The sequence below is a fragment of the Schistocerca cancellata genome, chromosome 3 (assembly GCF_023864275.1).
Source record: "Schistocerca cancellata isolate TAMUIC-IGC-003103 chromosome 3, iqSchCanc2.1, whole genome shotgun sequence".
Classification (NCBI taxonomy): domain Eukaryota; kingdom Metazoa; phylum Arthropoda; class Insecta; order Orthoptera; family Acrididae; genus Schistocerca; species Schistocerca cancellata.
In genome coordinates, this window is record NC_064628.1 from 790916691 (window position 1) to 790979684 (window position 62994).

At 42.4% G+C, this 62994-nt stretch overlaps 1 long non-coding RNA gene across 1 annotated transcript; it reads right to left on the bottom strand.

Annotated features, from left to right (window-relative positions):
- Positions 1 to 32413: 32413 nt before the first annotated feature.
- LOC126177061 (uncharacterized) lies at positions 32414 to 60661 on the bottom strand. The gene is made up of 3 exons (XR_007535740.1): positions 60549 to 60661; positions 41295 to 41370; positions 32414 to 32443 (listed from the first exon to the last, which is right to left on the bottom strand). It is a non-coding gene; the product is annotated as an uncharacterized LOC126177061 (long non-coding RNA).
- Between the last annotated feature and the right edge of the window lie 2333 nt (positions 60662 to 62994).

The following is a 62994-nucleotide window of genomic DNA, read 5'->3' on the forward strand; positions in this document are numbered from 1 at the left end:
GGGATTTAGCTGTAGTATGAATGATTTCTTTAAAAAATTTTTTTGTTTAGTTGATAGGAACTTCAATCAGGTTTCACAATGCATAATGACCATGGGTTAGTGACTGAAATGAATCTGTTCTATGGCAAGATATGTTTTTCTTATGTCAATTTGACAATGTCAGTGTGTATGTACTTTTTTTACTCGCTGAGCTGAAGTCATGCTGTTCGGAAGGGGTAACCCGTATTACTTTGTTTCCATCTTTTGTTATGAACATTTTACAACAATAGTACAATTATAAAGACATACCTGTGTATGTAAATTGTTATGTCAATTGTTGCTCGCGAAGTTAAAAGCACATCAACAAATGTTAGTCCATCTGAAATCCAAGTTCAATCCCGCCCTGACTAAGGGAGTCTAGTTTATGGTTTGATGCACCCTCAGCATTGTGTACTTGATCTATTGCACCAGTGGCGTTGGCCTAGTGATGGGAGCTTTTAGAAAGTGTCTGGTGACCAGTGTCCTGGTGGCGGCCGGAGTCCCTCCATTGTGGATCCAACGTGCGCAGCTGCTTGCCAGTTATGTTGCACACATTCATAGTTCACCTGAGCATCTGAATGTGTCTCCTTTTCTCACCCGTGGCAGTCCATCTCCCGCACCGGCAGCCCAGGTCATGGCTCATGATTGTGGTTCGCATGCGATCCCTTCTCTCCAAACTGGAGTCTTTCCCTTTACCACCTCTAATTGAGGTCCATTCATGTACACCTCCCTGGTGTACACCTCGGCTGAAGCTTTGTCTGGACCTTTTGCACGGCTCTTAGGACTCTGTTACCCAGCCCCTCTCCACTGTCAATTCATCTAGATTCTTGACATGTTCTGGGGCTCTCAAGTTGTTCACACTGATGGCTCAATGGCTGATGGTAACGTTGGCTTCACCTATGTCCACAGAGGTCATATCAAACAGCATTCCTTTCCCGCTGGCTGCAGTGTATTCTCTGCAGAGCTTCTGGCCATATCTCATGCACTTCAGTACATCCATTCCTGTTCTGGTGAATCATTCCTCTGTTTTGACTCCCTGAGCAGCTTAGGAACTATGGACCAGTGCTACCCTTGCCATCCTTTGGAAGCAAACATCCAGGAGTCCATCTCTGCCCTGGAATGGTCCAGTTGTTCAGTGATGTTTGTGTGGACCCCAGGACACTTTGGAATCCCAGGCAACAAACCTGCTGGCAGGCTGGCCAAACAGGCTACGCAGAAACCACTCCTGGAGATTGGCATTTCTGAAACTGACCCGCGTTCTGTCTTGCGCCACAAGGTTTTTCAGCTTCGGGAGATGGAGTGGCATCAAAGTATGCATAACAAGGTACGTGTCATTAAGGAGAGTGTGAATTTGTGGAAGGCATTGCTGCAGGTTTCTCACAGGGAATCAGTTTTTCTTTGTCAGCTCCGCATTGGCCATATGTGGCTCACACAAGGTTACCTCCTCCATTGCAAGGACCTAAGTCAATGTTGCTGTGGCTCCCAAATGACAGTTGTCCACCTCTTGCTGGACTGCCCACCATTAGATGCTCTGTGGCGGACCTTTAACTTTCGCAGCACCTCACCTTCAGTGTTTGGTGACAGTGTCTCAACAGCAGCTTCAGTTTTACGTTTTATTCATGAGGGCGGGTTTTATCATTTGTTCTGAGTTTTAGTGCATGTCCTTTGTACATGCGTGTCCTCCACCCTAGTGCTTGTAGGGTGGAGGTTTTAATGTGTTGGAGAGTGGCTAGCTTCTCCTCTTATTCTCTTGGTCAGCCTGCCATGATAGTCTGCTTTCTTGTTTTTAATCTTTTCTCCCTGTTGTGTGTATCTGTGGCTTTCTTGTCCTGTACTGTACATTGTAGTGTTTGTTGTCCTCCTGTCATTCTTCTGGGTCTTCCTTTCTTCTGTTATTGTGCTGTATGTCTTCTTTGTTTTCTTTCCCTTCGGTAATTTGTCAACTGGGAGCAAGGGACCGATGACCTTGGAGTTTGCTCCTGTTCCACCTTTTAAACCAACCAATCATAGCACTCTGAACTCCTCTGCAGTGGTCCTTATACTACGCTGCTTGATGGTCTGACCAAGGCCAAAGTCCAAACATACCTTTCTGATCAGCATGTCATTGCCATCCATTGGGTGATTAAGATGGTAGATTACTTCTTAGTGCCCACACACACTATTTTTCTCACCTTCCATAGAGAGGTGCTTCCATCAAATTCAAAGCAGGCTGGACTATGGGTGTTTCGTTTATGCATATGTGCATCCATCTCTCTTACACCAGCTCATTACTATCCACCATTGTAGCATCCCTTTGGCCACTGGCACCTTAAAAGGTAGCCTGTTAACATGTCTGCATGCTGAAGCTGCTGAACTACAGCTGTCCCCACATGACTTTCTCCTCAGCAGGTACACATGCTGTCTGTCTGCCATGCAAGGCTACCCATCCTGTGTCTCCTCCTTTGAATCGTCTGATCGCCAGTATAGGGTTCGTACATCTTCTGTTTTGGCCTTCATTCATTTCCTAAGGATACTACTCCAGTCTAACCCTATCGCCTTAAGTTACATGACCTTCGCATGGGACCTTACATTGTCCTGCTGAACTAGACTCCATCACTTGATTCCACATTGCTCACCTTTGAGTCCCAGGGTGCCAGCAGTACAGCTCAAGGAGGCTATAATTCAGATGTGCCACTCATCCTCAAAACAGATACTCCACTAGAATACTGCTGCCATCTGCAAACATGATATATTTATGCTCAACACCATTCACAATAGCAGGCAGATGATTATCAGAAATCAGACTATGCCATTCATATTACTAAAATACTAACTTCATGACATGCAGTACCAGTTTCATATTGCTTATGACAGTGTCCTGGGTCAACAGAAAAATTCCTTTTTAAAATGTAGTCAGTAATTACAAAATACTGAAATCAAACTGTTGTCAGAATTTAGTCAATAAGAGGTATGATCTTGAATCAGAGGTTAAACATAGGAAGAAAAGTATTAAAGGGTGTGCATGTCTTCAGCCAGTGCAGATAGATGCACAAAGAACACACACTATTTTCATCCAGTGTTTCATAATGAGAGCACTTAGCTGCTTCCAACAAACATTGATTATAAATTCAAACCTTTTCAAAATTCTTAATAGCAGACATTTAAAACATCATTTGCAAAGTAACAGAAGTTCAAAGAAACTGCAGTGTTTAAAACAGTTCCAAATAATTTGAAGTTTGTTCATTAGAAGCAATAATAGCAATTAGAAACCCAATAGCAAATGTTTTCCCTTTGTTTGTGGCCTTCCATAACATTTTCAAGGTTTGCTTGAGCTACAATAAATCCAGGCCTATGAAAACTAGATTACCAATGTGAGAGTTTAGCACACTTCACTTTCCTTTGAATTCTGTCACATACTTTCGAAATAAAGACTTACAGCAACAAATGTATTACGTTCCTCCTTTGTGTCCTTTAGCCTTCCCATTATCCAAGGTTTTTATTGCATGCTGTTGAAGCTTTAAGAACATATAAATAATTGTAATGTGATCTGACTTTTGTTCCTGTCATGCTATTAAATAGGTTATATTAAGTACATGACATGGTAGTTCGTAGACATAGACATACTTACAAGGGAACATCCCCATCGCAACCCCCTCAGATTTAGTTATAAGTTGGTACAGTGGATAGGCCTTGAAAAACTGAACACAGATCGATCGAGAAAACAGGAAGTTGTGTGGAACTATGAAAAAATAAGCAAAATATACAAACTGGGTCGTCCATGCGTAAGATAGGCAATATTAAGGGCAATGTGAGGTGAGGAGCGCCGTGGTCCCGTGGTTAGCATGAACAGCTGTGGAACGAGAGGTCCTTGGTTCAAATCTTCCCTCGACCGAAAATTTTAACTTTTTATTTTCAGTTTATGTGAAAAACTCTTTTGTTTTCATCACTTTTTTTGGAGTGATTATTACATCCACAAGAAAACCTAAATCGGGCAAGGTAGAAGAAACTTTTCTCCCATTCGCCAAGTGTACTAGTTAGGTGGGTCGACAACATATTCATGTCATGTGACGCACATGCTGTCACCAGTGTCGTATACGAAATATCAGACGTGTTTTCCTGTGGAGGAATCGGTTGACCTATGACCTTGCGATCAAATGTTTTCAGTTCCCATTGGAGAGGCACGTCCTTTCGTCAACTAATCACACGGTTTTGCGGTGCGGTCGCAAAACGCACACTAAACTTATTACAGTGAACAGAGACGTCAATGAACGAACGGACAGATCATAACTTTGCGAAAATAAAGAAAGCAAAATTTTCAGTGGAGAGCAGATTTGAACCAAGGACCTCTCCTTCAACAGCTGTTCATGCTAACCATGGGACCACGGCGCTCCTCGCCTCACATTGCCCTTAATATTGCCTATGTTACGCATGGACAACCCAGTTTGTATATTTTGCTTATTTTTTCATAGTTCCACACAACTTCTTCCTGTTTTCTCAATTGATCTGTGTTCAGTTTTTTCAAGGCCTATCCATTGTGCCAACTTATAACTAAATCTGAGGGGGGTGCGATGGGGATGTTCCCTTGTTAGCAGAAAATATGCTCTGATCTTCATGGGCAGCTACACAAGAATGTATTGTTACTCCTGTGCTTTTTAATCTCTACGAGAGCTTACACCACAAATTTGTGGGCTTTTTATGATACATTTTCCTGTAAATATATATTTGTGTACACTACTGTGATTCAGTTGTGAATTGTTTCCTTTGAAGTGAACAACTGTGCATATAGAATATTAGATGCACTCATAATATGATCTGAAATACTGAGTGCCCAGCTCTTGTCCTAAGCAGACTAATAAAAAGGTTGATGTATGGTTACATCAAAAAGCACTTACTTATATGTGTTGTCTGGGAATTTAATGTGATTATGTATAAGCTTAGGGGTGGCCAGTTGTTTAATATTGTTTGACACACGGATGGCCATTTCTTCATAATATTACACTTCATAAATAAGACATAGCAATACATTTATGTTCCTTGACATGATGTAATTACATTGGACTTGATTAGCTGTAGCGAGTGAGCTGCTTATGACATGGCAGTTTTGTGTGTTTACTTAAGTTAGGGTTGGTACACTGCTTTTTTCGTTATGGCATATATAAGTGAAGAATATGTGCACTCTTTTTTTATTCAGTTTTCTTCAGTTTTGTTTTTTACACAATACTGGTACTGTGAGGATGGTAAATGACTGAAACCAGTTATAATAAAGTAACCTCACACTACTCTCACCTGGCTGAGGAAAGAATTATTAGCTCAAGAAGCCATAGTTTCCTCAGTTAAACATTTCTGTTGACGTCTTCACTGTTTTGATACGACTTGTTCACACTCTATTACAGTCATATGATATGTATTTAAAAGTTTGTGTAAAATACAATAAATTTCATGTAAGTGTACATTCTGATAACTTGAATTAGTAGTACAAATTTGCATTTGTCAAAATAGCTACAGAAATCAGAATTTCTGTGCTTGGAGTGTTGCTATCCAGAAGCACACTTAAAAATATTTTGTTCCACAAATGTATCATAATTCACATTTGTAACTATTAGTCATTTAAATTTGGTCCCTTTGAAAGGAAGCATTTCATATTCACATTACTGAAGCTCCTACATTATTGTCAATTCTTGCAAGCATTGTAAAATGTCTGGTTCAAATGTATGCAACAATCAGAGCTTCATGAAGTTAAATTAAATGACACAATGTCATATTTTGTACTTCCAACATAGACATTACAGTATGTGGAGATTTATGAACTACAGGAAATTGTAAAGCACTGATGTAGAAAATGTATTCTACTCTTAATGTAACATCCAGTATTTAGGTTGCATGTTCCATAATATGAAAACATTTAAAATAATATTCCTCAGTTGCTAGAAACTCTTACCCAGCTATATAAGACATTCTTTGTTTGCATTAAGGATGTATATTACACCATCAGCCACAGGTTCATATATTATCGATAGACCTGTATGTTGTCTTTGTATCTTTGGCAGAAGTTAAAACAGCTAGATAGTTCTTGACTCTGTATGTTGATGTTACTAGTAGTTTAGTTGGGATTTGCACAATACAATGTTGTTCTGAAGTGGAAGGACAGAATCTTCATAAGTTACGTTGTCTACATATCTTCAGCTACTTAATGCCCTTGAGTAGGTATTTCATAAGAAGTGTGCTATTATGCATACATGGCTTCATATGTAGACTGATAATTTGTATGTCACATCATGTGGGACATAGTGCAAACTGTTCATATAGTTTTAACTTCCCTCGACGGTAGAAGTTAAATATTGCTCTGGTGGGATGTATTTTCATAGGTGCTCCACAGTAGTGCGATAGTCTAAACTGGCCAGTAATATGATTAATGTACAGGCTAAAAAAGTTTCCTTTTGTGGAATATTTGAAGACTGTGTCCCACATATAACAAATGTTAGTCAAAGTTGGTAAGCTGTAGATGAAAAAATTGTTAGCTAAGATGGTGTAGACTGTGATGATGATGATGATGATGATGATGATGATGATGATGATGATGATGATGATGATGATGATGATGATGATGATGATGATGATGATGATGATGTTTGGTTTGTGGGGCGCTCAACGGCGTGGTTATCAGCGCCCGTACAATTACCCAATCATTGCTCAGTCCAATTTCGCCACTTTCCTGGATGATGATGAAATGATGAGAACAACACAAACACCCAGTCATCTCGAGGCAGGTGAAAATCCCTGACCCCGCCGGGAATCGAACCCGGGACCCCGTGCTCAGGAAGCGAGAACGCTACCGCGAGACCACGAGCGGCGGACGGTGTAGACTGTGTTAGTGCTTCTAAATGTCATTATTTAAACTTTATTTAGGGAAACCTTCACTGCCTCTGTAAGTATTATAGAAATGTGAGAGGAACTCCTAAAATGTTGTTTACTGTGTTCTATAACCTAGTTACGTAAAAATCTACACATTTAGTCTTGGTAGAATTCAGGCATTATCTAAAATGCATGAGCTACAATCATGACAAAACATTTTGTTACAAAATATTTCAATTGATGGTGACTAATCAGCTGTAAAGTCTCCCAGCTTTGTACTAAACATGCAGTGTGTTACTGCTGTATGATGCTTTTCTGTAGATACACGTTGAATATGTAATTTAGTATTTTAGACATAGATTGTAACATTTCTATGGAATGATTTCAATTTGGTTATGAGGAATATCATCTTTGGTATTATGATCACATAAAACATAAAGAGTAGCTATTTCAACTATTAAAATGAGGAAAATACTTTCATGTGAAGTAGTTTCTATTTTTAGCTAAGGAGTAACCTGCTTGTAGCAGATAAACATAAAGCTTTCATTGTTAATTGGATGTAACATGTAACAAGTCTCTGTAAAGTGTCTGCATGTTGTAAAAATTACTGCTATTGAATAGCAGCACTGTTACTCTTAAAAGTTAAGATTCTTTTATGCACTAACGGGAAAAATGATCTTACTCAACAATCCATGTAAGAAAAATCTAAGTAATAGTTGGAGTCTAACCCTTAATGCAAGAATCTTTCTTCTGTATGTCAGATAGTCTTAGACAATCTTCCAAAAGATAATCACATGTCTGACTGCTCTGACACTGCTTCTGCTTACTTGCAGACATCTGTTTTTCTCTCCTGTCGGCCTCTCGTGGCCAACTCTTGATTTTTTCGACCCCGATGGTATTAGGTTGCGAGGCCTGAGGGTGTCATTCATTTTCTTTCTCTAATCTTACATTCCGTGGGGAGGAGGGTCTCCATGGACGCAGTGAAGCTAGTCCTCAGAGAGGTGTGAAACTGTAAGAAAAATGTGGTCCTCCTAACTGTGAGTTATGTGATGGCTGGTAATCTATCCTTGCAAGAATCTTAGTGCTCACAAGCTTCCAAATAAGCCCTGGGTAGGAAGGCTGACAAAGAGCAGAGAGATGGTGAGAACAGAACAGACCATAATGGGTGTGTGGACAGGAGTGTTGCTACCATCATTCACCCATGATGACACTCATTTGGGAACAATGTGGCCTGCAGTTGGAGACATTTCTCTGCATGGAAAATGAAGTAGGTGACCACATAAAATGGGAACTGTTCCAGGTCTTCGAAGAATTACCATCATAACAAGTAATTAGGAATAATGGAAACTTGAAACCCCGTGTTGGTGCCGTCACTACAAGGACAATCCTGGATAGAAGCACAGCACTTCACCACGGCACTGAGGCAAGTGAAAAAGTACAACAGAGGAGGCTGGTGTTCCAAAATAGATGTGATGTTATGCACCGGTTGGATATACCTGAGGGACAGAATGAAAGTAATGTTACTGGTGCCAAATGTGAAGGGAAGACTGAAGTGAAAGTGACAAACTATGGGGGACTGTTACTGAAATGACGAGGAACCAATGTACTTAATGCCAAAACACACTTCAGTACACAGCCTCTCAGATGATACAAGAGTCCCGAGTTGCCAGTCATCCCATATGTCATGGACATCTGCACTAATGGTCTTCATTTGTATTTTGGTGACCACAATAAGAGAAATATGACTGTTACTGAAGAAGATGCTTCTGGAACTTTAACAGGAAGACATGATGTCCAGTCAGCTTGACAACAGACCTAAAGCACCTTTACCTGCAATCTTCCATTTGGGAGAAGGACATAAACTACCTGTAGGCCAACATAGTTCCACAAGAGTGTTAAAATTCTGACAAAGAAGCTCTACCTGCCAACCAGACAGCAAGTTTCCTCCTGTCATGCACTTCCTTCACCTTTGCTGAAATGTCCATCATAAGAGCCAAGAAACCAAGGAACAAACAGTAAATAATGACTGCCTGTGTCTACATACTGTGGATTTTCTGTTGTAGAAGTGTATCAGTTGCATGTGACACATTGTCATATCTCAAAGAATATTCAGTTGAATGCAGTCTCAAATACCAGTGGACTGCTAATTTCGCCTGGCGAGGAAACGGACAGCTTATAATAAATACAGTGTGAGATGCCAGTCTTAGTGGAACTCCCATCCTGACATTTCATGGGCCAATCAGTGAGATGTGGTGGAACTGTGAGTGTTTCTAGAAAAAGTTCAAAGAACAGTGGTAGCTCTATGGGTGGCCGTTCCTAAGTTGGCCCAGCTGAGGATTTATATCACGATATTTCTTGAGGGAGACTGGATAACCAGAAGAATGCAGCATGCTGTGTGGCACTTGAAACTACCACCTGTCTTCAAAGATCTGTGTAGACTTCGCAATGAACTATTCACAAAAGACTCCAGAATTCGTGATAAGAGGTAAAAGGGTACAAAGTAACCTGTTATCATGAGGAGTAAATTGCGTCCTGGTCACTGCTGTTAACCTGTCTTCAGTGTAATATCAGCTACAGTTACCACTGGTGTGACATGTGTGCTATGAAATCAGTTGTGACCAGGAGGACAAAACCATCTTACTAGCACAGGCAGTGTCACTGGGAAAAAGTAAATCTGGGTTTAGTTTCACTTCAGATATTCCTAACAAGCTATTTATGTATATTCCTTTCCTGCAGCTTTGCTGTTTTTCTCATCAATTATATTTAACCATAGAATATTATGTATATAAATATTTGTTACTTGAGAATTATCTACCTCTATTCTGCACCAATACTGCAGCACAGAAGCTGTGGAAGCCCAACTGACACAGGTGATCAAATGTTAACACTACTGCCTGCAATTAATCTAATGTACGTATCAAGTAACATAACTTCTGCTGTATGTAATAAGCATATTTAAATGAATGTACCAGGTAAATGAAGTTAATTGGCATCTATAATACACAGTAACAAAAAACCTACATATATTTTACAGGTATGACAGATTACTTTGATCATCAAATTAAATGTACTGAAAGAAATCAGTGTCACTATATTTGCCATTTATTTATATATTTATAATTATTTATAATTTATAATTATAATATTGTAATAATAATTATTTATATTTATTTATATAGTCATGTTCAGTGCTGATAGATATGTGAAAGAGAGGTGTATTTTGCAATAAAAAACCACACCAAGCTGTTAAATTTTATTACTCCATAGCTAGCTAGCTAGCTTGGTATGGTCATTTCACACCAAAATGAGTTCTAAGCAAGCTGTGCTGCCGAATTTTTATATAGGATGCTATGTTTTCCATTGTCATATTTGTGAGTTAAGTGATTGCCTAAACAGATGATACAGTGAAATAATAAGTTTCTTTAATATAATAATTTGTGAAACATAACTATATGAATGTAAAGCTTCTATGTAATACCCCCTTACAACATGAAAATTCAGAGACTTGTATAAACATTGTAAAGTCCAGTTTTCCACTCCGTTTTTAATTACTAAAATTATGTCCCAGAATTTGAACCATACCTGCTGTAATGCACTTGTTGGTCGTGGCACTACAGTTAAAGCTATAAGACTGCCTAGTTGTACAAGAACTGAAGAGCAGTTGTAATTTTGTGTTAATACAAAAGTTAAATTGAAGTATACAGAGTACTCTCCTGAAAAGTCGAGAAAGACAATTTGGGAGTTGCACCTATTCATTAAGGATGCCTTACTGTTCACTGTTGGGATGCAGGGAAGGTAATGTGAAGGAATCCTCCCCTCATCGCTGCAAGCAAAAGACATAATCTGTCACTTGCTCTCACTGTTCTCCTCAGTGTGCAGGGTGTTCCACAATTCCTGTTCCAGGCTTTCACAGGTTGTACAGGAGACTTTGCATATTTGTCAAAATTGTCTCCTTACCAAAACCACCTCTATTAAACTTACTCTACAAGTCTGTGATAGGAATTGTGAAATACCCTGTTTTCATTAGTTACCAGATTGATGGATTTCTGCAATGAAACCTCAAGTCTGTAAAATGTATACCGAAGTTCCCCATATGAATTAAACTAATGACTTCATTGCTTATCAGTGTGAACAAAACATTTTCCATTTTTCATGTTAGTATTAGCAGTCAGATAATGTTTATGAACAAAGTAAAGTATTATGTACATATTGGTTTGCAAGTGACACTTGTGAGGAACAAAAAGTTTGTTGGAAGTTAGTATGAAGTGTGCTTGCATAGTTATTTTGAATTCAAACATATTACTGCAATGATATTACCATGTTTATGTACTGTATCTGAAGATTCTATGCCTTATACAGGTTTACAAATGTACTGATCAATCCGTATTGTCTAAAGAATTGATCACCCATGCTTCAAAGAGCTGCAGACTAATTGCTCAGTAAATTAGTTCATGTGTTACCAATTTACTTGGTGCATGTAGCCAAGAAAATGTTCAGGAAAAGTTTGATGTTAAGCATAAAGTTTGTTGGAAGTTGGTAAGTGCTCTCATGAACACTGGATGGATAAAGTCAAGGTATATGCATGCAATCCATGTTAAGATGACAAGCACTCACTTTCTCCAGTTCCTAACTGTACCATTTGTCTTCGTTTGAACTTCTACTATATTACACATCTTAGAGTAAATTATGGCATTCTAAATTCCTGAATTTTGTCAATTTGGAGAAATAACGAAATTTTCGTTCTTGAAAGTTAAGACATAAGCAATCTGTGACTGGTATCGGCTCTGGGCTGGTTACTTAGTGACCTTACACAGTCACATACAGGGACATGGAAGATAGAACTGAAGTACTACACAAGCACTGTAAGAATGCTCCTGTCAGAGTGAAAAAAGGTGAATATGTTCCTCTGTAAAAAATAAGAGTGAAGTGAGGAACTAACTGCTCAATTCTCATTCCCCTTTCTTCACCAAAATTTTGGTATGCGAACATACTTGCGCTGTTCAGACATAGAACATTCTACAGCCTCTCACCCCATCTCTTTACAGTTAAGTATTCATATGCCCCTAGAATGGAAAACACAAATGAATCTGGCTATAGCAGATGTGGGGAAAACTGACAATACCCCACACACATGCACACAACACTCTTTCAGCGAAAAAAGGTGAACGTTTTTCCTTAATTTGCTTCCATGCAGTCAGACCCAATGGACTATATGCAGCTAAAAGTTCCCTTGTCCATTGTCTCCAATCGATACTAGATGTCTCAGCAATACAGTACCATAGGTAGGATCAATGTTTTGTATAGCTATCTTTAATTGCCTTGACACCTGGATCAAAGCAGTTAAGTTAAACTGTAGGAGCATTGGTTTCCTGGATGGAATGTGGAGTCAATCTCTACTTACTATGATGAGTCATGAAAAACTCCCAGATCTTTAGATTTGACCTTGTCGAAGAGTGGTAACAAGATAATCCAGCCTGGCTTCACTTATGTGTAACCAAAATGTGCTGGCAGCAGTCTAATTTGCCCTGGTCATATGTTAAAATTCTTGTTCAGAGCTGCTAAATAATCAGATATCTCATTACACATACTCCACATTCTTCCCTCATACTCTGATCCCGTCAAAATTGTCCTTAAAATTCTAACAGAGTCTTCTCAAGGGCAAAACTGAAAAACTCTGAAGTAACTTGGTGGTGTGAAGATGGGAAGTTGAAAACCATGGGTTTCATCAGCCTGGTAAAGGTGTACTAGTGTTTGTCAGTGATCTCCTGAACTCTGACAACTGGACAGGGTTCCACGATGGATGCAGACACAGGAAGTCTTGCAATAGAGAAACAAAATGTGTAGTTCTGGGTCCTCTGCTTTTCAGTGAACTGTCCGAAAATGAACATGTGATCTATTATTGACTGCCCTGGCTGGAAAAGTCCCTGATATTAAAGATTGTCAAGAGTTGAGTTCTATATAGGAGGCAGTTAGACAGGATCAGGCATCTTAAGCTAAGCAGGGCCACTCAATGATAATGCACAAAATCCTGTTTCACCCCCCATACCCACCCCCCCTTTTTATGGACTGGATAGATAAGCAGTGTTTCCCATACTGTTGGTATTTCTTCTTCAGTCCTGGTGATTGGTATCAGCTGGTGTAGTCTCCTGGAAGTTCTTCACCTCCTGTCTGGATCATCTTGGCTTGTATTGTCTCCAACTGGGCTCTTCTTCTTCAGCTATTTGATATGTTTTGATCTTGTCCAGTGTCGGTGGGGCCACTGTGGGTCAGCTGTGGTAAAATACAACCATACTTTGGGTTCATCACAGTTGCAGATTGTTGAAGTACTCCTTCCATCTTCTAGTGATTTCGGTCATCCATAAGGATTTTATAATGGGAGTTTTTCAGAAATTTCTTGGTAGTGAGTCACCCTTTTAATAAAATGTGGCACCATTAGGAACAATTCTGTGCTCTCATTTGCTCCAGTCTACTTCTGCCTCAACAGTGAGGTCCGTGACATTATTCCTTTGTTCTTCTCAGAGTTGCTTGTATAGCTCTTAGAGCCTCTTCAAATCGTGCTTAATCCTGCACAAGATCTGTCTCCAGCAAACACTTTCTTATGGCCTTTTGTCTCTTGAGGAGGATTGGTGAGTTCCTTTCCACACATATAGCCAACTGAGGCTCTTCATGGTTACTTTAGCTATGTTGGTCACTGAGATGTGCATGTCACTCAACATTTCTTTATGCTTTTTGAAAGCAGCTTATGATTTTTATGTAATGATTAATAGAAAAAATTAGACCAGGTATGGATGCAGTACCCAAGACGCTAATAGATTGACCTAACTACAGATTAATAGGCTGTTACTGACACAATTGCTTCATGAAATATATTGGCTTGTCACCTGTATCATCACAGTCAGTTTGAGCACTAATTCATAGCACGTATTTTAAACATTCAAGGCATCTCACTGAGGTTTTTGTCTGTATGTGAAGGCTAATCACTGAAATTTACTGAAGGGGTTTTGATAGGGTTTTCAGTAATGGAGAGGTTCACTAGTGCACAGGAGACAGGTGTGAGGCTGCCCAACTGCATTGCCAGGTTGCCACGAGCTACCACTAATGGGAGACGAGCTGCTGTTGACTTCCTGCATGACTTCACAATGTGGAACATACAGACATTAAGGTTGCAAGAACAGATATGGTGGTACAGTTTTTCAGGTGGTGTCCAGAGAAATGCAGGAAAGAGTTACACACATTCCAGTTCACACTGGGCTGCACACTGGTTCATGTAGCAGCTTGCAACTCAAGCTGTTGCCATGAGACGTCATTACCATTACCATTGCCAGGTAAATGGTGCAGATTACATTCTTGTCTCCTGGTGAATTCTCTGGCATCAGCTGTTTAAATCATTGGAGTTAAGAGTGCAATGAGGTTTAGTTACCTAACATTGTGTATTTTAATAAATGACAAGTTGACGCTAAGCGCAAAGTGTTACCAGGCCGTAGATACATAGTGCTAACTGAGTAAGCCGAGGAAGTGTTGCTTGTTACCTAACAAAAAGTAAAAAAATTCCTGCTCACTCCTGTTACTGTTACACATCGCTAGCTTCAGATCACCATTTATGTTCTTGTACAACAAATGTTGTAACAACTCGTAAATCAGCCCAGCTGCACCGAAAGCTTGGATTAAAAACTGTTGCATGTTAATTATTTTCACGTTACCCCCTCAGATCTGTGCTTGATAAAGTGGGGCTACAGTTAGCCATTAATGTACAGACATCATTGTTTGAAGTTCCTCAGAACATTTCATATCTACATAAAAGGGGCAGCTCACTAAATATTGCTTATGGCTAGGTGGGAAAGTCAAAGGAGACATACATTGTAAAAGAAGTAAAACGTCATAGTAAGGGTTAACAACGAAGGAAGAAAAGGGAGAGGTAGTGGAAGAGCGGGTCAAACTATGTTTGAGTTTCACCTGTAACTCTCAGTTTGATTAGAAAGGATTAAGGCAGTTCAGCAAGAAGATATTTGAAGAGTGTTAACTGAACTTTGGTTTACTACAGGGAGGAAATTAAAAATGTGAAGTATAGCAAGAGGGTAAACACAGGAAATGAAAAACATAGTGAATTAGCAGGTGGGATGGTTCAATCAAAGTATCATAGCATGGAGAAACTGAACATAGCTACATCAAGGGTGTCCCATAAAGAATGCAACTTTTGAAATGCCTACTGTTCCTGTTTAACTGTATTCTGCATGATTTTCATATTGGTTCATTGAAGTTAGCAATAAAGCATTTAACTGCAGAACAGAATGTTAAACAGTGTAAATGTATTGAACATGTGGTAAATCTTGTGCAGAGACTGACTGGCTGCAAATTCAGTGGAATGACTGCTCAATGTAGTGCACTGGATAGGTTGACTTTCATAAGAAAGATCGCTAAATTTGAGAAAACCAGTTAATTTGTAAACAAAAAATCCTGTAGGTATCATCATGTTGTTCACTCAGTGATAAACATCACAATAGTGAGGGATAATGTTGTTGTTTCCATGAAATCTTGTTGCCAATGTTATCATTGGGTGTTGGCAGGACTGGCATGCAATTAATTCTGGAAGATTTTCTGCATCTTTTTATCTACAAAACAAAATTGACAAAAGAACTGTAACCAAATAACCACCAAAAGCGCCTACCATTTGCTGACTGGGTTTTATGTAATTGAATGGACAACAGCTTAATCTCAAATATTGTTCACTGATGACTTGCTTTTCCATTTAATGACTTCGTGATGAACCAAAACTAGAAAATGTGGGGCAAAAAGAAAATCTACAGCAGGCTGTTCCAACCAAGCTCCAGGGAGCCGGAGCGCTCCGGAGTGCTCATTGCGACAGCTCGGAGCCCGCGTGGAGGGGAAAGCGAACTCGCTGCCCCCTGGCTGCATGCAGCTGCAACTGACGCAATAATCAGTGTTCGATGACTAGGGGCGGAAGCCCTGTACCTCTATTGGAGGATGATACTTTTCTATTCATTGAGAGGGATGGTCATCCACAGTGTCTTGTATGTCATCAAGTATTTAATTCTGGGAAGAGCTACAATATAAAATGACATTATACACGTCTTCATGCAGAGCACAGATAGAAGGCATTGCATGCAGAGAACTGGTAGCCAGGCTTAAGAACGACAAACGAGGAGACATAAGTTTAAAAACCGTTTCGTAATACGGAGGGTATCAAGACATGCAATGTAGTTAGTGTTCTGTAATGCGTTTATAATATTCAGGTGAATGAGAGTGGAGAAAACACTACTGAATCTGCAATTCGAGCAAGCTACAGGGTCGCTCACATCATTGGGACGAGTGGAAAGCCGATTTCAGTGGGATCACTTGTAAAATATTGCATGGCAGCAGTTGCAGAATGTTTGTTTCCAAGGGAGGTGCTGGCAATTGAAGGGGTTTGCCTGTCGAAGCAAACAATGTCTCGTCGAATTCTGGACATTGCAACAGATTTAGACACAGCTCATGAAAAAGGTGGAGAGCTTTGTTGCATTTTCACTAGTGCCTGACGAAAGCACCAACATATCGGATTGTGCTCAGCTTGCAGTCTTTGTGTGTGGTGTCGATATGGAGCTGGAAGTAACTGAAGAACTCTTATATGTGGTACCACTCGATTACAACGCAACAGGATGTGAGATTTTTTAAGCTGTTTGTGAATCAGTGGACAATATGAATTTGCAGTGGGATAAGCTCCATTCTGTAGCGACAGACGGTGCACCACAAATGATCAGGCGTCACCAAGGTTTTGTTTCTCGTTTGAAAAATAAACTCGGGGACGAATTCGGGAAAGAAATTTTGACTCTTCATTGTTTGCCAACAGGCACTGTGCTGAAACAGTAGAGCTAGGTGGCATAATGAAAGATGTCATGAAGTGTGTGAATTTTTTGCATCATCACGGTATGAATCATTGCCAATTCAAAGGATTCCTGAAAGATATGGAAGCCGAGTATGGGGATATACCTTACCACAGTACAGCTCATTGGCTGAGTCTGGGAAAAGTTCTTGATGTTTTCTTTGCCATTCGTGAGGAAATATCCCTTTTTCTCAAAATGAAAGGGGAAGAAATGCGTTATCTGAAAGATATAAAATGGATATCAGACCTGGCATTCCTAGCTGACATAACCATGCATCTGAATAATATAAATCTGTCATTTTAGGGCAAAGGGCAGCTAATCGCTGACATGCACGACCAGATCAAGCGTTCATGGAAAAGTTACATTTATTTGAGAGGCAGATGAGTAATGGACATTTAACATTCTTCAATTGTCTTTGCTTCTTTAAAATTACCTGAGGGTACTACTTTCAGCGATTACCAAGCAAAGTTAAAGCAGCTCATCGCGTCGTTTGATCACGATTCCGAGTCCTTACTAGTTTGGAAATGGAACTTAAGGTGTTCAGCACTCCTTTTTCAGTTTCCCCTGATGACTTGTCATCGTCACTTCCATTTGACATTATTGATTTGAACTTTGTTGAAAGAGAGGTACTACAACACGATGGTATCATTCATTACAGCAAAAAACATTTCCCAAGCTTCAGAACAATGCCACTCAGATCATGTGCGTGTTTGGATCTAGATGTTGTTGTGAGCAGCTTTTCTCAGCAATGAAAAGAGTAAAAAGTAAGGAAGATCATTTCTTCGGGATGCAACAATGAAGGCCATCCTCCAAATTAACTGTGGAACACTTTGACGCCTGATATTTCCGATCTTGTAATGAAAAGGAAATTTCAAGCTACAGAGGCCCAATAAATTTAGTATGCAATTTCTTGTACAATAGTTGTTTCTTATTTATTTCCTGAACATCATATTTCCTGGTGTAGCATGTCACTACGTCTTAGCAGCTAAGAGAATGAGGTTGTAAGACGCAGCTGGCACATCAAAACGCTCGCCTTGCTGCCTGCCTGAGCCAGTCGTGCCACGTGCCGGCCCACTTGGTCACAGCGAGCGACACGGCTCCCTGGAGCAGCGAGCGCTCCACAGCTCACAGCAAAGCAGACAAGCTGGAACAGCCTGATCTACAGTAATTAAGGGACAGCCATTATATCTACAACCAGTGAAAATATGGTGTGGCATTTGGGCTGAGGGAGTTACTGGGCCATACATCCAAGAAGATAGCACCAGAAACTCGTAATATTATTGTAGCATTTGCTATCCAGAGTTTATAGTCCAAACTGGATTGTGTGAATGCTGCACAAGATTCGTTGCAATACGATGGTGCAATCTGTCACTCATCAATGGACATGTTAAAAGATAAATTCCCTAACTGGGTGATGTCCCAACACGGTGGCTTGAACTGGCCACCCATGTCTCAGGGCACAGACCCATCTGGTTTCTTTGTTGGGCTGTACCTGAAATCCCATGTTCACCCCACCAAAGCACAATCACTTCCAGAGCTGAAGACCAAGGTTCAGTATGTAGTTCCAGAGCAAGAGATGCGCATTGGGCTAAAAGTTAAGGACACTCCTTGAAATCAATAGTGTGGCTGCATTTACAGCCAGTATCTGCGTAACACTATGTTTCATACATAACCATGGGTAACACAGGCTGCGAGAGCATTTAAATTACTTAATATCTTTTCTTTTAGGAGTGCTAGTTCTGCAAGGTCTGCAGGAGAGCTTCTGCAAAGTTTGGAAGGTAGGAGACGAGGTACTGGCAGAAGTAAAGATGTGAGGACAGGGTGGGACTCGTGCTTGGGTAGCTCAATTGGTAGCGCACTTGCCCGCGAAAGGCAAAGGTCCCAAGTTCGAGTCTCGGTCTGGCAGACAGTTTTAATCTGCCTCATTTTATAATTTAGAACTGTTACCAGTTGGGCTCCTATCCTCAGAGCTGATTAAAGTCTTGGGGTACATATGGAATTGCCACAGAGGAAACAGTTAACGGGAGATGCAAGAGAATGGCATAAAGGAGGTATCATGTTTGGAGATGGATGTGGCTACACCATGAAGAAATTCCCTGATTTGTGTCAACATGGGCTATGTAACATGTCTAAAATAAATGTTAAACTCACAGCCATTTAAGACAATAGAGGAAGAGGATCATAAAAATATTCTACCTGACAGGTACCAGACAAGTGCGTCTCGATTTTATGACAATGTGATCCATACTCCACAAATACTACTGCTGTGAGTGAATGCTAATCTCTTAACCCGTTTCCTTGCAAACTGCATAAAATCTAAGATAGGAGTCTCATACCTTGCAAAAGGCTATTGGTCACAGTGGCACATAAGGCTTCACAATTTCAGTAGGCCAAACAATGAAACTGAAACTTAGCTCATTGGAGGTGTGTAGCACAATGTGACGAGTCATAATTCAGCCTCCTTTCAAAGTACTGAGTCATACATTGCACCAGTGGCCAAATAGTGTTCAACCCACAGTGTGCAGAGTGTAGTTTAGGCTGGAGGTGATTTTCATGACGTGGGCATACTCATTCCAGTTAATCAAAATGAACCAGGCCATGTATTTCAATATTCTTTCATTCCCATTTTCATGGTAAATACTGTGAACTGTCTCATCTTCATATGCTTAGGGCCCAAAGGATACAGTGTGCTTTTTCAACATTTTTATAAAGTACATTACCTTGTTCTCACTTAATGTGGACACTTTTAGGTAAATAGTCGATCTATGAATATTATGTTGACGTGAAGAACTGCTAGAGTTCAATTTAAAATCGCTAAATGGACAAAATGAGAATAGTGGGGTTTATGAATAAGTGGTTTCAATGGTGACATTTTCACCATGAATGGGGATAATGCCATGGGACAGAGCATGGCAAGAAAATGTTTTTCTCATTTAAAGGATGATTGTTTTGACATTAATGACCCTCCATTTTCAGAAAGACCTTCAGCATTTGATGGAGATCATCTAAATGCATTAATTCATGATGATACAAATCACTGCACTCAGGAACCTGACAATGTGATGAAGTATGATCATTTCATCATTGTGCAGCATTTGAATAAAATGGAGAAGGTTTAACAATAAAGCATTTGGGTACCACATGCCAAACCATAAAAATCAGTTGTTGGCCGTATGTGCATTACCCACTCGCTTGTCATCGATGAGGATGTGAACACTACTGAACATTTCTATCCTGTATCATTTCTATCTTGTATCATTACTGATGACTAGAGAATTTGCCTTTATGCTAATGTAAGGGAAAGAATAGAAAGGAATGCTTTAGTCCAAACAAAGCAGCAATCCCACATAGACTTGTGCACACCCACACAAGATATTACGAATATGGTAGAGCAGTTACCATGTTGTGTACTAAGAGTTGCTTGCATGAGGTGCAACCTTCCTGTTGGCATTTGTCAACAACAGACATCTTGCAGATGCAGTACCAGAACAACAATCAGGAAGACAGTGTGAAGTGATGCTATTCCACAATAACAGCTGCTGGCATTCTGCTAGACTGGCAAGGAACACTATACAACAATGAGGTTGGGAAGTCATTCTGCACCCACCTTTTTCACCTGATCTTGCACCCTCTGGTTCAAATGGCTCTGAGCACAATGGGACTTAACATCTGAAGTCATCAGTCCACTAGACTTAGAACTACTTAAACCTAGCTAACATAAGGACATCACACACATCCGTGCCCGAGGCAGGATTCGTACCTGCGACCATAGCAGCAGCAGCAGCAGCAACAGCGTGGTTCCGGACTAAGTGCCTAGAACCACTCGGTCATAGCAGCTGGTGCACCCTACAGTTTCAATCTTTTCTGCTATCTATTCAATGATCTTTGCATACTTCATTTTGGGGTGAAAATACACTTTTAACATGGATCTAAAAGTTATTTGCTACAAAACCACATGATTTGTACAGTTGTGGATTCAGAAAGTTACTCCAACATTTGCTTCACTGTTCACTCAAGTCCCCATTATGTATAGTCTGTGTTTTTTAACTTATATAAAACACTACAGTCTTATGCGTCAGCCTAAGATGTTACACTGGCTATGAAAAGGTTAATCTGGAAACAAGTACTAAAAGGCTAAGCCTGGAATAACATTTGCCACACTCTATCCCACTGCCAATCAAATTGTCTTAAGCCTGCAGGCCGACTGTGTGAGGAGTTGTGGACAGATTGAGTGAGACTGTCAGTGAGGGGATGGGGTGGCAGAGGGTGTAACATAAGAGGCACAGGCACAGGGACAGGGATGGAGCTATGCATGGGAATGGGCAGCATATGTGTAATGAGTATTGCAGGAAGGAGGATTATGGAACTTACGAATGAGTTGAGGGGAACTCCGATATGTTGCAGTTGGGGAAGCTGGTATGGGAGTGGAGGGGGTGAGAGGAGTGGAGATGGGTCTTGAGAAAGCAGTACACAGGTTGTGAAGCTACCAAAAAGTCGGGCACCTAGTACTTAGTAGCATGTTGTCATTGGGTTGTCTATTACCCTCTTGGCAGGTGAGGGATAACTGTGGCACCCAGATATGTTGAGCTATTTCACACATCAGTCAGGTGGCAAAATATTGCTTTGGGAGAGAAGGATTACAGGGACAGTATTCTTCATTTCAAGACATGATGTTTCAAATCATTGGCCATGAATGTAGTTAACTTGTTCCAGTCCCATAACACTGGCAATTTTCCTCTTTAAGCAGCTCAACTATGCTGAGTGATAGTTCTATACTTAAATATATTTTCTCAAGATGATTTTAATAGGAGCCACAACTACAAGAATAAGGGGACTGTGATCTAAACATTACTACTAATTGCAGTGTGCCAATTAGTAATGTTAGCTTACCTTTACAATGACTTACTTTTAAATGTTAATTTGCTACTTAAAAAATTTGTCTTACTTCTCTTTGATTACATTTCCCTCACAATCTACCACAGTACACATTTTAAACGCAACTGCACACTTGTGACCAATCTTTTATCAATACAAAGGCACTGCCAATTTTCAGTATGAATTATGTAATACGTAATTAATATCCAGTGTCAAGCTCGTGTAGAAAATTTTGAACTGTTTCACTAAAATATTTTAGCACACCACCAATGAAGAATCAATGTCAAAGAAAACGTGAAAAAAAGTGCCACATAAGAAAATATTTAAGTGAAAACTTTAATGTGTAATTAAGCTGCTGAAGAAAGCAAAAATCTCACCTGCCAATACCTCCTCTGGGTGTACGTCTTGTGGCTCCTGAAAAAAATTAAATCTAAATAACTTTACATCAACTGAATTTGAGTGTAAATCAAACACCTTGTAATGTGACAGTGGTATGTAATAAACACTGCACATGCTCATCTTAGTGTTGAAGTTGCTAAACTAAAATAGTGATGGAGATTAGGAATCAGGTGCAATGACAAGTAGATACATGTGAAATTTTATAGAAGTGAGATTGATGAAAACTGCATAATGATCCAAGTGAAGAATCAGAAAATACACTCCTGGAAATTGAAATAAGAACACCATGAATTCATTGTCCCAGGAAGGGGAAACTTTATTGACACATTCCTGGGGTCAGATACATCACATGATCACACTGACAGAACCACAGGCACATAGACACAGGCAACAGAGCATGCACAATGTCGGCACTAGTACAGTGTATATCCACCTTTCGCAGCAATGCAGGCTGCTATTCTCCCATGGAGACGATCGTAGAGATGCTGGATGTAGTCCTGTGGAACGGCTTGCCATGCCATGCCATTTCCACCTGGCGCCTCAGTTGGACCAGCGTTCGTGCTGGACGTGCAGACCGCGTGAGACGCTTCATCCAGTCCCAAACATGCTCAGTGGGGGACAGATCCGGAGATCTTGCTGGCCAGGGTAGTTGACTTACACCTTCTAGAGCACGTTGGGTGGCACGGGATACATGCGGACGTGCATTGTCCTGTTGGAACAGCAAGTTCCCTTGCCAGTCTAGGAATGGTAGAACGATGGGTTCGATGACGGTTTGGATGTACCGTGCACTATTCAGTGTCCCCCTCAACGATCTCCAGTGGTGTACGGCCAGTGTAGGAGATCGCTCCCCACACCATGACGCCGGGTGCTGGCCCTGTGTGCCTCGGTCGTATGCAGTCCTGATTGTGGCGCTCACCAGCACGGCGCCAAACACGCATACGACCATCATTGGCACCAAGGCAGAAGCGACTCTCATCGCTGAAGACGACACGTCTCCATTCGTCCCTCCATTCACGCCTGTCGCGACACCACTGGAGGCGGGCTGCACGATGTTGGGGCGTGAGCGGAAGACGGCCTAACGGTGTGCGGGACCGTAGCCCAGCTTCATGGAGATGGTTGCGAATGGTCCTCGCCGATACCCCAGGAGCAACAGTGTCCCTACTTTGCTGGGAAGTGGCGGTGCGGTCCCCTACGGCACTGCGTAGGATCCTACGGTCTTGGCGTGCATCCGTGCGTCGCTGTGGTCCAGTCCCAGGTCGACGGGCACGTGCAACTTCCGCCGACCACTGGCGACAACATCGATGTACTGTGGAGACCTCACACCCCACGTGTTGAGCAATTCGGCGGTACGTCCACCCGGCCTCCCGCATGCCCACTATACGCCCTCGCTCAAAGTCCGTCAACTGCACATACGGTTCACGTCCACGCTGTCACGGCATGCTACCAGTGTTAGACTGCGATGGAGCTCCGTATGCCATGGCAAACTGGCTGACACTGACGGCAGCGGTGCACAAATGCTGCGCAGCTAGCGCCATTCGACGGCCAACACCGCGGTTCCTGGTGTGTCCGCTGTGCCGTGCGTGTGATCATTGCTTGTACAGCCCTCTCGCAGTGTCCGGAGCAAGTATGGTGGGTCTGACACACCGGTGTCAATGTGTTCTTTTTTCCATTTCCAGGATTGTATTTGAATTTTAATGGAGCTTGATAATCTGAATTTACTAGAGCTGCCAGCTGCCATACACAGCCAGTCACACAGCAGGACAAAGGTGCCCACAAAAAGGAAGTCAACATTTTGGGAATGAGACCATAACTGCTAGATGTTTGAATGCTGGTGTAAGAATACTCTCAGTGACCAAAACAAAAGTACAGCATAGTTTGCTAGAATGAACACCCCTCATGAAAGGGGATAGGATTAACAGACCATTATAAAATTACAGACTGTCAAAGTTAGGAGATAGAGAAATTGTCTTGTATAATTCTGATAGTGTATACATTGAATTTCAGGTTACTTATTACCAACAGATCCCAGAGTATTGAGTCACAGCGGTTCATAGTTCCATGTGGCAGATGTCACAAATCACATGCCATGTAGTGTAGAATAGTTGTGGCAGCTTAAAACTTTAGATACATATATGACCCACTTTCTGGCCTCAACAATACATTGATTTTATTAGATTTGTCTATTTAGGGGTGTACTAACCTGTTCCAGAGTGTTGCTGGGTTAGAATAATTCATCATCAGAGTTCATATTTTGGATTCCAACATGCTAACAGCTGCCTCACAGGTAAGGAAGTTTAATGTGTTGAGGGCCAGCACATAAGTTTCCATTTCAATTAAGTTACACAATCATGTTAGGCAGTTGGTTCAAGGTACATAGTTGGTTAGGGCTTGGGCTAGTTATTTTCTCTGTGTGAATTGTGTGTGTTGTGTTGATTAGCACATGGTAAGTTAGCCCCCAAACTACAGTCAACAGCTATTGCAGTTCACAGTGCTATAGCAGACTGCAATGTGATTGAAATATAGCACTGTAGGCATCCAAATAACTATCAATGGCATTCTCCTGTAAAAATGCATCTGCGGCTACTGGCATCAGTGTATCAGCTTCACTGCATTGTAGCTGTACACACAGAACAAGTGAGACTGGTGTGTTTCATAATGTATGAATAGGCAGAAGCCACTTCATACTGTGGACTGTGTTAAGGTGATATGCAGAAACGTATATCTAATTTACAAAGAAGATAGTACACTTCAAGACACCTACACCATGTGACATTGGTAGCAATGATACATGGCATCATAAAGCACAAATACTGTAACAGCTTAACACTTGTTCATTGTAAGAGAGAGCAACAGTGACTCTGTAAAGAGTCAGCATACAGGTATAAGAGTTCCAACACTTGCAGCTTAACCAGCAAAACTATCACCAACAAGTGTGGTACTCAGTACTGATGACTTAATATCAGGCAGTCCTTACAGGGACTGCTGTTACAACTTTTACAAGAAACTAATAAAACATTTATACAAAATCCAACTGAAATGTAAATTTGGATTCTGTGATATGCAAAAGAAAAGTCCTACATCACTTGGATGGGAAAGAAAATGTCAAAACTGATGGCTTTGAAATAATCTGTAAGAAAACAGTTTGATAAAACTAGAGACAGCGCCTCACTATTCCATTTTGGCACATTTGAGCATTTAATTGGGAAGCTGCTAGAGCAGTTCCTGTGGACAATTTTAAAGTTTCTTTGTATCTCTGTGGTCATGGCTAACAGATGGAAGCTGATGTTATGACAGCATTAACAGTGACACTAATGAACATGCCCAATACACAAGAAACTGCAAATAAGAAATTTTTGTAGAGTAGTGGCATGAGAAGGGACATAACTGGACTGGGGCAGCCCAATGATGAGGGTCCCAATGGCACTTGCAACACAGGAAATAAAACAAATTAAAATGGAAACAGTGGAAAAATAGGTAGAACATCTAAGCATGACCACAAATGTCCATAGCTTGTTGAGGGGCTACAGCAGTGATCTGGAATTCGTCCTCTGAATGTGAACTAAATGGATTTTGGTCTACTTGGCCTGTGTCAGTAGCTAACAGGATGGGGCTTGACTTCCAGCACTGCAATACCTCATGAGAAACAAGTACTTCTATTCACTGTGTGAAGGCAGTACACAATTCTCTGGCTAGTTATTTGCACAGAAGTTGGTGCAGGTGACTGCACTGAAGTCACTGCATGTGTGTGCTGTGTTATGATAATTACTGTATGCCTCCTACCAGCTTGAAAGAGATGATAATGAATTTAATAAATTATGGAGAGATAGGGATGCTTGCACAAGGTAGGCTGGAATGGAGAACTGCATCAAACCCACCTTCAGACTGAAGATAATGATAACTAGAGTCCATAGCTATTACTGAAGGGTGCAGTGATGTAAGGCATATTGTGACTTTGTAAGTAAATTGAGTGCATGGTCTTGCTATTAGGAAGCACTGATTAGACCAAATGACCAATTGTTGAGATCAGATGGCCTCTAACAAAGCTGTTTTTTGTGTAACTGTGGAGGATGCAAGGGGGAAATTACATGATGCAGTGTCCACAGTTGCATTTTTCCTTTATTATAGGAAGAATGATCTCTGGAAATGTGCTGTAGTTAAGCCTTCAGACAAACAACAAACATGTTTTGTTCAACACAAATGAAATGTCATATTGTTTCTTATTCTATTTCCACCATGAGAAAACACGTGCACTCCATCAAATAAATGCAGCACACAGACCAATTTCAATATATAAAGTTCGAAACAACAAATCATCCTACTGATTTTATATATAAAATCAGAAGATATGTTTTGCCCGTGTTTGGCAGTTTGATGGGTGGCAATAGAGGGGAGAGATGAATTTGAAGTAACAAGAAATAGTCTTAAAAAGAGGCACTCTTGATTTATTCAATGTATTATGTATATAGACATAGAACAAGTAAAGAGAACATAATGCTCTAAATTAAAATAAATTTCAGTTAAAAGTATAATGTCAATTAGAACTAGCTCAAATTTTCTTAACTCATCTTCAATATTATGTGCTGGCTGTCGCTGACAGAACACTGTGCAGCAGAACAGAGAAAAACAGAAATTAAAATGTTTTCAGTGCCTTAATTTTTATCCAGAATGCCCCATTATTTCTAACTTCAGTCATGCACCCGGGCACCAAATTTGAGGCATTGGACGCGTCTGTCAGAAGAGGCAACTTCCTCGGAGGCTCGAAAAATCAGTCCCAAAGAACATCAGCTATAAATGGTTTGTTTCACAGCCAGTTCATTACATTAATGCCCGTGTTGGACAGCTGCTGTTTAATGAAGTAGACTTATATGCAAGTGGGCGTACTTCCTGTAGCATGAATTCTCCTCCTCAATATAGCATTCACACTACAGGCAGCATCACTTTCTTCAAAATGTGGGCATACTGCCTGCTATTGAGGAAGCATTCTTGCTCCTCTCACAGAAACCCAACCCCTCCAGGAAACTGACAATCGGCTAGTACTACTTGTTGTCACCACTTATTCTTCACGATGTCTCGACCCTCAGGGCCATTAAACTACTCTCGGGCCATCGTAAGACGCCTTATCAGTGAAAAGTAAAATTTCCCACACCACATTCAGGTTGAGCTCTGCGACTGCCACCCAGTCAACACATTTTCCTCACAGAGTTCCTGGTTTATAGTGAATATTTGTGCATGCAGTACAGCTTTCCTCAGCCTTCAGTGAACTGTCTCATCAGAACTGGGAAGTTGGTCGCTCACGTGTCATCCTCCTGTGTGCTCAGTCTCTTCTTGCTCAAACCAGGAGTTCTGCTGATATGCCTCTTTCAACATAACGGTTTCAACATCTCTTTAGAGTAGTGAGTGGCATGCCATACATCCTATATGCATCTCTAATCAAAAACTTGTCTTTTTCAATCGGAATGTCGAATGCTCCTGGTGAGTTATTGCAACTGACTGCTCACCATGATATTTCCACTTGCTGCTCTTGTGCTGATGCCTGGGGGAGGAGGTAAATGTGTTGCCATCAGGAGTGGCAGTGGCAACAGACTTCTCACTTTGTCTGGACATAAACCTAGGTGGCTCCAGCCTGTGAAGGTGTAGGGTGAGACTGATGCTTTTCCAGGGGTCATAGATTCGAATCCCACCTATGGCATGGATGATGTTACCTTGAGGTTATGCTCATCTGAGCATACCTGTTTTTCTCCCTATATAAAAATTTGTTAGCTAGTTCTTAACAAACTGTCAAATTTGAACAAATAATTGATAACTACTGTGAAGTTGCTGAATGCCAGTGGCTATAGCAGACATGTCCTAATCTGATGTCTTTGAAAGATATATAGATTAAGGGAAAAAGTTTGTCTGGTTGACCTCCTGTTACAAATGGAACTAAGGTGGAAAGACAGAGGTTGTTAGTTTGAATTTGGTCCAGGGATGAACCATTTTAATATTCATGTGTGTCCTATGTTGAATTCTGAAGCAAAAGGAAGAATGTAAATAGCTACAGCAGACACTTAAGTAGTGTGTGTGTCAGGCTGTTGTTGGTTTGTCCTAAATAACTTTGTTATTGAGTCCAGACATCAAGTTTAAGGATAGACTTCTGACATTCCAAAGATTCATCCATCACACAGGTTGATATGTTCCCAAGACTCGGGCATCTTCCATTCCCATAGTCGTCCTTCAGGTGAATTTGTATAGCTTTAACAATACATGTTACTGTTACTTAATAGTTGTCATGTGAATGCAGGATACCTAGAAATTTATAAATATGCCACATACATGACGTGTTGATGGAATGTCAAATCATCTGCATACTGCAGATGTTGCTGAATTTTGAACAGCTTACACTGGAGGAGAGGCCATGTAGTCAGGGAATTTCCTTAAACACTTTCACCATTAACAGCATAACAAGAGAGAAACCAACATTGGACTAATATGCCATTTCTGACATACAAGATATAAATACCTTTGACAATACCTCAGTTGCTGACACCCATTCACAATGAGGCCCCATAAGAATATCACAGTTAAGGAGACATCAAGGGTTTGAGTGGGACCTAGGGCATGGGTAATGACAACCAAAGGTGTAGTTATATATTTATTTGTTGTGTTTATTACTAGTAATTGGAGTCTCACTGGTGTTCAAAGGCTCCCTGTGACATCTTCCACTCCTGTGTGGCCCCAATTATCATTGCTATGATGGTCTATCACAAGACTGCAGCTCACCTCACCATCTTCATTTTCCCCTTCTCATTGTTTCCTTTATGGAGCATGTAGTCTGCACATGATGTGGATGCACCTGCAGTTATTTACAAGCACATTAACAACAGTGTGCTAGGTCTCACATTCAATACAAACCACATGTGATGAAAACATGAATATTGTAAACCCCATTTTACTTATTTTCATTTCTTTATGAACTTCAACATTTTTTTCCACAAATGTTTGTGAAACTGCACTTTACAATGTCTACATTGTAGTGGATCATACACAAGTACAGCAATGGAAAGTGAAGTTTCGCACATGTGACAGATGAGATCTGTTAGAGATACGATCAAGTATTTTGTTGCAATACTTTGATTACCTACGCTAGCAACTGGACGGTACAGTGAATCCTTAGTTTTACTGTTTTTTATGCTTTGTGATGTTTGGTTTGTATTCAACAAGCTATATCAAACTTAAGTACTGAGTTAAGTGCATTTACTGATGTAGATGTAGAATGAGCTTCAAGATGTGAACATCTGAGTTTAAATGCATCTGGAAGCTTTTGTTGGAATTCTTTTTTCTAGTGGTTCATAATAAATGTAATAGATTATAATAAACATCCTCTGACAAGTAGGTGAACCAGTAATGTTGCATAACTAATTGAATAATGTTGCTCATTCGTTAGAGCTTTAATGGCTGCATGTAGATACACAAGTACATTATTTGTTCACACTTTGTTAAAGTATTCCATCATGAATGTATTGGGAAATTTTAACCACTGCTTTAAATACTTAACGTGGTGGTGCACATACCTGGAAACAGATAGCAGTACATGCAGCTGGTCCCACAGACCCTTGCAGTTTCTATCTTCCTGAATTTGCATTTAGATGTATATTATGGAGGGAAGCGTTATTAAACAATGTAATATCATTAAAAGTTTGATACATTTGTAGATTTAACTTTGACAAATTGGGTCCAGGCAAATATTTTTCTAACAAGTCTTCTGGTTGTGGCGAAGGAAATGTTGCAACAAGAAATTCAGGATTGACGGTGGCTTTAAAATACACACAGTCGCAAATTACCTGATGATGGTTTCATCAAGATGAACATCTGTGAAGCCTAGAGTGATACTGTCACTGGTTCAATCACTCCTTGATGCTTGTGGACAGTATCAGCTTATTCCCAAGAATTGTCAGCATTCACTCAGTTTACACTAGGGAAGAATCCAGTGTGCATTTGGATGGCACTTTTTTGACTTTTGTGCAGAAAGGTGCACAGTATATCGCAGCATCTATTTCCAATAAGCTGCCACAATAATTCAAAAAACTTAGCAGTAATCCATGTGGTTTCAAATCAAAATTGAAGTGTTTCCTCACAGGTCACTACTCCTGTTCTGTCGAGTAGTTGCTTGAAAAATTAAGCTGATTCCTTGTTATATTTTTGATTGTATTTACATAAACTTATGGCTTTCTTTTGGTTTCATAAACATTGTACATTTTCTGACACATTTCATGACCTCCAAGCTTTGCTCCTCAAATTGGTTCTATGGAACAAGATGTATAAAAAAGAAACCACTTAGTAGATAATGGCCTGTTGGTCATGGTGATGACAGCTGGCAAAGAAGTCAATGCAAAATCTGAAGGAATCAAATGATAATTCTTCCGATGGTCTATTTCGTGTACCAGAGACATATCTTAATATTATCAGTAGCAAATCTCAAAGGATGAAGTTAACTAAAAAGTTACTTCTATATCACACTGCACAATTTGAGACACATGTGCTGAAGTACACTGAGGTAGTTTCATTGAATTAGTAATCAACACGTGTCACACACAAGAACCACTAAGACAAGAAGACCTCTTGAAGTGCACTTTGTACTTACTTCGCAACCTGGAAAGTATTTTCAGAAGACTTTTGGAGGTTTCTCAGGCCATGATTGACAGGTAGTCGAAATTGGAAACATGCATCAAAGTACTCTTCTAAAATGATACACTTGTTCTCCTCCATACATTCATGTTTGTGATATTTGCTCAAAAATGAGGAAAGCTCAGTTCCAAAATGCAATAAATAAAAATTTTAGGCAACAGTAAGTAGTGAATAAGTTGGAATAATATCAGTTGTCATGTTTAATGAGTATTGACTATGATTTAACCTATCGCTTTGGTAAAATTGTACATCTCACAATGTAATTTCTATAATACCAATGAACAATGGTTGCCAACAGAAAGTCATTTTTTTAGTTCAAATGGTGCATTTAAACTTTTATACACTTTTGGAGCTTTACCTCTTGTGCATGAAATATTGTGCAGATTGATGCAGCATTTCTATTCTTCACAGTACCTGATGATCTGAGAGGTTTATTCGACGACATCTAGTTAGGCGGGCACTTAACTGCATGGTTATCAGCATCTGCACAAGGTCCCAATTTTTACACAATCCTGTCTCACCACTTTTTATTCCCTGCTGTTCCATTCTGGTTCAGCAATTTGCCTTCCCCCTAGATCTGTGAGAACCATGACAACTGCCATTGCATCTGGAGGATGAGGATGAAATTGACCTGTCATTAAGATTCTGTGTACTATTCACTGACACATGACATGGCATTGATAGTGTTTCTTGTTGTAAATTAAAAGCCAGTATGTACTTGGTCTTTGAGAAATATTTTGGATCATTTAGCAGATAATTTAGACTTGAGATTGCAACTTCTTTTGCACTAACAACTGAAATGCTAAGTTTGTGGGGCCAGGAAACAGACTGGCATGGTAGATGTAATGAGAATGAAATCGAGATGAATAAGATATGTAGAAAAGAGTTTATTTGATTAAGTTGGTCAGTATTGTGCAGGGCAGCACACAAGAGGAGGAAGTATTGTAATGGCTGAGCCCTGAGCTGATGAAATTTGTGAGCACCCTGGAAGGAGGCCAGGAAACAGGATGGTGTTAATTATGTTACAAAATCAAACTTTTTACTGCTTGTGAAACTCGCCCTCAATGTGCCAGCACCAGGTGTGCTTCCACCCCTTTTCTCACATTTCAGTGACAGGAGCTGGACCTTCCTCCTCAATGGAGCCTGACTGACAAAAAAAAAAAAAACGAAATTTTGATTTAATATAACAAATAATTTATTTTCAAAAGTAAAACCACCAAATGAGAAACTAATATAATTTCAGCATGAAATGAGAAAGGACAATCAATTATGTGAATATTTTAGGGTGCTTACTGATCAGTGTGTGACTGAGCATAAAATCTGCTAGTACTGTTGATTCTCTTACATCATTGAGTAGAGTTCCAGAAAGCCAGAACTTTATTCCAGCTCCAGGGTGGCTATCTAAAGCCTTTCCAGGCAAATAAACCTTTATTGTCAACATTTCTGATAATTAGTGACCAAAATTTAAAATATAAAATGCTGTAGTAATCTGCTTATTAAAACATACAATCTTACATTACATGCTTAACTCGCTGTGGCAAGTTTAATCACTGAAGCGTAGAACAAATTTTGATTGGTTGTGCATAATCAGGGTCCTGGGGAAACGTGGAAGATTATTATTTCTTTTTGCTGCTTCAGCCGGGTTTCCTGTTCATCTATTTTACTAATTATGGCACAGCACACTTCACACACCATTCCGGCTCACTCTATGATGATGTCCACCATGTCGATTATTTTTGCCAGCCTCTATAGCACTTGCTTGGCCGACATCCTTGTAACTGGAAGTAAAAGCAAATACATGTCTGTGTTAAGTATTTCTCAATATTTGTTTGTTACAGTGGACTAAAATTCTGCATACCCTAAAAGGAGTACCAGTAACTATTACCAGCAGTTTTAAGCATTACAAAATATGTTGAAATGACCTATCCCACACAATTTGTGATTGACAATCATTACTTCTGACATTCACTCGAGCTCCTGAATCTCTATTCTAACAAACTTTAGCATGCTGAACTAGACAGAGATTTTCTTTAGTTTCTATTGCATCAAGTTTTAGAACATATCTTCCATTTTTAATATCAGTTAATTGGCCCATGCAGAAGTGCATGAACTTTGTATAAATTTGTTAAAGTGTTATTTCCTGAAACAAATGTTACTGTGTTGTCATATGTTCCTCCATTCTTGAGATACAGAAATAAGTTAATAAAAACAGGACATAGTTATAGGCTTAAAATTTAAATGATAGCGTTCTAAAGACAAAGCAGTGCTATTAATATATCTTCTGGTAAACCTTCCAGGATGCAAGGTCGTGGTCCATGAAACTCTTCAGCTCCTAACTCACCGTAGGAGAAACACCCCTCTGAAGATGTCCAGCGCAGCTCTGGACGAAACATTAGGAGCTGAAGAGTTTCATGGACCACGACCTTACATCCCGGAAGGTTTACCAGAAGATACGTCATCCGGTCCTGAAAGCCTTCATACAGTGCTATTAATATTTTCAATTTTTCATGAATAGCTAATATATAATTAAATAATATGTAGTTTAAGTACTAAGCTGTTAGGCTAAGCCTAAGTTTATTATATTAAATAATAAAATAATTTTATTGCATGCAAAAAAACTCACATTTCCATCAAACTAATACGTAGAGGCTTTTTTACAGCATATCTCTAGATGATGTCAACAATAAAACTTTGTTGGCTTGTAGTCCCCTGAAGTTAAAATCCTCACACAAGCTTGGAGAGTTTCCTGACCCATCCTATTCCTTAATTTTGTCATCAACCTGTTCATTGTACTAAATGACCTTTCCACACTGCAAGTCGAAACTGGAATGCACAGTACACATTCAATGAGTGAGTGTCTGTAGTGCTTCATAGATGATGTCGGCTCTCGGAATGAAAGAAGCAACATCAGAAGACATATCGTCTAATAAGTGTCGATGTTTGTAAGCCCCAAAATCAAGCACAGTTCTTTACAATCATTATCACTAAAATCCAGAAATTCTTTAAAACTTTCATAATATGCTCTTAGTTCTATCACTTTTATTGCCTTCTCATCGAGCCATTGCCCAATTTAATCAATCATACTTTCAACATATTTCCTTGCACTTCTTGTAGCTCGAATCTGCTCCTCTACATTCATGAATAGCACACCTTTAACTTTTGTTTCAGCCTCCTGCAGTTTTTTTAATTTCATTAAGTTTCATTTTCTGCACTATGTCCATCCCAGTCACAAAGACAGTCGATGTGTCTTAAATGTTTGAGTTCTAGGAACAAGTAGAGGGATTTGCGAACTTTTACATAAGTTTGAGACTGCATTTAATGTATTGTCTAAAATCGCTAAACCTACAATGAAATTGGAATTAATCATTTCTAACAAGATTCCTCCAGCTAAACTCGTTAATCCGTGCCATCCTTGTGTATATGTTCACATGCCATTATAATGGACTTGTAGGTTAGGAAAATAGCATGCACTGTGCGATAGGTACTAAACCATCGGATGTCAACAGCTTTGGGTATTTTTAAAACAGGTTTCTCTAAAGCACACTGAATTTCATGCAAAACATTTTCTGATTTGGAAGAACCATGAAAAAGTTTGTAAGTGCCCTGAATAACAATGAAAGCTTAGATTATACTCGTAGAGCAGCGCTACAAAACGTTCCACTCACTGAATAAAACAGGATTCTCAGTCTTTTATATTTAGTGACCTTCAAAATAAGCAAGGTGGTCCACTGAAATAGCAGGGTTCAGTGTTCCACAACAGCCATAAACCACTCTTAACTAAAATGATCACACCATCCCATCCCCCCCCCCCCCTCCTTTTTCCCATGTTGTGCTGAAATCACAATAATTTGTTTAGACAAAATTGTCATAAATACTAAAAATCAGATGTGACTCATTTGTGGAGTGTCTGCTATGCTTACCATAATCAGGGTCCCTGGGGAGCACACAGAGTATAATTAATTTCTTCAGCTGCTTTACCCACATTTCCTTTTGGTCTACCTCATTAATTTGTGAACAGCATGCTTAACACAGCATTCCTTTCCTGTCAATTTCCACATTCCACATGTATATAATTTTGGCCAGCCTCTGGCTGAGGTTGATTCTGTTGGTGCTGGTGAGGGCAGTCATGGGTGCCACTGTCGTTCCCATCGCTTTGCAGCATAAAAAAACAGCTACTTGCCCTGGCTGGCAGATGTTCTTGGAATTGGAAGTAAAAGCAAACACAAATCTGTGACTCAGGCGTATCAAGGCCATTATTACGGCCAGAGGTGGTTGTTCTGGGTACTGATTTCTCAGGATGTATGCACCCAAACTTCATGAAAATGTAATCATATGTCAGTTCTAGTATATTATATTTGTCCAATGAATACCCGTTTATCATCTATATTTCTTCTTTGTGTAGAAATTTTAATGGCTAGTAGTGTACTATTACCAGCTATATTTGAGACAGTCTTTTTGTTGTGCCTATCTGCCCCTCAGAATCTCCGCTATATGGTGGGTAGCAACTTTCCTTTCCACAATATAATAAAAACACAGTAGCATGTAGTAGTAGTATGCTCAATGAATTAGACTCCCCTGCGGGTCCGGGGTAAGAATAGGCCAGAGATATTCCTGCCTGTCATAAGAGGTGACTAAAAGGAGTCCCTCCCCCTCAAAGGGGTAGTTTGCGCCTGTGTCCGGAGACGGACAGTTTAACGCATTACATTTGGGGTCATTTTGGTTTTTCGCTTCTTCTGGTTTCTTCCTTCGGTTTCTTCCTTCCTTCGTTTTTCCTTTCTTTGTCCTTCTCCCTCTCTTGCTGTCTTCCTTACTTTTTACCTTGCCTTGCTCTCCTTGCTCTCTCCCTTCTTTTTTCCTATTATTCTCTCCTCCCTATGCATGCCTGAAGTCCAACCCACACATTGCCGGTGACGGGGTAAAGTGTAATTCCCCGCCCTGGGTAGGCAAGTAGGCCCCGTGCGTACCTCCTGGTAAAGGCCAGGCCCGGGGAGGGGGTGATTGCCCGAGCTGACACCTTCTGACCATGCCGATTGGTCCGTCCGTCCGTTTCTCGGGAGGTGTGACCTGAGGTGTAAACATTCACCTAAGGCGGGAGCACCCTCAGAGAGGGTCCCCACTAGGAAGGAGCATGCCATCAGAGACACTGGCAATAATGAAAGATTCATGCACAATGGATTTCTCTTCTCTCTCGACTTCTGCCCAAAAACGGAAACTTGACCAGCCACCAGTGGCAAACGTACCACCGCCTGCCCCAAAGTTCCTCGTAGTTTCTAGATCTGAGGACGGAAAGGATTTTTCATCTGTCAACCTTTCCGTTATTCAGAAGGGCATAGATGCCATAGCCGGACCTGTCAAGTCTTGTACCAGGATGCGTAATGGTATCTTGTTACTAGAAACTGAGAGCGCCTTTCAGGCACAAAATCTCCTTCGGGCCACACTCCTGTCCACGTTCCCTGTTCAGGTGGAGCCTCACCGCACTTTGAATTCATCGCATGGTGTGGTATCTACTAGATTACTTGATGGATTGACTGACAAGGAGATTCAGTCTTTCCCCACTGAGCAGGGCATGACGGCTGTCCATAGGGTCATGAAAAAGGTAAACAATGACCTTGCACCGACCCGGACACTTTTCTTGACCTTTGATAGTGTTCAGCTGCTTATGTGCATCAAAGTGGGCTGTGAGGTTATTTGTGTTCGCCCCCCTAAGTCCTGGCACTTACGTGCTGCTACCTCGGCTGCTCACAAGCTATTTGCTAGTAGCAAGCCCACGCTGCTCCCAGCGGGGAAATACAGTACCGTCCTAGCCTCTCCTTGGCCTACCAGGGAGGTGTCGACGCAGACATGCGATCTGACCTTTAGCGCTATGGTCGTCCGTTCGGCCAGTGCTAAGATCGCCCGGTCAACGTCTCCTCTGTGTCCCGTCACCCCTAAGACACAAGCACTTTCATCAGCTTCTGCCAAGACTCTGCCCCAGAAGTCAGAATCACAGGCCTTGAAGAAGGAACCGTCCCATGAAGACTTCTTACATACCCCCGAACTCCCAACCATCAACCAGTACTTCGACTAAATGTCCTTCCAAGAAGGCTCATAGGAAGCAAAGTTCTCCTTCTCCACCACAGCGTTTCTTCTCCTGCACTGATAATCAAACTAACTACGTAACAGATATCATCTCAGCAGAATGGGGAATAAGACAGGGTACCTGGTGTGGTTGGAGCCACACCTCAATACAACTCACAATTCTGCACTCGGGTTCATAATAAATCCCTTACCAACAAAAGAACAAACCAGTAAAAATTATTCCTAAATCTCAGAATCCAAAAAAGCTGTCAAATCCAATAGATGACATGTTTATAATCATATTGAGAAATAAATAGTTACCTGAAACTTAAACCCCACGAGTAGGAACCCGATAAGGTTCAATAATTTAAACCTCAATCATGTATGGCAGGCACAGTTTAATGAAGAGTTAGATGCCTCTCTTTCAAATTCTAAAGGGGGCAGCGGTAAAACATAGGGAGTGAAAGGCTAATTACAATTTATACAGAAACCAGATGGCAGTTAGAAGAGCTGAGGGGCACGAAAGGGAAGCAGTGGTTGGGAAGGGATTGAGACAGGGTTGTAACCTCTCCCTGATTTTATTCAATCTGTATATTGAGCAAGCAGTAAAGGAAACAAAAGAAAAATTCGGAGTAGGTATTAAAATCCATGGAGAAAAAATAAAAACTTCGAGGTTCACCGATGACATTGTAATTCTGTCTGAGACAGACTTGGAAGAGCAGTTGAATGGAATGGACAGTGTCTTGAAAGGACGATACAAGATCAACATAAAAAAAAGCAAAACGAGGATAATGGAATATCATCAAATTAAATCAGGCGATTCTGAGGGAATTAGATTAGGAAATGACACTTAAAGTAGTAAAGGAGTTTTGCTATTTGGGGAGCAAAATAACTGATGATGCTAGAAGTAGAGAGGATATAAAATGTAGACTGGCAATGGCAAGGAATGCGCTTCTGAAGAAGAGATATTTGTCAACATCGAGTATAGATTTAAGTGTCAGGAAGTAGTTTCTGAAAGTATTTGTATGGAGTGTAGCCATGTATGGAAGTGAAACATGGATGATAGTTTGGACAAGAATAGAATAAAAGCTTTTGAAATGTGGTGCTACAGAAGAATGCTGAAGATTGGATGGGTATATCACATAACTGATGAAGAGGTATTGAATAGAATTGGTGGGAAGAGGAGTTTGTGGCACAACTTGACAAGGAGGGACCAGTTGGTAGGAAATGTTCTGAGGCATCAAGGGATCACATATTTAGCATTGGAGGGCAGTGTGGAGGGTAAAAATCGTAGAGGTGGAGAAAGATGAATACACTACGTAGATTCAGAAGGATGTATGCTGCAGTAAGTACTGCTGCTTCTGCTTAGCAGACAACTCCAACTACACGATCACAGTATATGCTACTGAACAAGCCATAACAGGCCACAGCCAGGAAAGTTACACAGTTTGCGAGTGCACATCAATGTCTTGCATCTCAGCATTTCTTCACACTAATTACTACTTGCTTCACTCCGTTTTAGTTTTCTACATTTTTCACTTTCTGACCTGTATATTTTCCACTGTCCCCATCCTTGTCCCATCTCTGTTATCATTATATACAATTGACTCAGTTTTTTGCTCTTAACTCATGCGCAATGTTTTAGCACTAATGTCTTTCTTGCAGATTGCTGTCTTCCACCTCAAAGTTCTCAGGGTTTTGAATCTCGTCTGGTACAGTCCCAAACAGTCTGTCTTCCGTTCTCATCCTGTCTGGTAAGTCTTCCCTAACCCAAGGCTCTAGGTGACTTCTCCAAACTCTATCCCTTTTTCTAAACTTCTCCAGTTCCTTTCCCTTCATCCCTCTTCCTTCTCTCTCAACCCTTCTCTGAGGACGGAACCAGTGGCTCCAAAAGTGTGTGTTTGTGTGCATCCCCTCTTGCCCTGCTGAGTAGATTTTATCTATCTAATGGAAACATAAAGTGTCAGACTATCCAAACTGTGTTGCAGGCTGCCATACATGCTGTGGTGGGAGGCATACTTACAATAATGACAGTAGACACGGGTGACGCAGCAAGTGTTATTTCCCAAGGCCTGTTTGAAACATAGTGTCATCAGATTAACGTGCCTAATTTATGGCAGGATTTTAGTGGCTATAGCATAGCACACAATCTCAGATAATTAAATGGCAGACCTGTGTTCTGCTGGTGATAGGGAATGTAGCAATGATAGGCATGTTGCTCATAGTAAAAGCATTAATCACGGACTGCCTAATAGATGTTCATTTGTCTTGTGAGAAGAAGGCTATAGTAGATGCCTACATGGAGTAAAGCACAGTCTCATCTCTTTGGGATGAAAATTGCCAGGTGATCAAATCGCAGTTCGTCGACATAGAAAATAACAAATCTTGACACCAGCATACTGAAATACTCACTTGACTGAGTACTGAACAGAAAATTAAATTGAAGTTATGAGAATCTCAGTGTTTAACTGATATTCAGAGAAAAGGTTTAGTTCATATTTCAGGGAAATGAGCTGAGATACTTGAATATTCAGGTAACACTAGCTTTTTCTTCTAGCACATTAACCATTCTACCTTTCTGCCCATTCCTTGTTTGAAACGGACAGCTGTAGTGAAAGAGGTACACATGATGGTATATTGGGGAGCAATTGTGACATAAAACAGCTGCAGCTAACAAGAGGTTAGAGATTGGGCTAAGGCTGGTAGAAGTATGAGGCTGGTATTGCCCGTGAGGGAAATCAATAAAATGGTAATCCTGTATATCGGACAAGAAAATTTTAAATCAACAGTCCAGTGGATCCAAGGGATCAAGTACTTCATTTCCATTAATTTGAGTGTGTCATACTCGCATACTTCTAGAAAGACCATGCTTCTATCTTTACAGGTCATACCTACCAGTTTAGAATGTCATTTACTCTATCTGAGTGGTGGTTTGATTATAGCACCAATGGATTATTTATTAGGCCTAGAATTACTAAAAAGAATTACTTTATTTGTGGATGATATGTTGACTGCCACACTAACTTGTGAAGAGCATGAGGAGATGGTAGAGAAAGTTTTATATTAATTTGAGCAACATGATGTAATAGGCAATATCAAAAAATGAAACTTGGTGGTGAGAAAATGAATTTTTTGGGGCACATTATTAAGCCTGTGTCCTAACTGACAACAAAAATACAACCAGTTCATTACTTTCCAGTATCCCAGACAGAGGCAATCAAAAGTACCTTTAGATTTATCCAACTTCCAGAGTAACTTCATTCCAGATCAATTATTTAATGCAGAACCATTACTGAAATTTCTACACAAACAGATATCGTAGATTTGGTCAGAACTATGCGAATCTGCTTTCAGTAAAATAAAAAATGCACTAGCTATTTCACAATTGTTGTACCATCTGGATATGCACCAGGTTGGGAGCTTCTCCCTTCCAAATCAGAGGCATTTACAGTACATGAACTGTCTGTACAATACTCTTTGCTAGTGAGCCTACACGACTGCTGAGTTAGTTTTCACTATTATATGCACTTTTAGGAAATTCAGTCACTGTTTGTTTGTAATCACACCAAAGTATATTGTGATAACCAGCCTTTAAGCTTACTTCTCAATTGCAAATTTCTGCACGCAACACTGGTTCAGTTCTAAATACGGTTTTGAAATAGTTTACATAATGGGAGAGAATGATGTAGTAACTTGGGATCTGAGGGATAAAGTACTAAATATAAAATCTTACTGATGCAAGATAACATTTATCATCTGCATTAAATATCTTTAGTTACGTGTCGCATCTCCGTGACAGAGACCCCAGGTGGAGAGAAATCTGAATACAATTTACCCTTAACCCACCTGAGGCACTAGTTAGATACTGTGTGTTTCACAATAATGAGTTACGTTATTGCTGTCTCATGAGGTATGATAACGGGTGCAATTGAATTCCACAGGACAGTCTGGAGAAGCTAATCTTGTGCACCCATAGAGCACTGGGGATCCTGGAGTGGCTAAATGTGCTGGGAAAATAAATGACTAATGCTGTTTTTCTTTCCTCCAAAGCAGTGTGTAATGAATTATCCAGAAATTCCTAGTCTGTCAAAATGCTGAATCTTCGAACCATGGCTCCAAAGGTGAGCTACACCTAATCATTACCAAGAAACCCCTGAAAATCCTTGCCATTCACTTAAGCTGGTCCCCTTTCCTGGGGCTGTGCAGGTGTTAAACCCATTGTTGGAATATGAAAGCTATTTTCCAAATATGTCAACTTACATATATTGAAAAGTGCCACTGGTGCAATGACAATATGACAAGTGATTAAAAATTACTTCTTGATTGCCAACATGTGGAGTGTAATCATTTCTGATAATGCACAAAAATTTACTAGTGTAAAATGTAAAAAGTTCCTGCATGTTTATTATATTGAACAGATCCTAAAATCAAGTTACCATCCTGAAAGTAAACCCAGAGAAAGATAGCTTGGAGAGTTGGACAGATTAATGAGAACTTCTGCTTTAAACAACAAATTTTGTGGCCAAATTACTTTTCATTATTTTAAAGATATTTTAATAATCTACTTCATACCTCTATAGTATGTTCTATTCCTCTGCTCGTCTTATCCTCTTCACCCTCTGCTCAATGTACGTGGCACTATCCTCAACTGCACAAAGAACATTATGTATAAGAACAGATGTAGGTAGAATAGCTAAAATGTGAACAGAAACAGATGAAAACGTTTCTGAAAGAAATTTATTGGCAGAAATGACTTTTACTTGGGTAGCTCAGTCAGCAGAACACATGCAAGTGAAAGGCAAAGGTTCACAGTGCTAGTTGGAGACCTCCACACAGTTGTAACCTGCCAGCAATTTTCATATCACAGCACACACTACTGGGTGGTGGTGGTTGTTGGGATGTTTAAGGGGGACTAAACAGCTAAGGTCATCAGTCCCCCATTCCAAAAACAAGCGAGACAGTCGCAGAGCAGATAAAACCCCAAGGGGAAGGAGACTGCCCCCCCCCCCCCCCCCCCCCCAGGTGCTAAAGAAATTACGCGGATGTTAAATGCTTCGTTTGTTTCAGACTTGCATGAAAATAGTCAAACGAAGAACACGACTGTTGTCCTCTTGCAAGACTACATTCTTAGCACCATGATCATCATGAGCCTTTAGAAGAAAGGAAACCACTTGGTGGTGGTGGTGGTGGTGGTGGTGGTGGTGGTGGTGGTGGTGGTTGTTAGGATGTTTAAGGGGGACTAAACAGCTAAGGTCATCAGTCCCCCATTCCAAAAACAGGCGAGACATTAAGGCACGGAGCAGATAAAACCCCAAGGGGAAGGATACTCCCCCCCAGGCCCTAAAAGAACACAAATTAGGCAACGAACATTACAGAAAAGAAGAGTACTGACGAACACCAGGCAGACTGGTTGACTGACCACGACAACAAAAAAGGGAAAGAGTCAACCATCCGATGAGACACCAAAACAGCAACAAATATGGAGACGCGAGGACAAAAGACACAGAAACGGAAAAGTGCAGGACCCCCCTAAATGGATCCATAAAAAGGACTAGCATGGATAAAATGTAAAACACTGTCAGCCATGGAGGCATCGTCGCATAAAATCAAAGGCAAGGTGCCCGGGAGATTAAGACGGCCGAAGGGTGCGCAGTTGGGGACACTCCAATAAAACATGGGCGACCGTCAGCCGGGACCCACACCGACACGGGAGGATCCTCCTGACGTAAAAGATGGCCGTGCATCAGGTATGTATGGCCGATGCGGAGCCAACACAGGATGACAGAGTCCCTGCGAGAAGACCGCAGGGAGGAGCGCCACACATTGGTCGTCTCCTTGACAGCCCGCAGTTTATTCTGGGCTGTCATGCCATGCCACTCAACAGACCACACCCCAAGCACCTTACGGCGCAACACCAGCTGCAGGTCACGAGCTGTGAGGCCGATCTCCAAAGCTGGGGCGTCGATCGCCCCTTTGGCCAGCCTGTCAACACGTTCGTTCCCCGGGATGCCAACGTGACCTGGCGTCCAAACCAAGACCACCGAACGACCAGAGTGGGTAATGGTGGAAACAGACTCCCGAATAGAGGACACCAGAGGAGAAGAGGGATAGCAGCGGTCGATGGCCTGAAGGCTGCTCAGGGAGTCACTGCAGATGACGACAGACCTACCTGAGCAGAAACGCATATGCTCAATAGCGCGCAAGATGGCCACCAGCTCTGCAGTAAAAATACTGCAGTCAGCCAGCAAGGAGCGTTGCTCAACATGGGCAGCGTGAGCAAAAGCGTAGGCAGTGCGACCATCAACCAGGGAACCATCAGTGTAGACCGGCTCACAGCCCGGAAATGTTTCGAGGAGCGCAAGAAAACGGCGACGGAGGGCCACAGGCGGAACCGAGTCCTTAGGTCCCTGTGCCAAATCCAGACGGACGGACGGCCGGGACAAACACCAGGGAGGCGTAGGTGTACAGACCCGGAAGGGAGGCAGAAGAGGGAACGACTCCAGTTCTGACAGCAGGGACTGGACACGGACAGCTACGGAAAGCCCAGACCTAGGTCGCCGTTCGGGCAGATGGAGGACCATGGCAGGGAAAAGCAGGCGACGATTGGGATGGCCTGGCGAGCAATGCACGTGGACAGCATAGTCGGTGAGCAGTCGATGGCGGTGAATCTGCAGCGGGGGAACCCCGGCCTCCACCAGTAGACTATCCACGGGGCTGGTACAAAAAGCGCCAGTTGCAAGCCGAACCCCACAGTGGTGTATGGGGTCTAACAACTTCAACACTGAGGGTGATGCAGACCCATAAGCCGGGCTCCCATAATCAAGCCAGGACTGCACAAGGGCTCTGTACAATCGCAGCAGCGTGCAGCGATCTGCACCCCAAGACGTATGGCTAAGGCAGCAGAGGGCGTTGAGGTGCCGCCAGCAATTTTGCTTCAGCTGAGTAATATGAGGAACCCATGTGAGCCGGGCATCAAACATGAGTCCCAAGAAGCGGCAAGTGTCCACCACTTCAAGCAGGTGGCCGTCGAGGTAAAGTTCAGGATGAGGGTGGACCGTCTGACGCCTGCAGAAGTGCATAACTTGAGTCTTGGCTGCAGAGAACTGAAAACCATGAGTCAGAGTCCATGATGCTGCCTTGCGAACGGCGACTTGCAGCCTGCGTTCGGCGACTCCCATAGTCGTGGAGCTAAATGAGATGCAGAAGTCGTCGGCATACAAAGGAGGAGACACCGACGACCCCACGGCTGCAGCCAGACCATTAATGGCCACTAGAAATAAGGAGACGCTCAACACTGAGCCCTGCGGGACCCCATTTTCCTGTAAATAAGATGAACTAGAGGCGGCACCGACTTGCACCCGGAAAGAGTGGCGCAATAAAAAGGTTTGAAGAAAAGCCGAGAGCCGACCACGAAGACCCCACTCACACAACGTGGCGAGGATGTGATGCCTCCATGTGGTGTCATACGCCTTCCGCAGATCGAAAAATACAGCAACGAGATGCTGACGTCGGGCAAAGGCCATACGGATAGCAGATTCCAGCCGCACCAAATTGTCCGTGGCAGACCGGCCCCGACGGAAGCCACCCTGGGATGGAGCGAGACCGCGCAGCTCAAGGACCCAACACAAACGCCGCCCCACCATACGTTCGAGCAATTTGCACAAAACGTTGGTGAGGGTAATGGGACGATAGCTGTCCACCGCCAGTGGGTCCGCACCGGGCTTCAAGATGGGGACAATAACACCCTCTCGCCATTGCAACGGGAACCCGCCTTCGCTCCAAATGCGGTTAAAGATGGTGAGGATGTGTCTCTGGCAGTCCTTGGAGAGATGCTTCAGCATCTGTGCGTGGATGCAGTCTGGGCCTGGTGCTGTATCAGGGCAATCGGCGAGGGCAGCGAGGAATTCCCTCTCGCTGAAAGGAGCATTGTAAGTTTCAGAACGACGCGTGTGGAATGAGAACGGCGTCCGCTCGGCTCGCTCCTTTAGAGAGCGAAAGGCGGGGGGATAGGATGCAGTCGCAGAGCTCTGAGCAAAGTGCGTGGCAAGCCGTTCAGCAATGGCGGCAGCGTCCGTGCAGACAGCGCCGTCCAAGGAGAGCCCAGGGACACCCATAGGGGTCTGGTATCCGTAAATCCGCCGGATCCTGGACCACACGAGCGAGGGGGAGACATGGGAGCCCAAGGATGAGACATACCTCTCCCAGCACTCCTGCTTACGCCGTGCAATAAGACGATGGGCGAAGGCATGGAGCCTCTTAAAGGTGATGAGGGTCTCAAGAGACGGGTGCCGCCTATGACGCTGGAGAGCCCGCTGACGGTCACGAATAGCCTCGGCAACCTCTGGCGACCACCAGGGTACAGCCCTCCTCCGAGGGTGGCCAGAAGGACGGGGGATGGCAGCCTCGGCCGCTGAAATGATGGACGTGGTTAAAACACGCACCACCTCGTCAATGTCACCCTGTGGGGGAGACTCAATGGTTGCAGCGGAAGTAAAAGCTGGCCAGTCAGCCCTGTGGAGAGCCCAGCGGGGCAAGCGCCCAGAAGAATGACACTGGGGCAGTGACAAATAGATGGGAAAATGGTCACTACCACACAGGTCAGGATGCACTCTCCAGTGGAGGGATGGGACAAGTCCAGGGCTGCAAATAGAGAGATCGATGGCCGAGAACGAGCCATGGGCCACACTGAAATGCGTGGGAGCACCGGTGTTCAAGAGGCTAAGGTCGAGCTGAGCCAACACATGCTCCACGGCCCGACCGCGGTCATCGGAGACAGTCCCACCCCATAGAGGGTTGTGGGCATTGAAATCGCCCAGCAGCAAAAAAGGTGGCGGCAGTTGGGCTATCAGAGCAGCCAGGACATGCTGCGCGACAGCACCATCAGGTGGAAGGTAAATACTGCAGACGGTAATAGCCTGTGGCGTCCACACCCGAACAGCGACAGCCTCTAAAGCTGTTTGTAGAGGTACAAACTCGCTGTGAAGAGAGTTAAGGACATATATGCAGACGCCACCAGACACCCTTTCATAAGCTGCCCGGTTCTTAAAATAACCCCGATAGCCACGGAGGGCGGGGGTTCGCATTGCTGGAAACGAAGTTTCCTGCAGAGCAATGCAAAGGAAAGGATGACGGCTGATAAGTTGGCGGAGCTCAGCTAGATGGTGGAAGAAACCGCTGCAGTTCCACTGGAGGATGGTATTAGCCATGGATGGGAAAGGCGTGAAGGGATTGGGGAGGCAGATTACACCTCCGGGGCCCCTGCTGCTACTGAGTCACCACCTGGACAACAGCTATCTATTGCATCCGAGGGACTGGCGAGATCCATGTCCTCAGTGGACGCCAGAATCTCCACCTCATCCTCAGACGCAGAGCTTGTAGGAAGCGGTGGAATGGGTGCCACCGCAATGTCGGTAGCCTTGGGGAGTCTCTTCTTCTTCTGCTTCTCGCACTGCGCCTTGGGTGGTTCAGGCTGGGAGGGCGTCACTGTGTCTGTCTCAGGGACAGACGATGACCGTGTGTCCCGACGACCAGGGACTGGCGGTTGTTTGAGCCACTTGTGGCTGTCAGCTTTGGAACCGGTCGGAACATGCGAAGGGAGGTCCCCAAGGGACCCCTTCCTTAAGAGAGTAGCCGAAGAAGTCTTACGCTTCTTCGGCTGGGAAGGGGGGACTGATGTCCCCGATGGTTGGGGGGGGTGTTGCTCCTGAAGTAGATGGAGCAGGAGCAACAGGAGGTTTAGTGCCCCCCACCATCAAGGGGGCAGGTGTGGGACTTCGACTCTGAGAGATGACTGGAGTGGATGGAATTGTAGAAGGAGTGACAGTTGCGGCATAAGAAGCTGTCATGCGCACTGGATGAAGCTGATCATATTTCCGCTTCGCCTCAGTGTACGTCAGGCGGTCGAGAGTCTTGATTTCCATGATCTTCCGCTCCTTCTGCAGAATCGGACAGTCTGGCGAGCAAGGCGGATGGTGCGCATCACAGTTCACACAGATTGGAGGTGGCGCACAGGGATGATCAGGATGAGAAGGTCGACCGCAATCACGACAGACGAGGTCGGAAGCACAGCGTGAAGACATGTGGCCGAACTTCCAACACTTGAAGCACCGCATCGGGGGAGGGATATACGGCTTGACATCACAACGGTACACCATCACCTTGACCTTCTCAGGTAACGTGTCGCCACCGGTGCCTTCATCTTGGCCTTCGAGGGTAACTTGACGATCCCTCGGACCCCGGTGGACGCGCCGGACGAAATGGACATCTCGGCGCTCCAAGTTGGCGCGCAGCTCGTCATCAGACTGTAAAAGGAGATCGCGGTGAAAAATAATTCCCTGGACCATATTTAAGCTGTTATGTGGGGTGATAGTAACAGACACATCCCCCAACTTCGTACAAGCCAGCAAGGCTCGTGACTGGGCAGAGGATGCCGTTTTTATCAACACCGATCCAGACCGCATCTTGGACAAGCCCTCCACCTCCCCGAACTTGTCCTCTAAATGTTTGACAAAGAACTGAGGCTTCACAGACACAAACGAGTCCCCGTCAGCTCTGGTACAGACGAGATACCGGGGCGAGTATCTTTCGCTCTCATTCACAGCCTTTCGTTCCTCCCATGGTGTGGCCAGGGAGGGGAACGATTTGGGGTCATACACATTAGCCTTAAAGTGAGCTTTGGAACGCTTAGAGACTGCTGACGGCTGGCCGCCAGCGAGAGATGATGTACCACGCTTCATTGCGGGTCATCCGCCCTGATGCCACCTACTCCGACCAAGGGCCCTCCCCACGGGCGCCACCCAGCCACAGCAAAGGCCACTTGGCAGGATGGCCATTGCCGGGAGTCCCGATGCCCCAGAGAGATGGGCACCTACTCCTTGGCATACGTGGGGAGTTAACGGCGCAGGCATCAGTAGAGCGATCCCTGTGTTGTCAGGGGGCTACAACCAAGAGGGTACATGGCGGCCCCACCACAACGGACTTGCTACCGTGCTGGATGTTAGGTGACATGTGGTCCATGGGCGTCGTCAGTGCAGAAAATGGCCCTGCACAGTGCTTGGCAGAAAGTGCACGCAGGAGCGTATCCATGCCCAAGCGATGGAGAGCGGGCAGGACTGCAATGCAACGACGAATAAGATGGCGAAAGTTCTCAACACAACATGGACACAATGCACCAAGTAAGGCGCCCTTCCCCAATCGGCTCGCTCTTCGGAAAAATTTTGAGATATGGAGGTCAAACCTGACAGGGGACCATCACATAAGGCCGAAACGTTTGAGACTCCTTTTAGTCGCCTCTTACGACAGGCAGGAATACCGCGGGCCTATTCTAACCCCCGAACCCGCAGGGGGGACACTACTGGGAGTGAAACATTCACTATGAGGACATTTATCACGGCTTCTGAAGCCACAGGTATTGAACACTTACCATAAGTCAAAAAAATTCGAATCTGAGGAGTAATTTTTGTAAAAATTATGACATAATTCTGAGTATCTATCAGAGTTGTTTACAATCAACAAAGAGATGTAAATTAGTATAATGTTACTACCTAGCCAGTGTTTCATGCATTGGATCTGCAGACGGCCACATTTGCTTGTTCTAATGCCAGCAGCTTGCAGTGTCGCCTGGTCCAAAACACTGTCATTTGCTATAAGACAAAGGCACATTCTGCATAATGGTACTTTTAGTGGTGTACTGTTACTTAGTTATGGGTTTATTTATGATAAAAATAAAAAATGTAAATTATTTCAGATGTATAACAATTCTGAAAAATAATAGTAGTGCACCTGTAACACAGCTGATGGGTAAAAAACCAAACAGGTAACTGAAATATGATTCAAATGTAATTACATTTTAAATAATAAAACCTTAAAAGTACAGTATATATAAAGAACATGTTGTTTGACACTATTTGCTAGTATTCACTGTTTTAATTTTATAAAGTTGCATGTATTAATAATTACTAGGACGTTCTGTTCTAGTGTGTGCTTGTGTTTGGCTAATGGGGTGGTGAAGGGGATGAGGATGGTGTGGTGGTGGGGGGGGCGGGGGGTGGAAAGGCAACTGTCAGATTTGTCACAACAGACATGCCAACTGAACTTTAAACCGTCATCCCTCCTTAGTTGCTCAAGAAGAGACCAAAAGCACCTGCTTCAAATATTTTCTGATTAAGTAGCCCACAATCAAACAAAACTAAAGAGAGAAAAAAATGCTGAGTAGTCCACTATGCCTCACTAATGAACATATTAGTGTATAAACCGTGTAAAATGTGCCCTGCAGGAATTCCACCCCAGAAGAGTGCCCTTTTCTGTATATTGACAAGACAAAGAGTCATCAGAAAAAAGATATAATTATTTGTTCCCCATTTGGTATCTTGTTATAACATAGAATTAGAAGAGACTTTGCCCAACATGAAACACACGTTATAAAGTGGCAGAGGGGATGCAGGGGGTTGAAGGATGTCACGGAGTGGGAATCTCGTGGAAGTGGAGGAAACAAAGAAGAAATTTAGGAGACAAATCTCATGCTGTAGAGAAAGTTGTTTTACAGTTCTGGTTCTTAAATGTTGTACACATTCAAATCAAACAATAGATGCACCAGACTTTCATTCTAATGTGAAGTTTGGTGGTCATTATGCACCCACAGAAAGCTAAACATTGGTTGTAAGCCAGCTGGAGTGAGATACGGGCTACCAGATGTATTTGAAGGACACAAACTGACATTGGGTCTGGCGGATGAATTGAAGAGTTGAGTAAAAAAAAGTTATTCCTCATGTCCAGACATTAACAGACAGGACGTGCCTACCTTCAGAAAGTGAAATTCTTATCGCGAATAATTTTCTTTGACAAGTAGTACATTCCTCAGGTATCTTTCATACAAAATGACCTTATTTCATGGTCCATTTGATTCTCTCCCTGTGTACAATATAAAATGAATTATGGTTCAGGTGTCCAGCAGATACAGTCAACGTTAAGTTCAAGACATCAGACAAACTGCATGAAACAAAAAAAATAAAATAAAAACAGCTCCATTTGCAAAGTGAAGGTAGGTGAAAGTAACAAGGATTGGTGACATTCATGTGAATGTTCCATTTTCCATATCAGTCTAATTAAACACTAGGTTAATTATAAAGAAATGAGGAAAAGATGTGTGTACTTTTAACAAACAGAAGCATATACTGCAAAATGTTGGCCAGACTTACATCAGCTTCAGAATATGATACAAGTACTATGTGTGGAGTACTGGAGTGAATCTAGTTTAAGGTGCTCATCTCTGAGGCCTTGACCACAATAATGGAGGCATGCAGAATATTTTACAGAGCTACAGGTGGGTGGGAGGGGAGGTCCAATTTTAAATGGATATATTTACTAACAAATAAACATGACTCACTACTCAGAGAATAGGGCAAATGGACATACTGTAGTGAAGAACAATGAGTAGGCCTTCAGTTTTAATGCACAAAAATTAGCCACATACAGAATGTCACATACAAACACACAAATGGAGGATTTGAACTCTAGAATCTTCCACTCCATGTGTTTTGTATACATCCATCTGCTCACAGATGGTTGTGGGCCTTGGATTTTCAGTACGGACTTTCCAATCTGTACAACTGAACAGCCAGCAGGTGATGTTTCAAGTGATCGCTGGCACCTGTAGATATTTGATACAGTCATTGAATATTGGCCTTTGTTCTGACTGGATCAGACATGGGAATCTTCCAACACATATTGTGCCATCTTCAGCCCCCATGCACAATATCACCAAAACAGTATTCTCGGTAAAATAACAATTTGGCAATTTAGATGGCTAACAGGTGTTCAATTTGACACTGTGTACCTGGAGAAAAATGTTATTTCAAAATTGTACAGATGCCACACTCCAGACACAAGTGTTGAAAAGAACGGAAGGGGGACAGTGTATGGGAGGAGAGAGAGAGCCACAATGCTATTCAGTCTGTATAATGAACAAGTTTGAAAAAGAAGATGAAAGGAAAACATTGAGGTTTTTGAATGAATTTTAATTCTGTGAGATGGAAAATCACTTGGGAGAGCAGTTAAATAAATCTCTTTAAAGAGATTATAAGATGAACAACAAAAGCAAAACAAATATAATGAAAAGTAGTCTAATTCAACGATCTAATTCACTCAGAATCACTTGATTTAATGAGACACATGAAGCAAGACATTATTGTATAACAGGATGCCATAAGAATGTGGTATTCTCCCTTGGTTTAAATTAAGGGGCTAGGTATTTTATCTAAAGATTTACAGTAAAAGTTTTCTCTTATCAAATTTGTTGTACATGATCCAGAAGAGTTCATCAATCTTCTGACTGGTTTGTTGTGGCCCATCCTGAACTACTCTATCCCAACTACTTCACCTCACAGTGTAACACACTCAATTATTTTCGGGACTACTCTATTCTCTCCCTTCTCCTGAAGTTGTTTCCTCTGTAGCTCCCCCAGGTATGATGGAAGATACTCTTTGCTCTCTTAACATGTGGCCTGTCATTTTGTCCCTTCTTGTCATTGTTTCTGTGGTTAAACTCTTCATTTCTTATAATTTGGGCCACTGATTTTCAACATTCCTATGTAGAACCACATCTCTAACACTTTGATTCTGTCCTTTTCTGGTTTTCCCACAATACTTGACATCTATACAATTATGTAGTCCTTCCAAATTTACAATGCTCCCCCACGCCCCCCAGTCTTTTATGACTTATGAAGAAATGTTAACTGTGCCTCCAGCATTATTTGATTGCACGTCTCCAAATACTTTGTTTAACTCTTAATCTTCATTGGATAACCAATGCCTTCTAACTCCTCTTCTATCATGTCATCAGACAAATTGTACCCCACATAGATGGCTTAATGCACACTTTGCACCTATCAGCTCAATACTCTGACTTCAACAGTGAAACTACTTTTGCACTCTTAATGTTTGTTCCTTTGGTTTAATTTCACCAAAGGTTGCTTTGACTTTTTTATATGCTCAATAGTCCTACCAATGACTATTTCACTTTTGTTTTCTTCACATTTTTTTCTGCAGTCATTTCACTTTGGCTTTTCTGCTTTCCTATTTATTTTACACTTAAATGACTTATAATGATGTATTTCTATCTCTTACTGCACATTTTTATTTCCTTAATTAACAAATCAATTTCAGTATTTCCTCTGTAACACAATGTTTCTTTAGTCACCTTGTGCATACTTACATTGGCCTGTTCAACTTCTGTGATTATCCTTTTCAGATAAATCCCTTCCTCTTCAACTGACCTGCCTATTGCAGTATTCATTACCACAGTATTTACTGCTTCAGAGAACTTCAAACACACACATTCTTCCAAGTACCCCACTTCCTTCACCACCAATAGTTCTGGATAATTCTCATAAGCTTCAGTCTATTCTTCATCATTACTAACATAATTACTAAATTGTGATATGACTCTATATCTGCTCCTGGGTATACCTTGCAATCCAATATCAGATTTTGAAAAAGGTCTCAAAATGATGTAATCCAGCTAGAATCTTCTCAAGACTCTACAACTTTTCGAAATGTACCACCTCTATTAATTTTCGAATAGTATATTCATAATTAATAATAAACTTACAGAACAATTGAATCTGTTTTTTTTTTTACTTTGTCACTCCCATTGCCAAGTTCATACTGTTCTAAAATTCTGCCTTCTATTACATCCCCTACTACAACATTCTAATCACTCACGGTTATTAGATTTCCATACTCCTTTCATAAACATTTTGTCCTATACTTTCACTCTCTTTATCAGATTGTGACATTGGCAGATATACCTGAACCATTAGTGGTTTTTTTCCCCAGTCAATTCTGATGAGCATAATCTTATTACTGAACTGCCCACTGTATTTACCTGCACAGATCCACGCCCAAAATCTGGGTAAGCAGTTGTAATGTGCATCACACAAGTCAGCAGCTACAGCTAGAAGTTCAACAACAGCCAGAGGCTGACACTCGGAGATGCTCAGAGCCTCTCATTTGTGCACTCTACTCGCCAGCTGACAGCTTTTGGAGACAGGACTGGTCAGCTCTAACTCAGTCACATTTGCCTTGATGTGTGTGTTACCTCGCTGTTATTGTGCACCTCTCCATTGCCAGTGTATCTATTACAACAAGCTGTGTCAAGGCTTAATAAAGTTCATTGTGTCCGTCACAACATAGTGTTCTCTTGTGGGATTAGAACATACACAGTGACTCATTTGATTTTAGCCAAGGAATCTTTGGAATTATCTGATGGCCTCTGCTTCTTGGCTTTAGATTTCTGCCATGAATTATTACAACTTATTCCATGAAAATGGACACTGAAACTATTTGACAACATAGTGTTGGAAAGATATTTGCTATGACTACAAGGAATGACAGCATCGGAACAGAAGTTTTGCATAATGGCTTACCACACAGATCAGTCCTTGCTTATCTCTTGTTTAATTTAAATGAATGTGATATTTCTCCAATACAGCCCATATAATTTGGCTATGCAGATGACTGGCCAACATCTTCTGATATAGCCATATTCAACCAATACTTCAAAAAAAGGTTACAACCTAATGTAAGCAAAACTTAAGTTGCACATTTTCACCTGTCAGACTGGCACACAGAGCCCTTGATGCACATTTTGAGAGAGAGTATCATAACATGCACCCAAAATACCTTGGGACAGACACTTCCTTGTAAGTAGCACTTAACACCAACACCTGGAAAGCTCAAAAGCACATACAACATTCTGAACAAGCTCTGTGGTCTAGTGAGGCAGTGTCAGCAAACACTCTTCAGTCAATAGCACAGTACATCAACTGTGTGCCCATTTAGTGGAACAGTACATATGTGAAAAAGATGTACATATATCTTAACTGATCTGCATCCACTGTCAGTAGGTCTGTACAATATATTTCCACACATTGGTTACCTATCTCAGGTCATATTCCACATCATTACATAAGGTGAAAAAGTGCTCTACTACACACACATCAGAATTCTTATCATGGCCGGGTTTCTTCCTGAAAATGAATTCAATGCCACCAATAAACAGAAATGCTGTCAGCAACAAAAGTGTTCTCTGACATGTCTGAAACTGTCTTGCACCCACAAGAAAATCCATGGACTTGACAAGCCCTGAGAAATTTGTGGATTTGAATGGTGCATGGAAGATGTGTAAACATGTTCCACAAGTGAGGTAAATTTTCATTACCGTCTTTGGACTGTGGGGTGTGATGGCAGATAGTAGCTCATGTGTTACAAACATGTCCCACAAGCGCCTACAAGGGTCGTTTTGAAGAATTTCTGACAGTGATGATTAATGTGGTGATCGATTAATGTGGTGATCGATTAATGTGGTGATCGATTAATGTGGTGATCGATTAATGTGGTGATCGATTAATGTGGTGGTCGATTAATGTGGTGGTCGATTAATGTGGTGGTCGATTAATGTGGTGGTCGATTAATGTGGTGGTCGATTAATGTGGTGGTCGATTAATGTGGTGGTCGATTAATGTGGTGGTCGATTAATGTGGTGGTCGATTAATGTGGTGGTCGATTAATGTGGTGGTCGATTAATGTGGTGGTCGATTAATGTGGTGGTCGATTAATGTGGTGGTCGATTAATGTGGTGGTCGATTAATGTGGTGGTCGATTAATGTGGTGGTCGATTAATGTGGTGGTCGATTAATGTGGTGGTCGATTAATGTGGTGGTCGATTAATGTGGTGGTCGATTAATGTGGTGGTCGATTAATGTGGTGGTCGATTAATGTGGTGGTCGATTAATGTGGTGGTCGATTAATGTGGTGGTCGATTAATGTGGTGGTCGATTAATGTGGTGGTCGATTAATGTGGTGGTCGATTAATGTGGTGGTCGATTAATGTGGTGGTCGATTAATGTGGTGGTCGATTAATGTGGTGGTCGATTAATGTGGTGGTCGATTAATGTGGTGATCGATTAATGTGGTGATCGATTAATGTGGTGATCGATTAATGTGGTGATCGATTAATGTGGTGATCGATTAATGTGGTGATCGATTAATGTGGTGATCGATTAATGTGGTGATCGATTAATGTGGTGATCGATTAATGTGGTGATCGATTAATGTGGTGATCGATTAATGTGGTGATCGATTAATGTGGTGATCGATTAATGTGGTGATCGATTAATGTGGTGATCGATTAATGTGGTGATCGATTAATGTGGTGATCGATTAATGTGGTGATCGATTAATGTGGTGATCGATTAATGTGGTGATCGATTAATGTGGTGATCGATTAATTAGGTGATCGATTAATGTGGTGATCGATTAATTAGGTGATCGATTAATGTGGTGATCGATTAATGTGGTGATCGATTAATGTGGTGATCGATTAATGTGGTGATCGATTAATGTGGTGATCGATTAATGTGGTGATCGATTAATGTGGTGGTCGATTAATGTGGTGGTCGATTAATGTGGTGGTCGATTAATGTGGTGGTCGATTAATGTGGTGGTCGATTAATGTGGTGGTCGATTAATGTGGTGGTCGATTAATGTGGTGGTCGATTAATGTGGTGGTCGATTAATGTGGTGGTCGATTAATGTGGTGGTCGATTAATGTGGTGGTCGATTAATGTGGTGGTCGATTAATGTGGTGGTCGATTAATGTGGTGGTCGATTAATGTGGTGGTCGATTAATGTGGTGGTCGATTAATGTGGTGGTCGATTAATGTGGTGGTCGATTAATGTGGTGGTCGATTAATGTGGTGGTCGATTAATGTGGTGGTCGATTAATGTGGTGGTCGATTAATGTGGTGGTCGATTAATGTGGTGGTCGATTAATGTGGTGGTCGATTAATGTGGTGGTCGATTAATGTGGTGGTCGATTAATGTGGTGGTCGATTAATGTGGTGGTCGATTAATGTGGTGGTCGATTAATGTGGTGGTCGATTAATGTGGTGGTCGATTAATGTGGTGGTCGATTAATGTGGTGGTCGATTAATGTGGTGGTCGATTAATGTGGTGGTCGATTAATGTGGTGGTCGATTAATGTGGTGGTCGATTAATGTGGTGGTCGATTAATGTGGTGATCGATTAATGTGGTGATCGATTAATGTGGTGAGCTACATAGCAGCTACAGGTGTGAGTAATCTGTAAAGCATAAATAAAGAAGTAATAAGTCATCTCATGTCAAATCTTTTCATTTAAAAAGTAACCCTCTGAAATTGCACCTACTGTCTTTTGTGTCATATTACATTTGAAAGCTGTGTTGAAATGTAGTAGTTTGTACATGTATCTTGAAAATTTGTTAACATGTGCTTTAAATAAATTGGTTATTCCATCTTTTTCTCATAGTTACCTTCCCTTAGGTAGATTGAAATGAGGGACTAATTCAGAATGTTTTGCCAATGGTGAGTTCATTGTTAACTGTAAATAAACTAGCTTCAGCAAGAACAACAAATGAAACTAAGTACCTTCATTCTTTGTCCACTCCGAACAGTAGTGTCTCCAACGTCGAGGTACTCCCTTACAAAATCTCCTTTTTATCTCATCAGGCACTCCTGAAATTATAAATAAAGATGTATCAATAATTATCATAGACATTCAGATCTTATCTAGACTGTAAAAAGTTCTGCTTTACAGCACACAGAGACAAAAATGAACAAAAGGTGACAAATGCTTTAGATACAGAGTTCGCTTCATTTAACAAAAGAAAATGAGGCATTGCAGAAAATATTACACACGAATTACGTCAACCAGAATAGTGCTTGGCCACATGCAGCAATGTCTTCTCATTTGTGTGTAAATAACCTTGCAGCATGAGACAGCCAATGCCGTGAGGAGTAAGACTGGAATCAGTGCGTCAACTGCTACGTTCTCTTTCCTAAAACGTCCTTGAAAACTTCGTTCCTCTGGAAGCCAGGACATGTTAGTATCTGTGGAAATGAGGCGGCGGATATAGGTTAAAGGCTGCAGTCTCTTCTTCAGCCTGGTATTCGCATGATTCCCTTCGCCGATCAACCGAGTGTTTTATGTCGTCGTGTTGCTCTTCCCAATAATAAATTGCGGGACGTGAAAGCTCTTCCCTGTGCTTGAACCTCTTCCTCCCGAACGCGTCGTCGGGAGGAGGTAATTTTAACTAGACTCCAGATAGGGTCTTTTTAGCCATCGACATCTTTTAAGTGGCGATCCTCCCCCACTCTGTCGCCACTGCTCTCAGCTGTGGACGGTAAGACACCTTTTACTTTAGTGCCCCTATTTGACTCCGTTACGCGCCCGTCTACAGCTGTCGCCTGATATGTCAATTTTAGCAGATGACACGCGCTCAGCCGATCGCGTTCTCGAGTTTATTAGTGCCAGTGAGATGACGTCTGTCATTTGAAGCTCTTTTTGGGGACAAACAACACCCTTCTATAGTGGTTTTTTAAGCTTTCCTTCTGTTTTTGGTTTCCCCTATTTTTTTGAGTTTTGCTCCCGTTGCTGCTGGTTTCCAGCAGCAGAAAACAGAGGACGGCACGAACGGATCTGGTTCCGGTGTCGCTTGACAGTGCCGGAGGGACCAGAAATGACAAATAAGGCATGGCCATGCTGGCGAAGAATGCGCCAGCGCAGCCTGCCAGAGAAAACGCGATAGAACACCAAATCGTGTGACGCCAAGCCAGGGGGAGCGCGTGGCGGCGGGTGCAGTAGCTGCAGGAGCGACCGATGGCCGTGGCAATGTGCCGCGTGGCTGAGAGATAGGAAGCAAGGAAAGTCCAGAGCGTGCGCTCGCGAGAGTGCGTTGCACGCAACTTGCTCATCTGCGACTTAAGCGTACGCACAAAGCGTTCAGCCTCGCCGTTCCACTGGGGGTAGAACGGGGCTGAGGTCAGATGGCGAATACCATTGGATTGATGCTCGGCGCAAGAGCTACAATTAGCAAGCAAATTCTCAATGTGTTTATTAATGCCGACCCAAGTGCAGTGACGACGCGCGAATTGCTTCGTCTGCACTGTACCCCAATGACCAGAGTGCAGCAATCGGAGAATTTCCGACTGTAACGAACCAGGTACAGCCACACGCGACTGATCATTCAGTTCGTAACAAGATAACACCGTGGTGTACAGAAAAGTTATGCAGATTAGAGATCCCTTGTACGGCGTTACTTTGCGCAACATGATAACAGGGTGAGGCCATTGAGTACGAATATACTGCAAAAGAATCTGCAAAGAAGCATCGGCAGCTGTCACGGTAGCAATGCGACGAAAATCTACCAATTCACAAGATAAGGAATTAGCTGATGGTTTTCCGGTAAACATGCAGCACAATTCGGAAGAATCAAACACTTCGTCAGGACCTATAGGCAGGCCGAAACAAAATTTCCTAATTGTAGTTAGACAAAAGCAAGGACCAACGTTGCAACTTTTGGGCAGTCTAGGCCTGAACTGGCTCTGGCGGGTGAAACGTCAGAGGCTTATGGTCTGTGACCAAATAGAACTTACGACCATACAAAAAAAATCATGAAACTTAGTTACTCCATAGACAATATCTAAAGCTTCTTTCTCGATTTGAGAATTTTTGCTGGGCAGAATTGAGCAACTTACGCGCAAAAGCGATCGGGCGATCGACAGAGTTAATGCGATACAAGAAAACCGCTCCGATGCCGTGCGAAGATGCATCGACAACCAAAACAACTGGTTTGGAGGGATCGAAAGGAATCAAACAGCGATCACTCAACAAAGCAGATTTGAGCTTGTGGAAAGCAGCGCAACATTTCGAAGACCAAACAAAAGGGACGTTCTTACGCCGAAGGCGAGGCAAAGGCGCTGTAATCTGTACCGCATTTAGTATAAACCGAATATAACGTGTAATTTTGCCCAACCCTGACTGAAGTTCTTTCAAGTTCCTGGGTGTTGGCAAGTCTCTAATCGCACTGAGATACGACGGCGAGGGGTGGATACCCTGTCCATTGATCATATATCCTAAATACTGAATCTCAGTTCGAAAAAATTTGGACTTGTCTCTGTTACACTTCAACCCTGCCTGTAGAAGTACAGTAAATAAGGCACGCAAATTCTGCGAATGTTAGTCAGGGATGCGATCTGATACAACTATATCGTCCAGATAATTGGCACAACCAAGGACAGTGGCACACAACAGCTGCAAATAAGACTGAAAAATAGGAGCCGGAGCACAACCGAACGGAAGTTGGCGAAACTTGAACAATCCAAGGTGGATGTTGATCACAAAATAGCGCTGCGACTGTTCGTCGAGCGGAATCAAAGTATGCGTCCCGCAAATCAATCGTGGAGAAGAATTTTCCCGCACCAAGCTTATAAAAATGTCTTCAGGACGCGGTAAGGGAAACGTAGCTACCACTGTCTGGGGATTTACTGTAGAATTAACCAGCACAGATACGGAGACGACATTTGGTTTCTTCACACACAATTTAGGCGAAGCCCATGGCGATGCAGAAACGTGTTCTATGACGCCACTGTCGTGCAAATGCGTAAGTTCAGCAGCTACGGCGTCGCGCAGTGCGTGCGGTACCGGGCGTGCGCGCCGGAAAACAGGCACGGCATTGCCTTTAACTAGAACATGCGCTGCAAAGTCCGTGGCACAACCAAGGCCATCAGAGAAGAGTTCAGCAAAATCATCGCATAGGGCGCAACACTGCATCAGCGCTAGAGACCATGCAGACAAAGTACATTGTCCTGAATTGCGAGGCCAAAAAGTTCAAATGCGTCCATGCCAAATATGTTCATAGTATCACTAGAGCGGGGTACATGGAAAGACACTGTACGGGTTGTTGCACCATACGTGGCTTGCAAACTGCACACGCCGAGCACTGAGATTTCTTGTGCAGTAAATGCAGTCAGTGTGGAACGTGAACGACGAAGCGGGGGCGAACCAAGCAAGTCATACGTCGATCTGTTCAGTAAAGAAACAGACGCACCAGTGTCCAGCTGCAGGCGAACAGAAGGTCCACAAATGTGCAAAGTGACAGTTTCGTCGCATCGCGCTGAATTCAAGAGGAAGTGTCTGGCAAAACTTGATCCTCACGACGAGCCGTTGACGCACGTGAAGCAGAAGGCTTTGAATAAAAGGCATTGGCGTCCATAGGCTGATGTGGATCATGATCGTGGCGGTTTCCGTTGCGGTGACGCCCACGCGAGTCACGCGAACGGGAGAGAAGTTGTGAATTAGTGTTTCTCTTACTGCACACAACTTGCACACGGCCTTCCTACTACAAAAATAACACTGTGTTTGACAGGATGGGCAACTGTCCCGTGGGTGGGCACGAAAGCAGTTCGGACATGATTTCAGTTTCTGAGCAGGTGCCAGGCGTGAAACTTGTTTAGGTGCTCGCGATCAGCGAGGCGTGGCTGGCAGTGCTGGCGCTGACAGTACACACAACCGGCACCCGGGGTCACGTCGAAAGCGGAGGTAGCCATGTCTAATGTATCTGCAGGAAGTAGTGGACTTGCTGACCAAAGACGGCTTTTTAAAACTGAGGACTTGTTCGCGGATGCGGTGATCAGCCACATTCTGCGCATTAGCGTCTCTAATCATTATATCCGCATATGAGCGTCCACATGAGCAATTAGTCACAATCAGAAGTTAGTCCCTGAAGGTCCGCTAATCAAAATTTACTGGACTGAGTAGGGCCACCTAGAGGCGAAGGAATTTGTAGTGTGCAGCTACCACATTAAAACTTACACTGTCACGGAAGTGGGAGTTCAAAGCTTCAATCACTTCATCGTAAGTTTCTGGGCGGGTGGTGGGAAACAGCTTCACGAGCACACGGTACAACACAACACCCGCGTTGGCAATGAGAAAAAGCAAGCCGCTCTGTACCTGGTATGTTGTATGCTGCGAAGTGTGCCTCGAGCTGGGCGATGTATTCTGGCCAGCGTTCAACGTCAGGACTGAAGGCACGAAATGGCGGCGCCGTCGGTGACGGCGTCGGTACAGGCGGTGGCGTCGGCGTCGGAGGCGCCGAAGTAGCTGCAGTTTGTAGTGTGACCAGTCCATTTATGGCAGCAAGCAGCAGCGTCTTTTGCTGAGCCTAAAAACCTACAAGATCGGACAGCGAAGCCTGTTCCTGTGACGAAGCCTTGGTTTACACAAATGAAAGTTCTGTACTGAGGCTAGCGCGATAAGAAAGCAGTACCGAGCAAAAATAGGAAATGCTAGGAGATGGAAAAAAAAAAGTAGCCTCGTCGCCACTTTTGTATCCCACCTGGAAGGCGGTGCGTGGGTAGGAGCGTGAAAAGGTAATACCCGTCGGTACTGCAGTATGAATTTAAATCACCTTCACTTTAGCAAGAAGAATATATATCTTTGCAATGAGGTGCGAAGTGTCCCGGCCGTCTCCTCTTGATCAAATGGGCAGAATCTGGAGAGGAGCTCGTAGATCTCTCCCGCTCCGGCTAGAGTACGCTGTCATCGGTGTCTGTCGTAGTGCCAACCTAGCAGAGCGCACCTACTTTGTGGCATCGTAGCTGACGACACCATACTGTACTTAATGACGTAGGTATAATGCGTTCTCGTGGACAATGTCGTGTGTCTCCCGCAAGCCTGAAGAGGCGACCTTTATGTGCTCGACTTCCATTTCTTAGCCCAATTGGATAACAGTCCATCTAGTAACAGCGACATTTAGACTGAATAGGAAGGCGAAGCAAGAACATGAGATTCTTCTTCTGTGAGGTTGGTCTTTGTGAGTGACAGCTCTCTGTCTCAGAATCTACGCAAAATAATTAAAGCGTTTTGCTATTTCAGTAGTTCAAATCCTAAACACTAAACCAAGCTGTGATGTCTTGTCATGAGAGTTACGCTACACCACTTTTACATTTCCTGCTGGTCGTCGCTTTATCTTTGTCCTAAAAATGTGTGAAATAATATTCCAATATAAAGTGATAATGCTGCCCAAAGCTGCTGCTAACAATGAAACGTGTACCCGTACCTTGAACTAACGAAAAGAACAGCTTGTCATCAGAAAGCCAATTGTCATAAATGCATATAAAAATGTCAACGGCCTTAACCAATACTAAGAACGCTGCTTGCTTCAAGCCTCCATGCAGACACTAAACATATAACGACTAAAGGTCCCATTGAAACATAAAGTACCGAATATATCACAATAAAATCACTAAGACAGGTAATTCAGGTAATCCACACTTACGGATTTGAGTAATGCGAAAACCCAATAGAAATAAAACATTTGTAATGTTTTATGCAACCTTCGCAATTCAGTGGGATGAAAAAGAACGCACCCGACAATGTTTAACCCTGTAAAGGTGAATAAATCCACCTGCATACGACCATGAGCCCCCTAAAACATAATACACCTTTCCATGAAAAGGTCGCATTATGTAAACTAAAGCTAACTGCATAAACGCCTTCCAGGCCTATTTTAGTCTGCTTTTGTTACTCAATTCAACTGCAGCCATGACAGCTACAGTTTCTTTGTGTTTGGTTCTGACATGAGTTCGGTTGATCCTAGCTGTATGTGTGCCCTAAAACAAAGAACACGAAGACGAAAACGGAGTAAAAAGCAACTACACGTTATACCCAATAGACGGAATGAAAGATAGCTAAAAGCAGCGTCATGGAGAGAGAGAGAGAGAGAGAGAGAGAGAGAGAGAGAGAGAGAGAGAGAGAGAGAGAGAGGACCATCAAAGACGTCATAGAGACAACGGAGGTCGTGAACTAAAGATTAAGCGTCCTTCGCCATATTGCTACGACTGATAAGTAAAACGCGGTCGACAGCTCGCGCGTCTTTCGCTAAGACTGCCGACAGCTCTGACGGCAGACATAAATTGGAATGTAGGTGGTTGAGAAAAGGGCATTCCGTCAGGAAACGGCGAACTGTCAAAGGTAAAGGACAATGAGAACCACCGGCCAGTGTGGCCAAGAGGTTCTAGGTGCTTCAGTCTGGAACCTCGCGACCGCTACGGTCGCAGGTTCGAATCCTGCCTCGGGCATAGATGTGAGTGATGTCCTTAGGTTAGTTACGTTTAAGTAGTTTCAAGTTCTAGGGGACTGAAGACCTCGGATGTTAAGTCCCATAGTGCTCAGAGCCATTTGTGCTCAATGTTCAAAAATGGTTCAAAGTAGCGGGGGTTCACCGCTCAACAAATGGCGATGGTCAAAAAGACAGTGCCCAATACGCAACCCAGCTAGAATGATTCTGCCTCGAAAGGGCCGAGGGTTATATACCAAGAGCCCGTTCCCACGAAGGGGAAGACGAGTGGTGACGCCAACGTGACGCCAACGTGACACCACCTGCTGACCGACGGCA